The sequence below is a fragment of the Theropithecus gelada genome, chromosome 1 (assembly GCF_003255815.1).
Source record: "Theropithecus gelada isolate Dixy chromosome 1, Tgel_1.0, whole genome shotgun sequence".
In the NCBI taxonomy this organism is placed as follows: Eukaryota; Metazoa; Chordata; class Mammalia; order Primates; family Cercopithecidae; genus Theropithecus; species Theropithecus gelada.
The window spans coordinates 199,602,189-199,663,136 of NC_037668.1; the positions used below are offsets into that span (position 1 = coordinate 199,602,189).

General features: G+C 40.1%; 1 protein-coding gene across 3 annotated transcripts; it reads left to right on the top strand.

Annotated features, from left to right (window-relative positions):
• The first annotated feature begins 2,085 nt into the window (after positions 1-2,085).
• Positions 2,086-43,979, top strand: TMCO1 (transmembrane and coiled-coil domains 1). Of its 3 annotated transcripts, none has more exons than XM_025381395.1 (7): positions 2,086-2,320; positions 2,735-2,812; positions 11,474-11,533; positions 16,688-16,734; positions 18,443-18,510; positions 29,039-29,183; positions 42,653-43,978. In XM_025381395.1, exons 1-7 carry the CDS (start codon positions 2,098-2,100, stop codon positions 42,749-42,751), a joined length of 720 nt encoding a protein of 239 aa, XP_025237180.1. In that variant the 5' UTR covers positions 2,086-2,097; the 3' UTR covers positions 42,752-43,978. The 3 variants fall into 3 exon arrangements, with proteins under 3 accessions (XP_025237180.1, XP_025237183.1, XP_025237179.1); XM_025381398.1 differs by having other exon boundaries at positions 2,086-2,243; positions 2,760-2,812; XM_025381394.1 differs by having other exon boundaries at positions 2,093-2,320; positions 29,039-29,187; positions 42,653-43,979.
• Positions 43,980-60,948: the final 16,969 nt, after the last annotated feature.

A 60,948-nucleotide genomic window follows, 5' to 3' on the forward strand; every position in this document is an offset into this window, starting at 1 on the left:
AAAGTCTATCCTTGTCTTAACTGCTCAAATCAACGTCTAGCTCAAATATGATCTTTTTGAAACCTTTCCAAATTCCCAGGAAGAACACATCTTGTTCTCCTCAACATTATAAGAATCTCTATAATACCTATAATCTTATTATATTGTATAATCTCCCTGGGCCCTTGGAAGTCAGGAATATTCTCTTAACCATCCTTTTGACCCTACAGTGCCTACCACGGTTCTTGACATACAATAGAAGCTCAATAATATTTCTTAAAAAGAAGATAGGGTCTCTGCTGCTAAGCCTAGGAGACAAGAAATGCACATAAAGCTAAAAAAAGGTCAAAAGTAGTGTTTAGGAGAATTATATAGTTAAGTGCAGTAGGGTTTAAAAGAACCAATGAGGGCTGGGCACGGTGGCTCACGTCTGTATTCCCAGCACTTTGGGAGGCCGAGGTGGGTGGATCTGAGGTCAGGAGTTCAAGACCAACTGGGCCAACATGGCGAAACCCCCTCTCTACTGAAAATACAAAAATTAGCGGAGTGTGGAGGTGGGTGCCTGTAGTGCCAGCTACTCGGGAGGCTGAGGCAGGAGAATCGCTTGAACCTGGAGGCAGAGGTTGCAGTGAGCCGAGACTGTGCTACTGCACTCCAGCCTGGGCAACAATAGTGAAACTCCATCTCAAAAAAACAAAAAACACAAAACAAAACCCACCAATGATAGGAAGTACAAGAGGATACAGCTCAGCCAGCTTCCAGGTTTTTTTTTGTTTTTTTTTTTTGAGACGGAGTCTCGAACTGTCGCTCAGGCTGGAGTGCAGTGGTGCCATTTCAACTCACTGCAAGCTCCGCCTCTGGGTTCACGCCACTCTACTGCCTCAGCCTCCCGAGTAGCTGGGACTACAGGTGCCCGCCACCACGCCCATCTAATCCGTCTAATTTTTTGTATTTTTAGTAGAGACGAGGTTTCACCGTGTTAGCCAGGATGGTCTCGATCTCCTGACCTTGTGATCCGCCCGCCTCGGCCTCCCAAAGTGCTGGGATTACAGGCGTAAGCCACCGCGCCCGGCGCCAGCTTCCAGGTTTTCTCACTCACTCTCTCTCTCTCTCACACACACACCCCAGTCTGAAAAAGCTGAAACCGTCTACAATGGCTGAAACCACGCTACTGAGGCATTTTAAAAATTTAATTAGTTACCAGCATGTATAAATTGAAGTTTCACATAAAACCCAGGATTTCTGGATTTTCCTGAGAAACGAAGTCATCTCAGAAACTGGGTGCTCATTCTCCTAGAGAAATGCGTTGGATTTGGGTATCAAATTCTCCTTTCAGATGAACTTAATGCTCCTTTATCCATCATAGTACCTTCCACCATTTTTTTAGGCTCAGCTTGCATAACGTAATTTATATTCTCTCGCTAATCTAGGCATCTGGATTTATGACCCCTTCTCTAGACACATTACTTACTCACTGCACTATCACACTATGAATTTTCAGGCATCCGTGCTTTGACTTCCACTTTGCCTAGAAAGTCCTTTGCTTTCTCCAAAAGCACTCCTACTCCCCTAAGGCACTGCTTCAATTCTTTTCGTTAGTTTCTTCTGACCACCCTCTCAACCGTGTCACGTAGCACTGTGGTAATACCTCTATTAAAACCCTTATCAAAGCGTATGCACAAGCTGCTTCTCCTCGCGCTGACATTCGCTCCTTGAGGCCAGCGGCCCACAACTAACTCATTTCGCGGCCCCAGCTGCACGTCCTTGCCCTGGCACCTACACCCAGGCGTTCAGTACGTTTGCGCAAGTCAGACTTCTTACTTCACGGCAAACCCAAGCTAAACTAATATTACGATTACAGATGTGTGGCTGAGGTGGAAGCCAAGATTATCCCAATTGCTGGATTCTGGCCGAGAAAAAGGCGCGCGCCAGCACCCCAATCAGTAAAAACTACCGGGCAAAGTTCGCCGCCGCCGCTATCCTGCTCTAGGTCTGAAATAGTTCTAATTCTCGCGAGATTCGGCCTGAGTACCAGCCTTCAGCTCCAGTGACTTGCGGGTTCGTTTCCTCTAGATTCTCGTGGCCACACAGTTCTCAGACACGAACCTTTCCGGTGCTATGCCCCGGAAGCGGAAGTGCGATCTTCGGGCTGTCAGAGTTGGTCTGTTACTCGGTGGTGGTGGACTCTACGGAAGCCGTTTTCGCTTCACTTTTACTGGCTCTAGAGCGCTTTCCCCCTGGCGGGTGGGAGTGCAGGGACGAAGGTGCGAGATGAGCACTATGTTCGCAGACACTCTCCTCATCGTTTTTATCTCTGTGTGCACGGCTTTGCTCGCAGAAGGTGAGAGCGGCTATTTCTCAGACGTTTGATCAGTCCCCGGGAGGAAGGGCCCTGGGGTCCCTTGTGCCTCCAGGGGAAAGATCGCGAGCCTTACTTGCTAGAGAGGCTCATCTACTTTACTCCAGGGGATCTCTGGGCAACTCGTGAACAGGAGCGGGAGGGGAGTGTGGAGTCGATTGCCGAGTTTTCTTTGGTCTCAGGTAGATTTCACTTGTGTAATTGTGTAGACACCTTCACATCATGTTACTGTTGTTTTGGCTGAAGAGCCAGTTGTATTAGCCTTTGAAAAAAGTTAACTATGGGTAAATACAAAGCAAAAAGTTGGAATCCCTCCTTCTCCAACAGTAACCTCTAATAGTTTGTTGTGATCGTTCCAGTCATTTCTCTATTAACATGTTGCTTTTAATGTTTTAGGCATAACCTGGGTCCTGGTTTACAGGACAGACAAGTACAAGAGACTGAAGGCAGAAGTGGAAAAACAGAGTAAAAAATGTGAGTATGACAACACATTAGAAATAATTTCAACACGTCAAGCTCATTAAGTCCATGTTCACGGTAAATATTTTAAGAGCACCAGCTGGTACAAAGATGAACGTGACTTGAAGCCTATTTAGAAATAGAAGACTTTTATGCAAAATGTGTAATACCAACTAGAGAGAAGTGGGGGACGTGGCAGATACATGTTTTGTGCTGTGGTGGTTCTAAAAAGAGGTTCAGCCTGGCGCAGTGGCTTACTCCTGTTAATCCCAGCACTTTGGAAGGCTGAGGCAGGACTGAACCTAGGGGTTTGAGAACAGCCAGGGTAACATAGGGAGACTTCATCTCTACAAAAAAAATTAGCTGGGTATGGTGGTACACGCCTATAGTCCCAGCTATTTGGGAGACTGAAGCATGAAGATCCCTTGAGCCCAGGAGGATGAGGCCACAGTGGGCCACGATGGTGTCACTACACTGCCTCCTGGGCAATAGAGTGAGACTTGTCTTTAGAAAAAAGAGGTTTCATTCAGTTGTGCGGAACCATGGTAGCCTTCATAATGCTGATGGCCTTGCAGTTCCTTGTGGATAGTTAGAATTTGGATAGACAATGAAATGGGGAAAGGAAATTCCAGGTAAAGGAAATAACATATGAGCAAAAATACGGAAATCTTAACATTTAAGGCATGTTTGGAGGATAATAGGTCGTTATGACTGGTGTCAAGGTAAGTGGTGTCTTCAGAGATAAGCCAGGTTTCAGTTGGGTTAGGAAGTTGAAGAGGTGTTTGAGGAAAAGATTAAAAACAAGAAGGGTTTGTTACCTTTGAAATAAAGCAGGAATTCCACAGGACTCAGCTAAAGGTACAAGGTGAATGGTTCCTTATAGGCCTGATTTAGTTTTCTCTGTTCTTTTCTCCCTTATAAGGATTAAATGTACCTTTGTTTCTTAGAATTCCTACAACTTTCTGTATTCTGTGACTTTTTCTTATATCTTCATAGGGATTTGAAGTTTTTTTCTTAAATTACCACATTTGATCCACACAGCAACCATTTGTGGTCACTCGTATAAATATTACTTCCATGTCATAGGAAAGAAAACTGAGCCTCAGGATGATAATGACGACTTACGTCACAGAGCAAACAAAGAATAGAGACCAGACTCAGGCTTTTAAAATTACAGCTTACTGTTCCTTCATTTACTCAATGTTGATTATGTACCTCAGCATATCTGAGCCAAACTCCTTATCTTTACCTTCACAAACAAGATACTCTTCCAGGATTTCCCTATTTTGGTGATGGGTACCTCCATGCTTCCAGTAGTGTAAGCCAGAAACCTTGATATGCTTTATTAATTTGGCTTCCAGGATACCATACTCTCGGTTTTGCTGCTCTCCATCTTACTGGTCATCCTTTTTTTATTTTTTACTTTTTAATTTAATTTTTTTTTTTTTTTTTTTTTTGGAGACAGGGTCTCACTCTGTCACCCCCAACAGCTCATTGCACCCTGGACCTCCCAGGCTTAAGCGATCCTCCTGCCTCAGACTCCTGAGTAGCTGGGACTACAGATGCACGCCACCATGACTGGCTAATATTTTGGAGAGATGAGGTCTTGCTCTGTTGTCAGGGCTGATCTCAAACTCCTGGGCTCAAGCGATCCTCCTGGTTAGGCCTCCCAAAGTGCTGGGATTTACAGGCATGAACCACAGTGCCCAGCCCTTACTGATCATTCTTCTGCAGTTTACTTGTTGGTTTCATTTCTTGACCTCCTGTTGTTAGGGGTTACACGAAATTTAGGTTTTTTCTCTACATTCACTTCCTTGGTGAACTTATCTTTCAGCTGTATTGGCCAGTGACTCCACTCCCAAATTTATGTAACCCTCTCTCCTTAATGCAAGATTCACATATCCATGCATCAATTTGTTATCTCAGCTAGAATGTTTGGTGGACATCTCAGTCCCAACACGTCCCAAATTGAATACTTGTTCCTCATGTCTAAGCCTGTGTCATTTGTAGCCTTCTTTATATTGGTCTATGGCATTTCTGTCCTTCCACTTGCTCAGGCCATAATTCTTGTGCAGTTATCTTTTACTCTTCTTTTTTTTTTTTTTTTTTTTTTTTTTGAGACGGAGTCTCACTCTGCCGCCCAGGCTGGAGTGCAATGGCCGGATCTCAGCTCACTGCAAGCTCCGCCTCCTGGGTTCACGCCGTTCTCCTGCCTCAGCCTCCCGAGTAGTTGGGACTACAGGCGCCCACCACCGCGCCGGCTAGTTTTTTGTATTATTTAGTAGAGACGGGGTTTCACCATGTTCGCCAGGATGGTCTCGATCTCCTGACCTCGTGATCCGCCCGTCTCGGCCTCCCAAAGTGCTGGGATTACAGGCTTGAGCCACCGCGCCCAGCTTCTTTTACTCTTCTTAAAACCCACATCTAGTTTGTCTGCAGATACTGTGGGGTCTCCTTTTTGGGGAAATACCCCAAACCAGTAAAGGTTCAGAGAGCTTCCGATATCCAGAATTTGACCATTTTTCATTAGCTCCAGTGTTAACCACTGTGGTCTAAGTACTGTGATCTTTTGCATGGATTATTGCAACAGTCTCCAATAAGCGTTCCTGTCTTCCTGAAGTCTGTTCTCAAGATGACAGCCAGAATAATCTTTTTAAAAGCCTATTAGGTCATGTCCCTTTCACTCAGCAGAAAAGCTAGCATCCTTATAATGGCCTACAGAGCTTCCTTTTTACCACTCTGATATTCTTTCTTCTCACTTACCCTACTTTACCCACACTGTCCAACTTGCTGTTCTTTACACATACTGGCCATACTCTGTGCTGAGACCTTTCTAGTGGTTGTTCCTTCTGCCTAGAAATGTTCTTCCCTACAGTATGTGCTGGGCTAATCCTATTACCTTATTCAAATCTTTGTTCCAACATCACCCCTGACACTTAAGTTGACCACTCTATTTGAAACTGCAGGCCGGGCGCGGTGGCTCATGCCTGTAATCCCAGCACTTTGGGAGGCCGAGGCGGGCAGATCACAAGGTCAGGAGATCGAGACCACGGTGAAACCCTGTCTCTACTAAAAATACAAAAAATGAGCCGGGCGCGGTGGCGGACGCCTGTAGTCCCAGCTACTCAGGAGGCTGAGGCGGGAGAATGGCATGATCCTGGGAGGCAAAGCTTGCAGTGAGCCGAGATCATGCCACTGCACTCCAGCTTGGGGGACAAAGCAAGACTCCGTCTCAAAAAAAAAACAAAAAAAACCAAAAAAACTGCAACCTGCCAATCTCTCCTACTCCTAATATTCCTTACCCTGTTCTATTTTTTTCTGTTGCTTTTATTACTTTCTAATATACTGTATGATTTACTTATTTATCATGTTATTGTTTAGTGTGTATTTCTACCTGCTAGAATGAAAACTCCACTAGGGCATGGTTCTTTGTTGTTGTTTACCTATGTATCCTGTTTACCTAGAACACTGACTGGCACATAGTAAATGTTTAATAAACATTTATTGATTTGAATGCTTTCTTCTTTTGCCCCATATATGCAGTCCGTTACCAAGCCCTATTGCTGTTTTCCTGATTAGTTTTCAGATCATTTCACATCTCTCCATTTCTCCTACCACCACCTAGTCTAAACTTCTATTATATTTCATTTAATCTGCTGCAGTAACCTCCTCTCTGGTCCACCTGCACCCACTCAAATTTGTCCCCTATAATGCATCTAGGGTAATGTTTTAAAACACAAATCTGATTATGTTACTTGTCCTTCTTAAAACCTTTCAATTTCTTCACAATTGCTTTAGGATAAACATGTGGCCTGTAAGGTCCAGCACGGTACAACACCACCCTTCCTTCTCCTGGCTACGTCTTGTATCATGTTCTCTCTTGCTCCCTATTCTCTATTCATTCATGCCTTTTTTCTGTCCTCTGGGCTAGTCTTATGGTTTCCTACTACAGGCACTTTGTATCTGTTGTTCCTCCTATCTGGAATAATTTTCCCTTCTCATTTTGTTTAGTAAAATCCTACACATTCTTCAGATCTTATCCAGTCTCCCAGACGGGGCCAAATCTTCCTATCATAGTTTATGATTTATCCACATACCTCTCCTTAGAGTGTTTGTAACAATTGCAGTTTTACCTGTATATGATTATGGTCATCAGGGTAATGTGTCTCTCCTCAACAAAACTGTAATTTCTATGAGGACAAAGGCCATTGTATCCACAGTACCTAATGCAGTGCCTGGCACATATTAGATACTTGATAAATGTATATTGAATAAATTATCTGTATAGCATAACATCACATGTATTCTTTGTGAAAAATTGTTGTGCTATGATCCTGTGCTAGTTGGCAGCACGCAGTGGCATCCCTGTATACAGTTCTTCATGTCATTTATATCATTGAGTAGTTTTATGAAATACAAAACAAATTTAGCTTCAAATTTGTTTGAATATACTCATACCTTAAATATTTATATAATATGGATTTGCCCTATAGATTTTGAGCTTCACTGGTATCTACAATATTGCCTTGTCTTTAATTATTTACATTATAGAAATAAATGAAGTCTCCTTCACTGTACACTGCAAAAGTAATACCGTTGAGGCCAGGCGCAGTGGCTTACACCTGTAATCCCAACACTTTGGGAGGCTGAGGCAGGTAGATTGCTTGAGCTCAGGAGTTCAAGACCAGCCTGGGCAACATGGCAAAACCCCATCTCTACAAAACATACAAAAAATTAGCCTGACACAGTGGCGTGTGTCTGTGGTCCCAACTACTTGGGAGGCTGAGGTGGGAGGATTGCTTGAGCTCAGGAGGTGGAGTTTGCAGTGAGCAGAGATGGGAAATTGGGCTACTGCATTCCAGCCTAGGTGACAGAGTGAGATCCAATATTGAACAAAAACAAAACAAAGTAATACATTTGCCAGTTTACACGTCTATAGTTGCAATTTTACTATAATTTCTTCATATACTTCCTTTGAAGGTAAGTATGAGGTAGGTTGATGATTGGAATGACTCATGGCATTTCTTGTGGTCTTAGGTCCTCTACTCCGGATAATCTACCAAAACTCAGTAAGCATGTATTATTTTTTTTTTATATGATCAATTGAAATATTTGATTGCTTGCTATGTGTTGAGTTTACCATAGCAAGTACAATATAAAATGAGTGGCCACAAATTCTGTCTCTGGAATGTATAATCAAATGCACAGCTATTATATTTAGCATGAGGAATATTAAAAGGGAAAAACATACGGTAAATTTCCTCTTTGAACAAATGTCTTAATTGCAAATACAGAATTCCTTCTGATACTTAGTATGAATTTAAGCAAGGGAAGTTTATAGGGTTTTTGAAGAACATCAAAAAATATAAAGAGGTTTGAATCAGAATTTGATATAGGTTACTTTGCTTGTGCTGATCTGGTCCTTGGCATTTTTAAAAGAATACTGATACCCAAAAAGCAGTCCTACTGAGCTGCCTTTAGCAAAAGAAAATGCTTTCTTAAAGGTAGTGAGTTGGTTGACTCAGATGGTCACTGGGCTTATAGATGTACTCTGAATATCAGTGGGTCTCCTTTTATTGTGTTACTATTATAATATATACTAATGAAAGGATACTTCAATAAATGAGAAAGATTACAGTACAGTATATATAACTTGATTCTTGTAACACATTTGTTTATTTGAGAGCATTTACTAAGTATAAATTGCTGTGAAGTATGAGTTATGTTGTTTACGGTAAAATAGGATAAATCTTTTAGAACAATCTATAAACTGTTTGGCAGAACTCTGGAATTCAGAATGCAGGAATACCAGGTCATGGACAGAAATGCGTTTCATAGTAGACATCTTTTATTTTTGTCAACTCTGACATTTCTACTTCTTGTTGTCAGGTAAGATTCTGATGAATAAATATCAACACACCAAGGTTTCATCACAACCTCATGAAGTTTGAAAAATATTAGATTAATATATCCCTAAAAACAGTTTATCTAGTCTCAATCTGGTCTGCTAGAAGACCAGACTAATGTTTATGAAATTGTCTTATGTTTCCATTCTCTAGCTTTCTGTCTTTTTATTGCCCTGTTTTCTATGCAGTCACGATTGAATGCCAAGTAGTTGTGTTACAGTCCTTCTAGGGTGGGAAAGAAATATTTTTGTTTCTTTGTTTAATAATAATGATAAAGAATAAAACATTAAGTGTTTTCTAAATCCATTTTGTCTTTTGAAATGTTATCCTTATAACATTTTAATAAAAATGTTTATTTTTTATTTATTTATTTTTTTGAGACAGGGTTTCACTGTGTCACCCAGGTTGGAGTACAGTGGCCCAATCATGGCTCACTGCAGTGTCGACTTCCTGGGCTCCTGTGATCCTCTCATCTCAGCCTCCTGAGCAGCTGGCACCACAGGAGTGCACCACCATGGCTGGCTGATTTTGTAGTTTTGGTAGAGACGAGGTTTCGCCATGTTGCCCATGCTGATCTCGAACTCCTGAACTGAAACAATCCTCCCATCTTGGCCTCTCAAAGTGCTGGGCTTACAGACCTGAGCCACTGCACCCAACATAAAATGTTGTTTTTATAACATCTTAAAATGTGAAATTTGACATTTTTCTTTTATGATCTCTCACTAGTATGTTCATTCAAAATCTTTCTCTCTCTCTTTCCGTATACATGATGTTGTGTTTTATTTTATTTTATTTTGGCAACAGGATTTCTCTCTCTCATAGGCTGGAGTGCAGTGGAGCGAACACAGCTCACTGCAGCCTCAAGCTCCTAGGCTCAAGAGCTCCTCCTGCCTCAGCCTTCTGAGTAGCTGGGACTATAGGCATGTGCCACCACACTCAGCTAATTTTTAAATTTTTTATAGAGACAGAGTCTTGCCATGTTGCCCAGGCTGATCCCAAACTCCTGGGCTCAAGCAGTCTTCCTGTTTCACCCTCCCAAAGTGCTGGGATTACAGGTGTAAGCCACCATGCCTCGCCTATATCTTATCTTTCTCTTTACCTAGAACAGTATCTGTTACTCAGTCTCCCAGAACATACATAAACTATACACACATACACACACACACACACACAAATCACATAAATCACATATTTTGGCCAACCCTTTAAATTTCATTTGCAATATTGGAGTCAAATTGAATTTTACAATTCTTAGATAAAGCAGTGATACTAATTTTGCTTTTAGAATTCAGGGACAGACTTCTTCTACTAAGGGAAAGAGTTCTACCTGCTAATTCTCTTTAATGTAGGTTTTAGAAATGATACTTATACCGTACTGTTTGCTATTAGCATACTAAAATAATATGGGTAACAGGTAATATAAATAAACTAAGTAAAGGCAATTTTTGACATATCCCTAGTCCATTTACAGGAGATTAAAGATAGAAAATATAATATAAATACGTTATACTATTTCTTTTTCTTTTTCTTTTCTTTTCTTTTTTTTTTTTTTTTTTGAGATGGGGTCTCGCTCTGTCGCCAGACTGGAGTGCAGTGGTGAGATCTCGGCTCACTGCAACTTCTGCCTCCCGGGTTCAAGCAATTCTCTTGCCTCTGCCTCCCAAGTAGCTGGGACTACAGGCATGTGCCACCACGCGCAGCTAATTTTTGTATTTTTAGTAGAGATGGGTTTTCACCATGTTGGCCAGGATGGTCTGGATCTCTTGACCTCGTGATCCACCCGCCTTGGCCTTCCAAAGCGCTGGGATTACAGGTGTGAACGACCGCGCCTGGTCCACTATTTCTTTTTCAAAAGCTTATTGTTATGTAATCTTGATAGTAATTGAAATGCATCAGAAAAATTGGTCTTTTTTTTTTTTTTTTTGAGAGACAGAGTCTCGCTCTGTTGCCCAGACTGGAGTGGAATGGTGCGATCTTGACTCACTGCAACCTCCACCTTCTGGGTTCAAGTGATTCTCCTGCCTCAGCTTCCCACACAGCTGGAATTACAGGCATATGCCACTACGCCCAGCTCAGTTTTGTATGTTTTTTAGTAGAGATGGGGTTTCACTATATGTTGGCGAGGCTGGTCTCAAACTCCTGACCTCAGGTGATTCGCCCGCCTAGGCCTCCCAAAGTGCTGGGGTTACAGGTGTGAGTCACTGCGTCTGGCTGGTCTTAGCTTTTCTGGCTCTCCTGATTTTCCTGCAGTGTGCATATATCTATCTTGTCACATTACTGTAATTGTCATTTGATTATCTCCCCTGACTAAAGTATTCTTTAGAAGGTAGGGAGCATATTTTTTTCATCTGCTTAGAGTTATTTAGGCAGCGAATAACTGAGTGAATAAATTTCTACCGTTTGTCATAAGATAATGGAATTACAATTAACCTAGTTATCTGAGAGAGCAGAATTTGAAAATTGTGCTTTGACGCTAGCTAAGGTAATCATCCTCAGCTGATGGTCTGTTTTCATTATGATCGTATCAATATAATTCTTTATGGGTATTTGATTAATGATGCTTAGAATTGTTGTTTCATTCTTAGAATGTTGCATCTACCTTTTACCATCAGTAGCTGTGAGAGTGGACCAGTTAACTTAATCATGACCATAATCAGTCACTGTGTAACTTTCTTGCAAGCTTTTTTCATTGGTTCAGCTGTAATAAAGCATCCTTTGTTTCTTTGGTATAGTCCAGTTAATTTTTACTATGTTACTATGTTGTTTACAGTGGAAAAGAAGAAGGAAACAATAACAGAGTCAGCTGGTCGACAACAGAAAAAGAAAATAGGTAAGATGAGATATTAGTCAAAATGAAATTTGGTTTTTCTTGGAAAAAAATTAATTCTTAGATAATGAAACTATAATAAAATTATTAATAGTGATAACTCACATTTCTATGATTTTATGGTTTATAAAGCACGTGCATTCTTTATCTCACTTGATTCTTACCCATTTCATGAGGTATACAGGACAAATTTAAGCAGTTCCTCTATTTTTGCTCTTAGCTTTGGAATTTGAGTTTTGTAAAATGACAGTTGTGGCTTTTGAACTTGGCTGAGGGTTTTTGGCATAGTTTGTAAAAGCATATTTTTTTTATATCTGGGATGATTATTTCCACTTAAGTCTTACTTGTATTCGTTGTTTCCATGGCTTCCTTACTGAGTATTGACTAGTGATGGAAATCCACCAAGGGGTAGGAAATTTTCTGAGTAATTTTGATATAATTGGAGAAATAATGAACATATCATATGTTTTTAGTTTTTTAGTATAATTTAGAATTTAAGTAATTCTGTTTCCAAAAGGCAATTCATAAGGATTGTATATGATTTGTTTTTATACATTATGATGTTTCTTGATTCTGAAATTAGGAAAAAGATTATTATGAGATTGTGTATTTGTTTCAGAAACTGTGTCTGTATACCTAGGTCACTGCTGTTACAGCCCAGGGGAGAATTCCGTGCAATTAGATTATGTCAATTCCTGTTCTGATTAAAGTTTTCCAGTTAGTATAGTGATCCTGGATGTTTTTTAAGTGGTCTGTTTACTTAATTCTATGGGAAAATGCTATTGAACATTTACTGTATGTGTCAGTTATCCCTAACGGCATTGGAGAAACAGAGTAGAAAAAGATTCTATTTTTATGAACTGTGTTTAGAGAGGGAAAATAGACCAGAAAATAAATGATTACTATGCAGGATGATAAGTACTTTTTTGTTTGTTTGCTTGTTTTGTTTTTGTTTTTTTGAGACGGAATGTCACTCGTTTCCCAGGCTGTAGTGCAGTGGTGTGATCTCGGCTCACGGCGACCTCGGCCTCCCGGATTCAAGCGATTTTCCTTCCTCAGCCTCACGAGTAGCTGGGACTATGGGCATGTACCACCACACCTGGCTAATTTTTGTATTTTTAGTAGAGACAGGATTTCCCCAAGTTAGCCAGGCTGGTTTCAAACTTCTGACCTCAGGTGATCCGCCTGCCTCAACCTCTCCAAGTGCTGGGCTTATGGGCGGGAGCCACCGTGCCGGCCGAGAGTCTTGAGGAACAGAAATTTAAGGAACAACAGAGGAAGTAAAGTTCTGAAAAAGTATTGTCAGATAAGTTGAAAGTAGTAGTGTCACAGAAGTTGAGAGGAGAGTTTCAGGGAGGAGGAAGGACCTGATGATGATGGTAAATGTCTAAGAAATGGAGGTTATTAGTGCTTTTAGCAAAAATGGTTTCAGTGGCATGATGGGGGACAGAAGCCAGATCATATAAATGAAGGAGAGAATGCAGACATTGAGAATGCAGACAGTGAGAAAATGAAGACATTGAACATGGACAACTCTTTCAAGTACCTTTGCTATAAAGAATAGGAAGGATATAAGAATGGAAGGCAGATTATCCTCTGTCCTTAAATTGGCAACACAGAGTATCTGAATTCAAATGATCTTAACATGGAGTGCAACCCTGAATTGTTTGCTCACCCAAAAAAAAAATCTCATCAGAAGTTATAAGAAATAGTATTTATGGCTGGGCCTGGTGGCTCACACCTGTAATCCCAGCACTTTGGGAGACCAAGACGGGTGGCTCACCTGAGGTCAGGAGTTCAATACCAGCCTGACCAACATGACGAAACCCTGTCTCTACTAAAAATACAAAAATTAACCAGGCATAGTGGCGCATGCCTGTAATCCCAGCTACTTGGGAGGCTGAGGCAAGAGAATCACTTGAATCCGGCAGGTGGGAGGTGAAGGTTGCAGTGAGCTGAGATTGTGCCATTGCACTCCAGACTGGACAACAAGAGCAAAACTTTGTTGCAAAAAAAAAAAGTAGTAGTATTTATGAAGAGTTGCTTATCAAAATCTTACTAGAAATTATGAGATGTAATATTTATGAGGAATTGCTTGAAAGATGATCTATCCATTCTCTAGATTTGTACATTTTAATCTTAGAGTAAGCCAGACTATCAGAAATCTGTAAACCTAAACTGGATTATTTTGGACTTCATAAAATGCTTTTACTGTATTTCGCCTTGGCATTTGCATTGTTAGGCTTATGAAAAATTCAGTCAGGTATCATACACTTTGTTATAGTATTACTATGGAATATATTAAAAAACATCCACAATATTACACAATTGTCTTTCGATAAGAAATTGTGGAAACTGTTTCTATTAGTTTTCAGTGTCAGGAAAAGTAGCAGTTCTCATAAGTAATTGATTTATTTTATCTTACTGACACTGTGTTCAAACTGATTTTTGTTTTCCTTTGAATTGGCTGCTGTTAAGCCTAGAATGAGATTTGCTGTTCATCTCCAGCAAGTTTATAGGACCAATTAAATGTATTTTTATGTACGGATCCTCTATGGTTTTGTTATTATCTAACCCTTACTTTTTCTTAGCCCAGATTCCTCACTTGAACTTATTTACAAATATATATATAGTATCTGGGGAAAAAGGGGGCATAAAGAGTAAAGCCACTGCACTGAAAGAAGGGAGTTTTCAGTAAGAGGGAAGCAGCCAGCAATATTCAGTGTTCCAGAGAAGCAAAATGTCATTGATTTCACTAGGTGAAGCTCTTTGATAACAGTCCTTGAAAGAACCATTAATCTGCAGTGGAAGTGTCTTTTGCTTTTTAACTGAAGATTTGATGTTCCCAGTTCTTAATTTCAGAAGCAAATGTTTTGGCTATTTTGCATTTCCCTCTTATAGAAGAAAAATGAATTTACTTTTGGCATATGAATTGTATATAGTTTGTTTTGTTGCATTCCAAATAAAGAAGTCATAAGGGGTTTATTTGAAGGATATACGTGATGAGAAACTCAGGCAAAGCTGAACTAAGTGGTTACAGTAAGGCAGGAACCGTGGTAAAGCAAGTCCTGCAAGCAGAGCAAGTCTTGAGAAAAAGTCAGACAGGGATCTTCACTGTAAGATTTCACTAATTTTTTTGGCATTCAGCTTTTGCCTTCACCTAACCTTCCCTGTGTCCTTCCCCGCCACCAACCCCTTAGGAATATCCGCTCCAGATGCTTGTGTCCTGGGGTTCTATCTCAGTATTTTCATAGTGTGAGCTATAGACTACCTACATCAGTATTGCTTGAGATACTTACGAAAAATGAAGGGTTCCAAGTATTACTCCCAGACTTTACTGAATCAGGATCTCTGGATGTGGGACCCAGGAGTCTACTTTTTTCTTTTTCTTTTTTTAAACAAGCTGTTCATATAATTCTTAGGCAAATTAAGTTTTGGAGCCAGTACTATATTATAACTTTTCTATTTCTGTTCCCCTAGTTAATTGATTTATTTTACCAAAATTTTCTAGCATAAATTCCTGAGAGGGGAATCTAATTGGTCCAGCCGATCTTTTTATGCCATAGGCCTATGGTTTGACTGCCTCTTGGGTCAGCAGTAGTAGGACAGAGGATGTTATAAATCTTCATGAGGCTAACCCTTCAACTAGGTATGATGCCAGGCAGATATCCCCAGAAGGTGGGTGGGAAAGGGCGGGCAGACATTCTGAAGCTTGTCTGAGTGGGATAAATATCTCTTTTCTTCTCTTTTTTAGTTTTGTTTTGTTTTGTGTTTGTTTTTGAGGCAGGGTTACTCTCTGTCAGCCCAGGCTGAAGTATAGTGCCATGTTCATGGCTCACTGCAACCCTTGACTCCTCTTGCCTCAGCTTCCTTGAATAACTCAGACTATAGGCATATACCACCATGCCTGGCTAATTTTTAAGTTTTTTTTGTAGAGATGGGGTTTCTCTGTGTTGCCCTTGAACTCCTGGGCTCAAGCAATCCTCCTAATTCAGCCTCCCAAAGAGCTGGGATTACAGATGTGGGCTACCACACCTGGCCTTTTTTCTGGCCTTTTTTCTTCATGACCTGGATTTAAATATGAGAGGAAATTTTTGAAATTTAATATATTTGGGGCCCTGAATTTATACATTCATTCTAGGCCGTTTTCTGTGTTATTTGGATTGGCTGAAGGTCTACTGACTCTGTGGTCAGATGGATGTCATCATTGCTGCTAGTTTATTCCAACAGCCACAAGAAATGTAGCTCCATTTTTGGAGTATTCCTTTTCTGACTTTTAATTTTCCCTTTTGCTAGTCACCTTGGAAAATAAATCATTCTAAATATAAATGTATCTTCTGCATATTTCCAGATTATTCTTTCCATGAACTTTTCTCAAATTTCATAGATGTTGTATTCTAAAAGTTCACTACTTAGAGAATGCATAGTTTTTTGTTTTTTTTATTTTAAGACAGAGTCTTACCCTGTCGCCCAGGCTGGAGCACAGTGATGCGTTCATGGCCCAGTGCAGCCTCAAACTCCTGGGCTCAAGTAATCCTCCCACTGTAGCCTCCCAGTAGCTGGGACTACAGGGGCATACCATCATGGTTGGCTAATTTGTAAATTTTTTGTAGAGACAGGGTCTTGCTATGTTACCCAGGATGGTCTTGAACTCCTGGCCTCAAGTGGTGTTCACCTCAGCCTCCCAAAGTGCTGGCATTGCCCAGCTAGAACCTGAATTTTAAGTTCATCCTATCAACTGGCTTATAATTTTAGACTATATGCCATTTTAGAGAAATTGAAAAAAGGGAGAAAATTTAAGAGAAGGATAACTAATTTGAGACATCTAAGTACAATCATTATATTTACAAATTAACTAGCAATTCCCATTGGTGTAACATAAGCATATATATTAATGTACAGAGTTAAGACATTTAATGCCAGAGGTAATTTCAAAAAAACTCTAAAGATTGTATTTATTTAAATTGAAATATTTTGGTGCTCTGCTGAATTTGAATCTTCTGAGTACAAAATGTATACTATCCCCGGTGTTTTCATCATCTTATTAAATGATATTGAGATAGAATACTTTTGTAATCACCAACCAGTGACAGTTTATTTAACAGCTGCTTTGTGCTCAGCATTGTATGTATTAACCATCTCATTAATTCATTGCAGAGAGACAAGAAGAGAAACTGAAGAATAACAACAGAGATCTATCAATGGTAAGAGACCTAAATATAACTTCATGGTTAACCACATAATGTTTTTAGCAAAAGACTGATTTACATCAAGTGCGTTGCACTCACCTTTTCAGAAATTTATCACTTGTGAAGGCTATAAATAATATCATGGGTGTTCCTGGACCAAATGGAAGTGAAAATATGCTCCTGCTCTTAAACTTCATTTTAATATTATAAATAGCTTTTTTAGACTGTCTCAGAGGTCATAATTTGTCCTCTTCACACAGTTCTTAGTTCCCTCTTGTGTTTTCAAATGAAGTAGTTTATTTTCTTTTTCTTGCTTATGTTAATGCTGAATCTTTGGTTTTATGGTGATATGTGTAATCCCAATATAGGAGTTGGAACATTATAAATGGCTTTTATTATTGTCTTGTGTTGTTGTTTCTTTTTTAGAGACAGGGTCTTGCTTTGTCACCCAGGCTGGAATGTAGTAGCACCATCAGAGCTCACTGCCACTGTGAATTCTTGGGCCCTAGGGATCCTCCTGTCTCAGCCTCCCAAGTGGCTGGGACTACAGGAGTACACCATGCCTGGCTAATTTTTAATGTTTTTTTTGTAGAGATGAGGTCTTGCCATCTTGCCCATACTGATCTTGAATTCCTGGGCTCAAGTGATGGATCCTCCTGCCCCAGCCACCCAGAGTATTGGGATTATAGGCGTGAGCCACTGCACCCTGCCCAGTCTTTTTTTTTTTTTCTTTTTTTGAGGCAGAGTCTTGCTCTATTACCAAGGTTGGAGTACAGTGGCTCTATCTCGACTGACTGCAACCTCTGCCACCTGGGCTTTCATGCTCCTCCTACCTCAGCCTCCCAAGTAGCTTGGATTACAGGCGTGTGCCACCATGCCTGGTTTATTTTTGTATTTTTTTGTAGAGATGGGGTCTTGCTCTGTTGCCCAGGCTGGTCTTGAACTCCTGAGCTCAAGCCATCCACCTGCCTTGGCCTCCCAAAGTGCTGGGATTACAGGTGTGAGCTACTGTGCCTGGCTTTTCTGTTCTTTAAAGAGACCTTTTGTTCTCACTATCTGGCATACCATGAAGTATAAGGAAGAGTGATTTCATTACCAATTTCCTCATTATTTATTAAGAGTAGGCTTTATTTGAGCATGTCTTCCTAAAGCATAGATAGGCTAATTATATAGCTTAATTTTTCACTTCTATATATTTAACACAGGACACCTGAACTGTGCAATAGTTCTCTTTTACTTACTGAGAGGCCTTTTGTCAGTACTTATTAACTCATTGGCCAGAATTGGGCCACAAAGTCACCCCAATATTCTTCCTCACTGGGTGGCAAGAAGAGGAATTGGAGGTGAAGAGTGGGTTAGCCAACATAAAACTATAGCTTTTTGCTAAGGAGTACTTTTTTTTTTTTTTGAGGCAGAGTCTTACTCTGTATCCCGGGGCAGGAGTGCAGTGGCACAATCTCGGCTCACTGCAACCTCCGCCTCCCGGGTTCAAGAGATTCTCCTGCCTCAGCCTCCCAAGTAGCTGGGATTACAGGCACCTGCCACTACGCCTGGCTAATTTTTTGTATTTTTAGTAGAGATGGGGTTTCACTATGTTGGCCAGGTTGGTCTTGAACTGCTAAGGAGTACTTTTTAAAAAAATGACATGAAACCAAAACTTTTGAGATATGCTTTAGATGTGGTTTTTTTGGTATACAATGACAATTTGTTTGTCTCATTACAGGTTCGAATGAAATCCATGTTTGCGATTGGCTTTTGTTTTACTGCCCTAATGGGAATGTTCAATTCTATGTGAGTGTCCTTTTATATGCTTTTGACTAATAACTATTACTCTATATTTGTAAATAGGTTAGCATGAACTTTTTGGGTAATATTTTATTTCGACGTAATTTCAAACTTAAAGAAAAGTTGCAAGGATAGTATATCCACTACCTACATTTACAATTGTTAATGTTTTGCTTCACTTTTTTTTTTCTTTTTCTCCCTTTTCTTTCTCTATTATATGTGTGTTCATCCATACATTATTTATGTATTTTTCTTTTTTTTTTTTTTTTTGAGACGGAGTCTCGCTCTGTCGCCCGGGCTGGAGTGCAATGGCCGGATCTCAGCTCACTGCAAGCTCCGCCTCCCGGGTTCACGCCATTCTCCTGCCTCAGCCTCCCGAGTAGCTGGGACTACAGGCGCCCGCCACCTCGCCCGGCTAGTTTTTGTATTTTTTAGTAGAGATGGGGTTTCACTGTGTTAGCCAGGATGGTCTCGATCTCTTGACCTCGTGATCCGGCCGTCTCAGCCTCCCAAAGTGCTGGGATTACAGGCTTGAGCCACCACGCCCGGCCTTGTATTTTTCTTAATCATTTGAGAGTATGTTGTAGACTGTATGCCCTGTTTCCCATAACTACTTCTCTACATATTTCCTAAGGACATTTTCTTATATAACTTCAAAAGAATTATCAAAATCAAGGGAATTTTTTTTTTTTTTTTTTGTGAGACGGAGTCTTGCTTTGTCACCCAGGCTGGAGTGCAGTGGCACAATCTTGGCTCACTGCAACCTCTGTCTCCTGCATTCAAGCGATTCTCCTATCTCAGTCTCCCAAGTAGCTGTTACTACAGGCATGCGCCACCATGCCTGGATAATTTTTGTATTTTTAGTAGAGACGTTAGTAGAGACGGGGTTTTGCCATGTTGGTCAGGCTGGTCTCAAACGCCTAACCTCAGGTGATTCACCTGCCTCGGTCTCCCAAAGTGCTGGGATTACAGGCATGAGCGACCACGCCAGCCAGAATTTAATTTTTATAAAATATAATTACACAATAACTTTTTTACCCTCTTAATATTGAGGGTATTTTATGTATAAGACATAAGGCTTAGGCATTATGGGTTCTCTGTAGAGAATGTAATATGTTCCCTCTTTTTTTCAGTTGCTAACTAACATGCTGCTTCAAAATGAAGGTAGTCATATAAAGATCTTTTGCCTCTTAAAATAGAGTCTTAATAACTATAATCTTGTTTAATGATAAGGTAAATTACTGTTGTCTAAACCAGCATATAGCAGACCAGAGTAATTGTGGAACTGCGTTTGACAGAAAATACCCAAAGATGATAGTAATTTATTACCTTTTTGTTGTTGTTGTTCAGGACAGAGTCTCGCTCTGTCGCCCAGGCTAGAGTGCAGTGGCACGACCTCAGCTCACTGCAACCTCTGCCTCCTGGGTTCAAGCGATTCTCCTGCCTCAGCCTCCCGAGTAGCTGGGACTACAGGTGGCCGCCACCATGCCTGCCTACTTTTTGTATTTTTAGTAGAGACGGGGTTTCACCATGTTGGCCAGGCTGGTCTCAAATTCCTGACCTCAAGTGATCCTCCCACCCAGGCCTCCCAAAGTGCTGGGATTACAGGCGTTGAGCCTGGCCTGGTCCATTTATTACCTTTCTAAAGCTCATCTGAACTATACTGCAGGTGTTAGAACTTTCCTCACTCCCCCTTTCCTTCCCTTCCTCTTACTCTTTTTCTCCAGCTTCCTTTCTGTCTGACTCTCCCTCTCCCTGCATCTCCTCCCCAAGCCTGTCTTTTCCTCCCAACCTGTTAAGTGTATACTTTGTGCCAGGCACTGTGCTAGGTATTAGAATATAATGGCTGGGCGCGGTGGCTCACACCTGTAATCCCAGTACTTTGGGAGGCCAAGGCAGGTAGATCACCTGAGGTCAGGAGTTTGAGACCAGCCTGACCAATATGGTGAAACCCCATTTCTACTAAAAAAAAAAAAACAAAAAATAGCTGGGTATGTTGGTGTGAACCTGTAGTCTCAGCTACTCGGGAGGCTGAGGCAGGAGAATTGCTTGAACCCGGGGGGCGGAGGTTGCAATGAGTTGAGATCAGACCACTGCACTCCAGCCTGGGTGACAGAACAAGACTCCATCTCCAAAAAAAAAAAAAAAAAAGGAATATGTGATCCCTGCCCTTAGTAGAATCAAAAATTTATAAGAAGAAAAGACAGGTAAACAAATGAGTACATTGATGGGTATTACAATAGAAATAAGTGTGCGGTACAGTAAGGGAGAAAGAAGGGAATGGTCATTTTTATCTAGATGAGGGATTAGAAGAGTTGTCCAAAGTGTTTTTAATATAAAATTTACACTTAACTAACCAGTATTGATATCACAGACCTTCAGAGCTGGAAGGTACCTTTGGAAGAATAAATACCTTGTCTAAGATATCTGGACATCTCATGATTTTTATCTTATAATTCTAAACCCAGTACTCTTGCACTCTGTCATACTTTCTCTCATTTCTCAGATACATATCACCATGAATTACCAGGCAAACCAAATGCTGCAATGTTTTATAGTCAACTGTAAGCTTCATTGGTAGAATTCCAACTATTCAAATACTCTTCTTATATTTGTTACATTCTGGACACTAAAGATCTGGCTCAGTACTCATCTATCCTCCTTCTTTTTTTTTTCGAGATGGAGTTTCGCTCTTGTTGCCCAGGCTGGAGTGCAATGGTGTGATCTCTGCTCACTGCAGCCTCTGCCTCCTGGGTTCAAGTGATTCTCCTGCCTCAGCCTCCCAGGTAGCTGGGATTACAGGCTCCCACCACCATGCCTGATTAATTTTTGTATTTTTAGTAGAGACAGGTTTTCGCCATGTTGGCCAGGTCTCAAACTCCTGCCCTCAGGTGATCTACCTGCCTCACCCTCCCAAAGTGCTGGGATTACAGGCGTGAGCCACCACACCTAGTCCAGGCTAATTTTTAAAATTTTTTTTGTAGAGACGAGGTCTCACTATGTTGCCCAGGCTGGATATAAACTTTAATACCCAAGAATGGTTTTTGTAACCTACTATAATTTTTGTCCACACAAAAATCTGTGGGCAATTTTTAAAACATGGTATGTATATTAATTTCTATAACATATTCTTTTTTGAAATGTCTTTATAATGTTCATTGAATGGATGTACTTTTTTTTTTTGAGACAGAGTTTTGCTGTTTTTGCCCAGCCTGGAGTGCAATGGCCCAGTCTCAGCTCACTGCAACCTCTGCCTCCCGGGTTGAAGCCATTCTCCTGCCTTAGCCTCCTGAGTAGCTGGGATTACAGGTGTGCACCACCACGCCCGGCTAATTTTTTTTATTTTTAATAGAGACGGCGTTTCACCATGTTGACCAGGCTGGTCTTAAACTCACGACCTTAGGTGATCCGCCCGCCTTGGCCTCACAAAGTGCTGGGATTACAGGTGTGAGCTACTGCGCCTGACCAGGATGTACTCTGTTTAACTAATTTTTTGTTAATCATCATATAGAATTTTTCAGATAATATGTATACCAGTGTATACTTATTATTCCTTTAGGGTATATCCTAGTATTTCTTGAGTTAAACTTTGCTATATATTGTTCCTTAGAAAGATTTTATTAATTTATATCTTTAGATTATTGCCATCAGTACTTGTGAGTGGATCTTTCTCCTTATCATCACTGGGAATTATGATATAACTGCTTAATATTTGCCAATTGAATAGTTGAAAAATATTTCTTTCAAATTTTTTCATTTTTTGATAACTTGTGTAAGATTTAACATCTTTTCATATACTTACTATGTTTCTCCAATTTTAAGTTCCTAATTCATTCCTTCCACTTGTTCCCTGCCTTCTTTTTTTTTTGCCGTTTATTTTTTATGTTTTTCTTTACAAGAGTTTTTTACATATAGAGGCTATTAAACTCTTTTTTTGGTAAATATTTTTTGTTGTTGAAAATGTTACTCTTTTCCATTATGTAAGTAATGCATTCCTCATATCAGATTATAGAAAAAAATTTTTTCCTGTTTTATTTATTTATTTGTTTATTTAGAGACAGGTTTTCACTCCATTACCCAGGCCGGAGTGCAGTGGTGCAGTCATTGCCCACTGCAGCCTGGAACTCCTGGGCCCCAGTGATCCCCACCTCTGTCCTCCCAGAGTGTTGGGGTTATAGGCATGAGCCACTGCACCTAGCCTACTTGTTATATTTAAATACTTGTTTCATCTATAATTTATTTTGGTATTTGGTTTCCAACTTTACTAAGTTTTTAACCATTGTCAATATCACATAGTTGAATAAATCATCTTTTCCCTGATGATTTGAAATGACTTGTTTATTATGTATCAGTACTTTCCCAAAACTTAGGCAGTGGACCTTAACCAGGAGTGTGCGTCAGAATCATATATGGGGGAAAAATCATATATGGAGTTTTACAAAATGATTTTCTTATATGAGTAATATATAAAAACTTACTTCTAAAAAATTTAAACACTTATGTAGAATAAAAAGTGAAAGTGAACCCAAATAAACTGAAAACTTAGATCCACACAAAAACCTGTACACAGATGTTTATTTATTCATAATTGCCAGAAGTTGGAAGGAATCAAGATGTCTTTCGGTAGGTGAAAGGATAAACAAACTGTGGTACAACTAAACAATGAAATATTATTCAGTGCTAAAAAGAAATGAGCTAGTAAGCCATGAAAAGACATGGAGAAACCTTAAATGCGTATTTTTAAGTGAATAAGCTCTTCTGAAAAGGCTATACACTGTATGATTCCTGCTGTATGAAAAAGGCAAAACTATGGAGAGAGTAAAAAGATCAGTGGTTGCCAGGAGTTAGGAAGAAGGGAAGGATGACTAGGCAGAGCACAGAGGATTCTTTAGGGCAATGAGATTATTCTTTATGATACTATAATGGTGGATAACATGTTATTATATATTTGTCCAAACCCATAGAATATACAACACCAAGAATGAACCCTAATGTCAACTATGGGCTTTGAAACTTACTTGGAACCAATCATATTCTCTGTGAAAGCAGCTCTCTCATCCATATGTCTTAGTGGTACTCAATTCTAATCACCGGGAATTCAAACTTTTTTTGTTTCCCTTCCTCTCCCTCTTATTTTCACTAGACATTACTCCGTATCTGTCCTGTCCCAAATTGAATGATATGTACTGGATTAAATCTGACCCTTTCAACCTTCTCTTTCTCTCAGTTAACAGTCCCTTTTTTCTGTGTAGTCATGCATTCATCCCTTTCTCCTTTCTTCTCATTCATCCTAGCACCAGCTCCCATCCTACTTTCAATGATCATTTCCTTTTTTCTCCTCTGCTATTACTTTTTGCTTGGTATCACAATAGCCTGCTTGCACTCCCTCAGGTGTGTCCTCTCTATCCAACATTGTTAGGTTAACCATCCTCAGAAGCCTGTTACTCATTGCCTCGTAACATTATCTGCTACTAATTAAATAGTAACCTATGTTGGGGACTGTACTAAACTCTTTATATGTATTACCCTTTTACTTTTTTTTTTTTTTTAATGGAGTCTCCTTGCATCACCCTGGCTGAAATGCAGTGGCGTGATCTCGGCTCACTGTAACCTCCACCTCCCGGGTTCAAGCGATTCTCCTGCCTCAGCCTCCTGAGTAGCTGAGATTACAGGGCCCTGCCCCCACACCCTGCTAATTTTTGTATTTTTAGTAGAGATGGGGTTTCACCATGGTGGCAAGGCTGGTCTTGAATTCCTGACCTCAGGTGATCCGCCTGCCTCCGCCTCCCAAAGTGCTGGGATTACAGGTGTGAGCTACCGCACCCTGCCTTCCCTTTTACTTTTAACAGTCTTCTAAGATAAGAATTCTAATCTTTATTTTACAGATGAGGACATGAGACTCTTAAGTTACTTAACTTGCTCAAGGTCTCCAAGCTAGTAAATGTTGAGCTGTGGTTTAACCCTGTCTCTTAGACTTTAAAGTCCACACTTATCACCATGCAACTCTGATTACTGATTTTAGTGAGACTCCTTACCCTGGCTGTCATGACATTCCATGCTTTGGCCCCAGCCTGTTTTTCAAACTATTTTCTTATCATTGCCTACTACCTACTCTCTTTTAACTGTGTTGTTCACTGTTCCTGGCGCACTTACTCTTTCAAATGAATTTTAGAATCAATCAAGTGTCAGCTTCTTCTAAAATAATCCCTTCTGAGTTTTGACTGAAATTTTATTAAATTTATACATTAATTTTGAGATATTAAATAACCTTTATAATTTTTAGTATTCCCATCCAGAAAGATGGTATTTCTGCCAAGTCTATTTTATATATTTTCTGTAGTTTCTTTCCAAATAAGTATAAGTAATATTTTATATTTTCTAGTTTGCTACTACTGTATGTAAGTAGGTTACCTTTTTTTTTTTTTTTTTTTTTGAGACAGAGTCTCACTCTGTTCTCTGTTGACCAGACTAGGGTGCAGTGGCACGATCTTGGCTTATTGCAGCCTCTACCTCCCAGGTTCAAGTGATTCTCCGCCTCATCCTCCTGAATAGCTGGGATTATAGGCATGCGTCACTACGCCTGGCTTATTTTCGTATTTTTAGTAGAGATGGGGTTTCACCATGTTGGCCAGGGTGGTCTTGAGCTCCTGACCTCAAGTGATCCACCCGCCTCAGCCTCCCAAAGTGCTGGGATTACAGGCGTGAGCCACCATGCCCAGCAGGTTATCAATTTTTGTGATTTTATTTTCTAACTGGACATCTTCCTGAACTCTCATAGCTTTTAATTTGATTCTCTAGTTTTCTAGGTAGATAATCATATGATCAGACAAATAATATTGTCATCTTTCCCAAATTCTCTTCCCTCCCTCCATTCCTTTCTCTCTATCACTGTTCTCTAGTTCTAATGTGCAATGAATTAGAATAACCAGAAGAGGGTTAAATACTTGAAGGTAAAATACCAAAGATACTGCAGTAAAGATGGGAACAAGATAAAGAGAATGCCTATATCACTGCTATGATATTTATGAAATTTTTAGAGAATGGAGGTTTTCAAAGCTATATGCAAGCATATGTGATACGTTATCCTTAATAGAGTTAATAATATAATAAGCACTTATCAAATATTTGGTGATTAAGTTATTAGACCTTGGACCAGTATTGAAATGCCAGATTATTTTTGCAGTTCATCAATATAAGATAAAATACTAGATGCTGTGTGTGTGTGTGTGTGTGAGATATAGGTCTTCCAAGCTATATAAGTCAAAGAAGTCAAGTAGAGTATCTTCAAGGAGGAAAATTATATGAAAGTTTCATTATAATCAGGTTTCTTATAAAAGGATATGTTGGCAGGAAAGAAGGCTATTTTTTTTTTCTGTTTTTTTTTTTTTTGAGATGGAGTCTCGCTCTGTCGCCCAGGCTGGAGTGCTGTGGGCGGATCTCAGCTCACTGCAAGCTCCGCCTCCCGGGTTCCCGCCATTCTCCTGCCTCAGCCTCCCCAGTAGCCGGGACTACAGGCGCCCGCCACCTCGCCCGGCTAGTTTTTATATTTTTAGTACAGAGGGGGTTCCACCATATTGGCCAGGCTGGTCTCGAATTCCTGACCTCATGATCCACCTGCCTCAGCCTCCAAAAGTGCTGGGATTACAGGCATGAGCCACTGCTCCCAGCCTTATTTTTTCGTTTTTATGTATATTATTTTCATCAACGTTCTTATTCAGAACGCTGGCAAACAATAGCTTTTTATTTGCTTGTTTTGTTTTCCCAAACTAGTGGAGGTTCACGTAATATATTTTACCAATATTAGTGCTGTATTCATGTTTTTGTTCTGGTCTTTGTACCCTGTACATTTTATAAAAATATTGTGTCTTAGATTGTCAGCATCTAGAAGTTAAAGGCTGTATATCTATTTTTATAAACTGGCATATGAAATTAAAAGTCTAATACGTGTTTTGATTATATTGAACAAAAGTTATTCAGTCTTTAACATAATTTCTCCAAGTTTAACTTTGATCATCTCTTTTTGAGACCAGATCTTGCTCTGTCATCCAGGCTGGAGTGCAGTGGTGTGATCACTATTCACTGCAGCCTCAACCTGCTGGGCTCAAGTGATCCCCACCTCAGCCTCCTGAGTATCTGGGACTACAGACATGCACCACGACATCTGGCTAATTTTTTTTTTGGTAGAGATAGGGTTTCACCATGTTGCCCAGACTGGTCTCGAACTCATGGCTTTAAGTGATCCTCCCGCCTCGACCTCTCAAAGTGCTGGGTTTATGAAACATGAGCCACCACGCCTGGCGAAGACTATAAGGGATACTAAAAGAGTGTGTAAGCCAGGAGTGGTGGCTCATTCCTATAATCCCGGCAATTTGGGAGGCTGAGGCAGGAAGATCACTTGAAGCCAGGAGTTTGAGACCAGCCCGGGCAACATAGGAAGACCACGGCTCTACAAAAAAAAAAAAAAAAAGTAGCTGGGCATGGTGATATGCCCCTGTAATCTCACCCTCTTGGGAGGCTGAGGCAGGAGAATTCTTTGAGCCTAGGAGGTCAAGGCTGCAGTAAGCCATGATTGCACCACTGCTTTCCAGCTTCAAACAGAGCGAGACCCTGTTTGAAACAAACAAAAATAACCTTACACTCTTAAAATTTGTTAACAGCTGGCAGATGCTTTAAGGAAAAAAAATCTAAGGTTAGATTAAGAAGGGAAGGACTTGAACTCCCAGATTGCCAGAAAAAGGACTAGATATAGCTACTTATTTCTCATTGTTCTTTCTGGCATCTCTTCCTGAATCATTTACATAAAGTTGAAATAACAGGATTTTAGAATTGAAAGAGTTTTGTGTTTTTTTTTTTTTGAGACAGAGTTGGGCTCTTGTTGCCCAGCCTGGAGGGCAATGGCGCTATCTCGGCTCACCACAACCTCCGCCTCCCAGGTTCAAGTGATTCTCCTGCTTCAGCCTCCCGAGTAGCTGGGATTACAGGCATGCACCACCATGCCTGGTTAATTTTGTATTTTTGGTAGAGACAGGGTTTCTCCATGTTGGTCAGCTGGTCTCGAACTTCTGACTTTAGGTGAGTCAGCAGTTTAGGAGATCCGCCTGCCTCAGCCTCCCAAAGTGCTGGTATGAGCCACCACGCCCGGCCTGGAAGACATCTTAAAAGTCGTTTAACACATAACTTCTCTCCCAATACAGAAAGCTCATCAGTAATGTCTCTAGCAGATAATTTGTCATCCTTTATTTCCAACAATGAGGAGCTTAGTGGTTTCTGAGATAACTAGTACTTTTATTGAGTAGTTTTTAGAGTTTGAAAATAATTCCTTTTATTGGGCCAAAATATGCCTCCCTGTATCTGTACTCGTGAGCAGTGGTCCTACCCTCTGGAGTCACAGAGTAAGTGCACTTAAAGACATAATCCACCTACTGTGAATCATCTCTGTCTTTGCACCTTCCTTTTTCTCTTCCCAATTTTTTTCTTTATTATCCTAGACACCAATTTCTGTTCCTTATAACAAGCTTCTATTCCTGTAGCACTTTGGGAGGCTGAGGCGGGCAGATCACGAGGTCAAGAGATCAAGACCATCAAGGCCAACATTGTGAAACCCCGTCTCTACTAAAAATACAAAAATTAGCTGGGTGTGCTGGTGCACGCCTGTAATCCCAGCTACTCAGGAGGCTGAGGCAGCAGAATCGCTTGAACCAGGAGGCGGAGGTTGCAGTGAGCTGAGATGGTGCCACTGCACTCCGGCCTGGGTGACAGAGCGAGACTCCATCTCAAAAAAAAAAAAAGAACTATCAGAAGTTTTCTCAGATTTGCTGCTGGTTTAAGGTCTCATGCATGTTCAACTTCATATAATTAAATGACTTACAAGATATAAAAGATTTTCTGGCCGGAGGCGGTAGCTCACGCCTGTAATCCCAGCACTTTGGGAGGCCAAGGCAGGCAGATCGCCTAAGGTCACGAGTTGGAGACCAGCCTGGCCAAAATGATGAATCCCCGTCTCAACTAAAAATACAAAAATTAGCCAGGCATGGTGGCACACACCTGTAATCCCAACTACTTGGGAGGCTGAGGCAGGAGAATCACTTGAACCCGGGAGGCGAAGGTTCCAGTGAGCCAAGATTGTGCCACTGCACTCCAGTCTGGGCGACACAGCAAGACTCTGTCTCAAAAAATGTAAATAAATATTAAACATTTCTCATTTTTAATTTCTAATACAGTAAATATTAACAACTATAAGCTACATAAACGCGAAGTTTTTAGGGTCCTAAATAATTTGTCAATATATAAAGGGGTCTTGATACCAAAAGAATTGAGAACCACTAATTTAAGAAAAGATTTATGAGAATAATCTAGGCTCTTCCTTACATCGTGGCACATCAGGTTCATGTGTATTTTTATCATGTCACCCTCTCTTTGTTTTTCAGAGATCAGAGACTTAAAGCTCTATTTCTGTCCCAGATTCTTCTTTAGAAGTAAGAAACTTGTCAGTCTTCCAAAAATAACAATTCTTTGGTTTTTTTTTTTCTTTTAGATTTGATGGTAGAGTGGTGGCAAAGCTTCCTTTTACCCCTCTTTCTTACATCCAAGGACTGTCTCATCGAAATCTGCTGGGAGATGATACCACAGACTGTTCCTTCATTTTCCTGTATATTCTCTGTACTATGTCAATTCGACAGGTGAGTGATCACATCTACCATTTAATATGTATATTTTTCCTTGCTGTCATACCAATTAGCTTTTACTTTTAAAATACTAGAAATGTTTACTCATTGTTACTGAGTTCTTTCAGTTGCTCATTCTAGAATTTCAGTGTATCTTCCAAAAGTCATTTTAAGTGGCTGTAGGTCTAGATGACTGATCCTTAGGGATGAGAAGCAGTGATAAAACCAAACATGGATTCCACATCCCATTCTTAGAGCTCTCAGGCTCCTTCTTTATTACAACTGCCTAAAGCTACAAAAGTAGAGAGTGCGTTTGGTCTTCCCAGTATCATTTCTTCATTATATACCAGCACTGTTTAGCAGCTCAGGAGCACAAGTAAGTTTAACAATGTGGTAATTTTAGGTTATTCGCAGTAGAGACAAAGTTTAGGTTATAGAATTTACATTTGGCCAACTTGGTAATTTGACATTCATAGTGAAAAAGTGAGAACTAAGGAAGTTAAAGGGTTATGAAGGCCCATAAGAGAGCTATAACATTCGATTAGTGGGGAAGGGTTCAGGCAGAAAGGTTTAGAGAATGAAGTGGCTTTTGAGATGGAACTATGAAAGTGAAAGGGTGGCGGGGTGCTGTGGCTCTTGCCTGTAATTCCAGCACGTTGGTAGGCTGAGGCGTGAGGATCACTTGAGCTCAGGAATTTGAGACCAGCCTAGGCAACATTGTGAGACTCCATCTCTACAAAAAATTTAACAATTAGCTGGGTATGGTGGCATGTGCCTGTAGTCCCAGCTACCCAAGGTGGGAAGGTCACAAAAGCCTGGGAATTTGAGTTTGCAGTGAGACTTGATTACATCACTGGACTTTAGCCTGGGCAGCAGAGTGAGACCCTGTCTCAAAAAAGAAAAAAAAAAAAAAAGATAATTAAGGTCTCTGAATAATTCTTTATTTTAAGGCATTATTCAGTTTCTGAACATACTGCCATTTGGCAGGCTTTGTAGTGGAAAGATTTGCACATGCAGTAAATAGGAACATAACATTTTCAGTATTTGTTACACAAGTGATTCTCTTTTTCTCCCCTCCTTCTGAATACTGTCTGTGGCAGAAGAGTTTTTGTTGCCCTGTGTATTAGTTTGTTCTTGCATAGCTATGAAGAAATACCTGAGACTGGGTAATTTATAAAGACAAGAGGTTTAATTGGCTTATGGCTCTGCAGGCTGGTACAGGAAGCATGATGCTAGCATCTGCTCAACTTCTGGGGAGGTCTCAGGAAACTTAGAATCGTGGCAGAATGCAGAAGGGGAGCAGGCATGTCACATGGCCAGAGTAGGAATAAGAGAGAGAGGAGGGAGATACTACACACTTTTTTTTTTTTTTTTTTTTTTGAGAGGGAGTCTGGCTCTGTCGCCCGGGCTGGAGTGCAGTGGCCGGATCTCAGCTCACTGCAAGCTCCGCCTCCCGGGTTTACGCCATTCTCCTGCCTCAGCCTCCCGAGTAGCTGGGACCACAGGCGCCCGCCACTTCGCCCGGCTAGTTTTTTGTGTTTTTTAGTAGAGACGGGGTTTCACCGTGTTAGCCAGGATGGTCTTGATCTCCTGACCTCGTGATCCGCCCGTCTCGGCCTCCCAAAGTGCTGGGATTACAGGCTTGAGCCACCGCGCCCGGCCCTGATACTACACACTTTTAAACAACCAGATCTCGTGAGAACTCACTCACTATCACAAGAACAGTACCAAGGGGGATGGTGCTAAACCACACAATTTGACATGAGATTTGGGTGGGGACACAGATTCAAACCATTATCACCCTGGCATGTGAGAATCAATGGGAAATTGAATTATAGTTCATGGCTCACCAAGATCTTTGTCATTGTGTTGCTTAATATTTTTCTCAATTCATATCCCATCATATCCCCACAAATACAGCACTTTGCCCATTCTGGCTTGCTTAATAGTTTTCATGTTACACTCACTCAGATGTACTTTTTGCTTCTGTTTTTCCTTATTTCTGAATGCCTCCCTCTTCTTCCTTTTAAACACAATCAAGTTTCAAGGCTTCCTTTTCTGGCACATATTTTCTGGCACTTACTGCATTGTGAAGGTTAGCTATAAGAGGAGCATGACTAAAATACAGAAATACCAAGGACTATTATAATAGTCTAGCAAAAAATCATTATGTTATAAACTATAACAGTGAAGAAAGGGATGAAAAGGATGGGACAAGATTGAGAAATAAATAGAAGGGGAAACCAGCTGAACTTATTGATTTAATGTGAAGGAGAAAGGAAGAACTAAGATGACTTTCAGGTTTCTGATTTTGGTGACCAAATGGGGACTAGTTGCACTAAGAGGTTGGGAATAGAAGAAAGAAGAGTATGTTGGTTAGAAAGACACGCTGAGTTTGAAGTGTTTGTTGAATAGCTAAATGATTATGTCCACCAATAAGTTGTACTCTTGCTTAGCTGAGGTATATACTTAAATTTTTGAAATGGTCTCTGTAATAGAGCTGCCTTAGCTCATTTTCTATTGCTGTAACAGTATACCACAGCCTGGCTAATTTATAAAGACAATTTAGCTCACAGTTCTGCAGGAAGTCCAAGAGCATGGTGCTGGCATCTGCTGAGGGCCTTCCTGCTGCATCATAACGTGGTAGAGGACATCACATGGTGAGAGGGCAAGAGCGAGAACCAGAGAGAGCTTACTTTTATAGCAAAGCCACTCGTGATAAGGAACCCACTCCCGTGATAATGACATGAATCTATTCATGAGGGCAGAGGGATTAAACTTCCAGCACATAAACTTTTCGGGGACACATTCAAACCATAGCAGGAGTTTATCCTAGTGAAAGCTAAGGTAATGACAATACAGATCTCTCTTGGTTTAGCACAGATCCTTTGATCTCTGTGGAATATTGCTCTTTAATTTGTTAAGTCTCAGATTTTAAAATTGTGGCTTGGGTTGATATCTTAATAAAACACGATGTAACGCGCCAGGTGCGGTGGCTCACACCTGTAATCCCAGCACTTTGGGGGGCCGAGGTGGGTGGATCATGAGGTCAGGAGATTGAGACCATCCTGGCTAACACTGTGAAACCCTGTCTCTACTAAAAAAATACAAAAAAAAATTAGCCGGGCGTAGTGGCGGGCGCCTGTAGTCCCAGGTACTTGGGAGACTGAGGCAGGAGAATGGTGTGAACCTGGAGGCAGAACTTGCAGGGAGCCAAGATCGTGCCACTGCACTCCAGCCTGGGCGACAGAGCGAGACTCTGTCTCAAAATAAATAAATAAAATAAATAAATAAATAAATAAATAAATAAAATAAACCACAATGTATATATTTCACTTTAAGCAACAAAGAGCAATTCTGAGTTTATTTTTGTTGTTGTTGTGAGACAGAATGTCGCTCTGTCACCCAGGCTGGAGTGCAATGGCTCGATCTCGGCTCATTGAAACCTCTGCCTCCCAGGTTCAAGTGATTCTCCTGCCTCAGCCTCCTGAGTAGCTGAGATTACAGGCTCCCACCATCACACCTGGCTAATTTTTGCATTTTTAATAGAGACAGGGTTTTGCCATGTTGTCCAGGCTGATCTGAACTCCTGACCTCAGGTGATCCACCCACCTGGGCCTCCCAAAGTGCTAAACGCCTGGCAGCTTTCCATTCTTAAGTGTTCTTGGCATAGGAAACATGGAGGCATGAACGTTTGTAATGGATCTAGGGACTACTGAATCTAGAGCTGTTGGTGAGATGTAACAGGAAGTGAAGCTTGTCACTGAGAAGGATTGCCCGAATCTTTACCTCATGGTATATAGCATGAAGCAATTTCATTTTTCTTTCTTGTGCTTCTAATAGTACAAGTCTGCTGGTGACAAATTCTCTTACTCTTCATTTATCTGAAAATATCTTTATTTTATCTTCATTCTTGAAGGATATTTTCACTGGACATAGAATTCTGGGTTGGCTTTTTTGTTTGTTTTAACCTTTAAGCATTTTATTTTATTTTTTTTTTTTTTGAGACGGAGTCTCGCTCTGTCCCCCGGGCTGGAGTGCAGTGGCCGGACCTCAGCTCACTGCAAGCTCCGCCTCCCGGGTTCACGCCATTCTCCTGCCTCAGCCTCCCGAGTAGCTGGGACTACAGGCGCCCACCTCTGCGCCCGGCTAATTTTTTGTATTTTTTAGTAGAGACGGGGTTTCACCGTGTTAGCCAGGATGGTCTCGATCTCCTGACCTCGTGATCCACCCGTCTCGGCCTCCCAAAGTGCTGGGATTACAGGCTTGAGCCACCGCGCCCGGCCCCTTTAAGCATTTTAAATGCCTTTCTCCTATTTTCTGGCCTCCATTGTTTCTGAAAAGTTCTTCATATCTTTGTGTCCTTGTAAGTAATGTCACTTTTCTCTAGCTACTTTCAGATTTTCTCTTTGAGATTGGTTCTCAGAAATTTGACTATGATGTGCCTAGGGTATTTTTTAAAAGTTTTTCCTGCTAAGACTTACGGTTTTCATTAAATGTAGGGAAATTTCAATCATTATTTCTTTAACTATTTTCTGCCTCGTTCTCTCTCTCTTCTTCTTCTGGAACACCAGTTGCTTATATATTAGTCTTTTTTGGTATTGTCCAACAGAACACTGAAGCTACATTGAATTTTTTTTACTCTTGTTTTTTTTCTGTTCTTCAGATGGGATAATTTCTGTTGATCTGTCTTCAAGTTCATAGACTCCTCTAATCTGTGTTAACCCTAAGCCCACCCAACGATTTTTGAATTTTAGGTATTTTTCAGTTTCAGAATTTTTGCTTCATTTGGCATTCTTCCTGAGATTTCTTGTTTGTTAATATATTATGAGCCATATTTTATGTCCATAATTATTTAGCTGCTTTAAAAACCTTGTCTGCTATGCTGGGTGTGGTGGCTCATGCCTGTTCAGCATTTAGGAAGCTGAGGCAGGAGGCTCACTTGAGCCCAAGTGATAACAGGGCAAAATCTCGTCTCTACAAAAAATACAAAAATTAGCCGGGCACAGTGACATGTACCTGTAGTCCCAGCTGCTGGGCTCTGGAGGCTTAAGTGGAAGGATTGCTTGAGCCCTGGAAGTCAGGTTTGAGGTAAGCTGTGATCATGCCTTTGCATTCATGTCTGGGCAGCAGAACGAGACCCTGTCTGAAAAACAAAACAAAAAAACCTTCTGTGCTAATTCCAGCATTTGGAATTTGGACTCCATTGCCTGTTCTCTTTTTTTTTTTTTTTTTTTGAGATGGAGTCTTGCTCTTGTCTCCCAGGCTGGAGTGCAGTGGCGCGATCTCAGCTCACTGCAACCTAGACCTCCCAGTTCAAGTGATTCTCCTGTCTCAGCCTCCTGAGTAGCTGAGATTGCAGGTGCCCGCCACCATGCCAGGCTAATTTTGTAATTTTAATGGAGACTGGGTTTTACCATGTTGGTCAGGCTGGCTGATCTCAAATACCTGACCTCAGGTGATCCACCTGCCTCGGCCTCCCAAAGTGTTGGGATTACAGGTGTGAGCCCCTGCACCCGGCCTGTTCTCTTAAGTAACAGTATATTTTCCAGTTTCTTGATATATTTAGTAATTTTGGATCATATCCTGGATAATGTAAATGATAGGTTGAAGAGATTCTGGATTCTTTTATTCTTTGGAAGAAGTGTTGATATTTTTGTTTAGGCAGGCAGTTAACCTGGCATTTGTCTTAGTCCATTAGGGCTACTGTAACAAAATACCACAAACAATAGAAATTTATTTCTTACTCTTCCAGAGGCTGGGAAGTCCAAAATCAAGGCAAATTCAGTGTCTGGTGAGGGCCTGTTTCCTGCCTGCTTCATAGAGAGTGCCTTCTGTCTGCATCCTCACATGGCGGAAGGCACAGGGCAGCTCTCTGGTACCTTTTTTTAAAGAGGACATTAATCCCATTACAGAGGGCAGAACCCTTGTGACCTAATCACCTCCCAAAGGCTCCACCTTCTAACACCTTGGTAGTTTGGATTCAACATATGAATTTGTAAGGGACACGAACATTCAAACCATAGCAGCGCTCAAACTCCAAACTCTCCTTTGTGGTAGATGGCAGCTGAAGTCTCAGGTCAGTTATTTTAGTCTTAACTGGGCTGATTATAGGCTGCCTTGCACGTAGTTTAAAAATTAAGGAGAGCCAGGTGTGGTGGCTCATGCCTGTAATCCCAGCATTTTGGGAGGCCAAGGTGGGTAGATCACTTGAGGTCAGGAGTTCGAGATCAACATTGCCAACATGGTGAAACCCCGTCTCTACCAAAAATACAAAAATTAGCCATGCTTGGTGGTACACGTCTGTAATCCCAGCTACTCAGGAGGCTGAGGCATGAGAATCACTTGAAACTGGGAGGCAGAGGTTGCAGTGAGCTGAGTCTGTGCCACTGCACTCCAGCCTGGGTGACAGCAAGATTCTGTCTCAAAAAAAAAAAAAAAAAAAAATTTAAGCAGAGATTTGGGGGCAGAGTTTATACGCAAAATGTGAGGCTCCTGTTTCATTGTCTCTCTGTTTTCCAGGATTCTTTCTCTATTTTCAGTAGCTGTGGTTTTCCTGAACCTTGCTTTTTGGTTCTTCGAACCAGTAAGACTGTAGTTTATTCTGAGTTTTAGACACTCTTCACAGTGCCGACTGGGGTTATTCCCTCCATTATGAGATTTTCAAAAAATAAAACATTTTGTCTCTGCACTAAACTAAAATTCAGAATATTCTCCTTGATTGATCCTCAAAGAAGGAGCTAAAAGAGATCTAGGGACATTTTCATTGGAAAGATAGGGGAGAAAGAGAAAGAGGAAAGGAAGGAGGAAGTGAGAGGGAAAGAGATTGTCATTTAATCCCCTGACCCCAGCAGAAAAGACCTCTATTACAGAGGGCCTTTGGTCAACCTAAAACAGAAAATATTCATTCATCATTACAAAGGAAGTGTCATTACTCTAGTGCAGATTTGATGTGCTTACCTTTCAGAATGTTTATTTCTACTTTCTAATATATGTGTTAAGAAGGACCCAGAAGGGAGCTTCAGTTTTCTACCTTATTTTATTTGTTTTCTGTATTGGGCTTTTTTACATCACATTTTATTTTTCAAAAAGCTTCTTTTAATCTCTGTGAATTGCGTGCAAAAAAAAAAAAAAAAAAGATGGGCCGAGTGCGGTGGCTCACACCTGTAATCCCAGCACTTTGGGAGGTCGAGGCAGGTGGATCATGAGGTCAGAAGTTCAAGACTAGCCTGGCCAAGATGGTGAAACCCTGTCTCTACTAAAAATACAAAATTAGCCGAGCATGGTGGCAGGCCCTGTAATCCCAGCTACTCGGAAGGCTGAGGAAGAGAATTGCTTGAACTCGGGAGGTGGAGGTTGCGGTGAGCCGAGATCGCACCACTGCACTCCAGCCTGGACGACAGAGTGAGACTTCGTCTCAAAAAAAAAAAAAAGAATAGAAATTTATTTTAAAAGTTAAAAAATAAAAGAGTTGTTAAAGGCTTTAAGGGTCTGAAAATGATTGATCTAATCAACCCTCTTTTTTTAACAGTAAGGAAATTGAGACTTGGTAAAATGAAAAGATCATTCCTGTTGTTTTATTGTATAGTTTGTCGGCACTATAACCCATGTTTTCTGATTGCTAACCCAATAATATTTCAGTGATATCAAGCTTGTACCGTCGGGGTTTTTTTTAGTAAATATTTAATCTCTACATTATTTTTCCGAAATAGTCTAGTTAGATATAATGTGAGAGCCCTGGTGATATTGAAAAGGGTCATTTTGAGGTGATTAGATTTTATACAGAGCTTTGTTGATACAGTAAAGATTGTATTACGGGAATTAATGAGATATTGTGATTAACTGGAAGTGAAGACTGGTTGCCAGATGTCAGAGAAACTAACAGAGTGAACTGAAGATTGCCATAGGTGTGTTATTTTAGCTAAATGACTAAGGAATAACATTTCACAGAATGTGTTTATCGCCATTGACCTGAGTCGTCCCAAAATATCCAGTTAACAACCAACAACTTCCTCTTCTTGATCACTGGTTCTTAATCTTTGTAAAGAGGAAAGAACACAAATCCTGTGGTGGTATTTTTCTGGTTTTCCTGCCAATAGAAGACACAATTACAGGAAGATGGTTTTCCTTTGTTTTTCTCTTCTGGGTATACACTCTTCATTTGTTACCCTGTTACACAGGACTGGACAGGAATTCAAAATAATTGTTTTACATTTTTCCAAAACTTGATTGCATCTTACTATATTTTGCATTTGTATTTTCTTTCATAGCATCTTTATTATATATTAAAACTCCTAACTTTTAGCTAAATGCATATTTGGGTTTTTTTTGTTTGTTTGTTTTGAGATGGAGTCTTGCTCTGTCACCCAGGTTGGAGTGCAGCAGCACGATCTCCTACAACCTCTGCCTCCTAGGTTTCAAATGAGTCCCCTGCGTCAGCCTCCCAAGTAGCTAGGATTACAGGCGCATGTAGAGATAGGTTTCACCATGCTGGCCAGGCTGGTCTCGAACTCCAGACCTCAGATGATCCACCTGCCTTGACATCCCAAAGTGCTGGGATTACAGGCGTGAGCTACCAGTCCTGGCCTAAATGCATATTTCTAAACTAAATCTTGCTAATTAACAAGGCCTGAAAACTTGACCTCAAGAAAGAAAGAAAAATTGAGAGATTATAGGAAAGCAGTCAGGTTAAGTTTAATGGATGAGATTGTTGAAAGATGTAATGAGATAATATTTACAAAAGTGCCTGTTGTACAGTGTGATAGTCAGTGAATTTATTGAATTACAGCCTGACAGTTGGTATCTTATTTTTCTTATCTGCATGCAAGGATAATAATGTCCACTTCATTAAGTTGTGAGGATTTAAATGAGAACATACACATAAAGTGCTTAGAACAATGCCTTGCAGAGTGTAAGTACTCAGTAACTGTTAACCATTATTATTGTTGTTATTCTTTTTTTTCGCTTCATACTATGACCTTCACTTTAAAATAGCACCCACAAGAATATTTTTCTTTATTTTAAAAGTATTCCACTTAGCAGTATTTCAGAAAGTTGGGGAAGGCAAGGTATGAGAAAAAGTGTACAACTATTATTAATACAACTATTATCTTACTATATATTCTTAAATACTTTATATTCCTTTTTATATAGAGACCTTATTTTTTAGAACAGTTTTAGGTTCACAGCAAAATTGAGTGGAAGGTACAGCGATTTCATATATATGCCTTGCCCCCACATATGCATAGCACACCCCTCTATCAACTTTCTCCACCAGAGTGGTACGTTTGTTATTATTGATTAATCTACGCTGACATATCATTATTACCCCCAAATCCATAGTTTATATTAGGGTCCATTCTTTGCATTGTACATTCCACGGGTTTTTTGCATAGCAACTATATTTTATATGTGCATGGGTATATATATATATGTGTGTGTGTGTGTATGCGTGTGTGTATATATATGTGTGTGTGTGTATATATATATAGAGAGAGAGAGAGAAAGCATTTGCTCATTTAACAACGTAATTGTGATTTTTAAAAAATAGGCCTGTTATACGATATTTTATTCTTTTTTTTTTTTTTTTTTACTTCTTTATGTGACTTTCTTATTCCTAAGGTAACAGTCTGTTACAGAGAGGTGGCTTAATAAAGGAAAACTGCACTTTGAGTTGTATCAGTTCACTTTCTGACTTGTAACCTCTCCCTGCATCAACTTTCTCATCTCAACAGCAGGGATAACTAAGGACTACTATCTAGTCCTTAGAACTGTTTGCAAACTTTAAAGTGTGTAGAAATGTAGGATGTTACTACTACAGAGATGTTAGTGACCTCTGGTCCTTTTACCTGTGGCTCTTGCATCTTGAGACCATCACTTAGTTCCTACAAAGATTTTACTGATGGGAAAGCAGGGGAAGTCTATCTGAGAAAAATAGAAGACCTAGGTTTCACCTGTGAGACTACAGGAATTTAAACAGATTAGTTTAGAATTTCACTAAAGGATAAAATTGCATGCAGTAAATGCAGAGCGTTTGTGTTAAAATACAAATACTTGCGTAATGTAACACCGATACATTTAATTTAGTGTTCCCAAAATGGGTCTGTGGCAAGAGCCACATGGAAAGGATAGAGTTGCCTGAATTTCCATGTACTTTGTGGCTACTGAAGTGTCTCATTTTTAACACTTTTTTGTTGCTGCTATTGCTATTTGAGATATTCCCATCTAGAGCAGTGGCTTACCCTCAGTAGTCATTTAAATATTTTGAGTTAGTAAATGAAATTCAACAGACTACCAGTTCAGTTTCTCATTTCTTCAAAATATTATTTATTTTTTATTTTTTCAATCATCTTCTTTAAATCACAGTAAACCTATAAAGGGCATCCAACATTTTTACATTGGTTTTTAATCTCTAAAGTTTTAAGGACTCATCTATTTGACCCTTCAGAATAACTGAGCAAGAATCTCTTGTGTATTTTTTCTAGGCTATATTACTGTATTTGTTAACTAGACAAGTATGTTTATCAGCAGCTAATTCTGTATGTCTTACTATTTCAAATTTTATCTTTAAAGCAATTTCCCTTAATGCCTAGTTTAGTGCTAAATACATTGTAGGTGCTCAGGAAATACTTATTAATTAACTAAAGAAATTGCAAATTAGTGACATCATTTGGTCTTTTTACTGCTTTGTGTAATGGGTTTTTTGGAGGTGAGCTTTAAGGAGCTATTTTTATTATAAAAGTAATGTAGGCTGGGTATGGTGGCTGACACCTGTAATCCCAGCACTTTGGGAGGCCGAGACGGGTGGATCACGAAGTCAAGAGATCGAGACTATCCTGGCGAACATAGTGAAACCCTGTCTGTACTAAAAACACAAAAAATTAGCTGGGCATGGTGGTGCGCGCCTGTAGTCCCTGCTACTTGGGAGGCTGAGGCAGGAGGATCGCTTGAACCCGGGAGGCGGAGGTTGCAGTGAGCCAAGATCGCACCACTGCACTCCAGCCTGGCAACAGAGTGAGACTTTGCCTCAAAAAAAAAAAAAAAAAAGATAATGCAAAGTAGACCAGGCATGGTGGCCCACCCTGATAATCCCAGCACTTTGGGAGGCTGAGGTGAGCGGATCACTGGAGCCCAAGAGTTTGAGACCAGCGTGGCCAACATGGCAAAACCCCGACTCTACTAAAAATACAAAAATTAACTGGGTATGGTGGCATGCCTGTAGTCCCAGCTCCTCGGAAGGCTGAGGTGGGAAGAATGCTTGAGCCCGGGAAGTGGAGGTTGCAATGAGCTGTGACCACACCACTGCACTGCAGCCTGGGTGACAGAGCAAGACCGCATCTCAGAAAAAGAAATACAAAGTCACATCATTTTCCATCTTTACTAAGGAGAAGTATCCTAATGTACTAACGGTTGATTTTTTTCTTCACCTGTTTCAGATGTCTTTTTAAAGCATGAGCTATAGTATTGTGGAATGTATGTATTGAAATATTTTATGGTAAATATAATTTAGATGAGTCCTTAAAGTTATGTCCTCCATATTTAAACATTCTGTTGTATTCTAACAGTGTTACCTCAATATACACTCTTATCCATAATAGTCATCATTCTTCATGATGAAGGATTGAGGGTGTGTATGCTTGCAGAGAAGCCTGGGAATGGATATTCTCATAGTATCCAGTAGGTACTCAGTAACTACTGGATGAATAGTTTAGTGCATGTAAACCTGCCTACCACAGAATGGAGTTTGTTCTGAAGAGCAAAACTTTAACATAGAAACTACTGTGTAAGAGAATCCATTAGATTTAGGGTCAAAACAAAATAGGTTTAAATTCTAACTGTGCTCTTAATTTAGCTTTGTAATTCTGGATAAGCCATCCATCATACCTTTCTGAGTTTTAGTTTCTTCAGATATAAAATGAAGGAATTGGGCAAGAATAATCAGGATCTCTAAGGTTTTTTTCCTCTTATAAAATGCTACATTGGCTGGACGCAGTGGCTCATGCCCATAATCCCAGCACTTTGGGAGGCTGAGGCGGGCGGATCACTTGAGGTCAGGAGTTTGAGACCAGCCTGGCTGATATGGTGAAACCTCGTCTTTACTAAAAATACAAAAATCAGCTGGGCGTGGGTGCATGCCTGTAATCCCAGCTACTTGGGAGGCTGGGGCAGGAGAATTGCTTGAACCCGGGAGGCGGAGGTCGCAGTGAGCTGAGATCATGCCATTGCACCCCAGCCTGGGCGACAAGAACCAGACTCCATCTTAAAAAAAAAAAGCAGGGGGGGCGGGGAGGGGTTTTGGCCAGGCATGGTGGCTCACGCCTGTAATCCCAGCACTTTAGGAGGCTGAGGCAGGCAGATCACTTGAGGTCAAGAGTTCAAGACCAGCCTGGCCAATTGAACTTTAGTAGAGATGAAACCCCATCTCTACTAAAAAAAAATACAAAAATTAGCTGGGCATGGTGGCAGGCGCCTGTAATCCCAGCTACTCAGGAGGCTGAGGCAGGGAGAATCGCTTGACCCAGGAGGCAGAGGTTACTGTGAGCCGAGATCGCGCCACTGCACTCTAGCCTGGATGACAGAGTGAGACTCCGCCTCAAAAAAAAAAAAAAAAAAAAAAAAACCAAAACATTATTATGAGAATGAAATACATTTTTAAAAACTGAATAAAAGTGAGTTTCTTAAAAAATTGCATTAGATGTAGATGAAACAATGGAAAAAGATGGGGGGTGCTGAAAATTTAAGAGAATTCTGAACTCAGAGTGCTTTGCAGGTTTCTAAGTACTTTCAACACTGTAAAGAAACTGAAACTGATTTTTTAGACAGAATCTCACTCTGCTGCCCAGGCTGGAGTACAGTGGTGCAATCTTGGCTCATGCAGCCTCTGCCTCCTGGGTTCAAGGGACTCTCATGCCTCACCCTCCTGAGTAGCTGGGACTACAGGCGTACATCACAACACTCAGCTAATTATTTTGTATTTTTAGTAGAGATGGGGTTTTACCATCCTGTCCAAGCTGGTCTTGAACTCCTGGCCTCAAGTGATCTACCTGCCTTGGCCTCCCAAAGTGCTGGTATTACAGGCGTGAGCCACCACACCTGGCCAAAACTGAAAATTATAGACAGTGCAGTAATGACAAATCCAGCCAGCAGACCCATACTCAAAGAAAATGCCCATAAGAAATAGCTAATGAATATTCTTCATATGCTTCTTGTTAAAAAGATTATCTCCTTTTATCATTGTCTGCTTGAAAAAAATCAACCACTTTCATTAGTAGACCAAGGTCTCATCAGGTAAGGAAGGCTTTTACTGTTCTGTGATTTTCATTACATTGTAGGCCTTTTTAAAATTAACATAGTGATAATCATCCTATTGCAGGTCATAATGATACCTTTAATCTATATGAGTTTCCTTTGCCAGAGAGCTACATAAAATACATCTTCTGTATATTTGATATTAAAACCCTATCCTTACTCTGTTTTCTTCACAGAACATTCAGAAGATTCTCGGCCTTGCCCCTTCACGAGCCGCCACCAAGCAGGCAGGTGGATTTCTTGGCCCACCACCTCCTTCTGGGAAGTTCTCCTGAACTCAAGCAGAACTCTTTATTTTCTACCATTCTTTCTAGACACACGCACATCAGACTGACAAATGTTTTTCAGCAAGAGCCACAGGTAGCCTTACTACTTGGGCCTCTTTCTAGTTTCGAATTATTTCTAGGCCTTTTGGGTATGATTAGAGTGAAAATGGCACCCAGCAAACTTGATAGTGCTTTTGGTCCTAGATGATTTTTATCAAATAAGTGGATTGATTAGTTAAGTTCAGGTGATGTTTATGTAATGAAAAGCAAATAGCATCCTTCTTGTTTCATTTACATGAGTATTTCCTGTGGGACCGACTCTCAAGGCCCTGTGTATGCCCTGCAAGTTGCTCTCTAAGCGCATTTAGAGATTTAGAAGAAAAATTTAGTTTGTATAACCCTTAATTGTAACTGTTTGTTTTGTTGTTGTTTTATTTCAAGCCAAATATATGACATAAGATCAATAAAGAGGCCAAATTTTTAGCTATTTTATGTACAAGGAGAGATCTGTTTCATTTTGTTTTGCCATATTTCTAGATGTAAGTTTTAGCATGGGCCAGGAAGGACTAAAATAAAAGTTTTTAAAGTACTGTAGTTTTTGCCATACTTGACTCATATACTCAAAATACAGACTTGTCCTAGTGTAGGAATTGGAAAGCAAGAGTGGAAAGGAACGTAATAACTCATGGGAGTTTAAAAATGAGGGTCTTGGCAAGTAACACGGATGTCTGAAAAAAAAATTAAATATAAATAAATAAATAAAAATAAGGGTCCTCAGCTGTTCTCTTCATATCCTCTTACAGTCTCTCAGATTCTTGTGGGGACACTCTTAGATCCCCTTGGAGGCAAGGTTATAGTTATATGTTATTAATCTTGCAGAGCTTCCTTTTAGTCACAATAGCCTTCAGTTTCTGCCATGCCCCTTCATAAGGGAGGAGGATGTTTGTACCATGATCCTCCCCTATAATCTATGGAATTAGGAGTCCTGTGTGGAGTCTTATCAATAAATATGCACATTCATCAAATGTCTACTTAAATGTGAGTATTCTACCAGTGAGAAAAAAACACATAATTTTCAAAGTAATCATTGTTAAACCAACAGCAAGCTTCTTTCTTATCAGCACCGTAAAGTCCAGAAGACAGTGGAAAAATATCTTCAAAGTGCTGAGGAAAATAAGTGTCAACTTAGAATTTTATGTACAATATTGGAGGCAAAATAAAGACATGTTTAGACATATAAAACTAAGAGAATTGAATTATTAAAGGTTATATTTCAAGGACAAAAAAGAAGAGTCTGCCCAAGGCAAAGATATGGGATACAAGAAACAGTGGTCAACAGAGAAATAAAATATATGGATGTATATATGGATAAATTTGAGTGTTTTATGGATTATCTAAGTTAAGGATTATCCCAAGACAACTCTACAAGGTAATTACTGTTCTTACTTTCATTTACCAGATGAGGAAACTGGGGCAGGGGAGGTTAGTAACTTGCTCCGCATCACAGAGCTATTGAGTGGCAGTCAGGATTGGAATTCAACCAGTGTAAAGCCGAATAGTCCAGGCTGTCAAGCTCTATATTGCAGCCTCCTCATAGGTATGTGGTGATTCTCTTCTCATCACCTCATCTCCTCAACTAGAGCTCTCTAAAGTTGGACTTTGTCTTTTTTTTTCTCCTTTTTACAAAGTAGTCAACATGGGTGGGAACACAGCAGGAGCTCAAAGCAGATGAAAGGGAACAGAAGTCCCTATTTTGAGACTACTTTTATCAGAATGATGTCTGATAATGGATGGTGATGACTTTTAATGGTCTTTTCTCCATATCATTGACCACTCTAAGCAAAATAATAATTTGAATGATAATGAAGAAAATTATGCTTATAATAACAATGACAAATGTGAAATATCTAAAATAAAACATGAAACCATCCTCAGAATTCTGCCATCACCTTTTTAAAGTGAGAATGTATAGCGCACTCTATCGCTCATACCCTGAGGCTTTGAAGTTGGTGCTTTCTAATCAGATTTCTTATGGACCAGGTTTTCATATACAAATTATGTTTCCATGCTAAAGAATAAATAAGAGGGAGAAGTTAAAAAGGAGAGATTACATCTATTCACCCTATATCATTAAAAAATTCTTTTAAATTTTTTTCTGAACTATTCTGCTTATGAATATTCACTCTATTCTTAAAAGCACAATAACAAAGATATATTACAGAGGAAGTAAACCTGTCACAACAATTAAATTTAAGGAGTTATTAAGGGCTACTGTAGCCTCACAATTAGTTTTTTAAAAATTTCTTGTCCTGAAGAAATTTCAAGACTAGTTATTTGGATGACACTCTAGGTCCACAGCATCACCAGATCACTGGAGATGACATTTCAAGACAGGCCTCTGAACCTCTCTCATAACACATAATTTGGTTATTTTCCCTATGTTGTAAGACATGGACTGTCTCCTGTCTAGGGGGAAAAAAACAGCCGTTACTAATATCTGCATTAGTCTACTCAGGTTGCAATCATAATATGCTGAAGTGGTAAACCTTTAAAAATGATGGTAAAGCTGAGTTTATTAACAGGTTACATTCTAAAAGCTAAGCTAATTTGGAAATTGGAAAACAAATATGTGTAGGTATTCATATGCCCTTGACCAGACTGGACCTCTTTCTTCCCAGGTAAGTCATTCTCTCCAATGGGGCCAGTTACTTAAAATGACATCAGACAATTGATAGAGCATCTAGATCTCGCTTACTTCTTAAACAAAAGCATTTTGCCACAACTAGTATGGAGTAGGTTTTTTTCAGACTATTTATACTTATTTTATGTATTTCAATACTGCCCTTTAAGTAAAAGTACTATATACTTTCTCTTCTTTTGGATTAATTCTGCTTAAGTCATAATCTTTTGTTTTAATTTATTCCAGTTTGAGTTTAAAAAAAATTTTAGAATAAAAAAATCTCAAAAATATACTATTATATATACATATATATATATATAGAGAGAGAGAAAGAGCGAGAGAGGGAGAGAATGAATGAATAAAGAACACCTAGGTAACCCATCCTCCACCTTTGACAATTATTGGCTCCTAGCTAATTTGTGTCATCTGTAACCCCACCTGCTTTTGCCCTTCCTGTATTATTTGGAAGCAAATCTTATCATCTGTAAATATTTTAGGGCTTTAAAAAATATGTATAATCTTAATACCATTTTTACACCTAAGAAAATGGGCAGTTTCTTAATATTATATGTTGTCTATAGATGTAAAAAGTTTTGGCAGTTTTTTGGAATAAGGAACCAAATAAGGTACTGAATATTGCAGCTGGCTGATACACATCCTAAATTTCTTCTATTGTTGTGGTCCTCAAACTGGAGTGTATCAGAATCACTAGAGCCTTGTTCAAACACAAACTGCTGGGCCCCACTCCAGAGTTGGTGATCTGTAAGTCCTGCTATAGAGTCTGGGAATTTGCATCTCTAACAAATTCCCAGGTGATGCTGAAGCTGCAGGTTTGGGTTCACTTACCTGTTGGTTTGTCAGCATCTCTCTGCCCTCTTACAATATATTTGTTGAAGAAGTGTTGTTTACCTTGTAGAGTTTTTCTTAGTTTGGATTTTGGTGATTGCATGCTGGTTTTTTCATACTATTGGTTGTCTCTGTAATGTGAGCAGTTTTTGATCTATTAATTAATGAGGTATTAAAAATGATGGTATTTTAATTCTAGTATTCCTTCATTTATGATCTAAAATGCCTCTAGATAGAAACTTCCCCTCATCTTCTTTTTGGGAGAAAATTAAGAATAAATGCTTAACTCCTTGGTCTTCAAAATAATGAGCTGTTTATTAATATCCTCCAATAGTGAATAATTAATGTGTATGTCATTATCTATTCATGCATTTAAATATATTTGATGTACTTCAGTCCACTGAAGCTATTTCTCTTATGAATGCTCAAATTGGCCCATTTTTGGCCAGTGAAAGCCTCTTTCATTTGGCTCTTGAGTCTATTTGCATGCCCCTCGTTGTCATTGGTAGCATCCTTGCTAAGTGATATAACAAGATTTCTAAGGCTCATCTTGTGTATTTCCTGCATGACTTGAAAACAATTTCTTCAAAGAGGCTTGTTTCCTCTTTACTGGAAAATGGCATTTGGCGATTGCGATCAGAGCACTAGGAATGTTGAGACTGGGTTTTTAGGTTTCTAGGCCTTTCTGTGGACTAACATCGATATTATTTGTTGTTGTTTTAATATAAAATACAGCACGAAGTTATACTGATACTCAGGGCTACAGAATTTTTACTTAATTTATTTGGTCTGTGTCTCCATTATCAAACTATACTGAGAATTCCAATTTGCAGCACCCAGCTGATATAATTAGAATATTACACAATTATTCATTAGTATAAGCTAAGAATATACACTCAGAAGTCTCAGAATATTAACATAAACATTACCAACAATATAGTTAATGAAAATAGGTTAAGTTTTGTTTTTGTGGGGTAGAGGACAGGGAGGATTGTGTAAGGTATATCACACTATGAGTTCACAGTCCAAATACTGAGATTTCAAGTTATCTGGAATGATTTCTTTAAGGTTATTGCCAGCAGAATATACATTTACATTTGTTTTATTTCCAACTTTTAGAGATTTCTCTTTTACTTTATATAGCATTTTGATGGGTTTCTAGGCTTTGCACAAAAAAGCATATTTAAGCTATATGGAGATTTTCTTATGGGTTTAACCCCAGTCATAAGCCCCATAATTTGTGAAAAGATGGGCAGGTAAAATTGTTACCAGAAACAATTTAATTTTTAGCTAATAGTGGAGCTGGCAGGGACATGCTCTGCAGTGACATTGCCCCCTTAACACTTCACACTTGTTGGCTAAAGGGAGGAGACCTACTGGGAAGAGAATACCATGTGGGGATGTCACCAACACTGACTCAGATCCTTATCACTGTCCCCTTAATTTTTCTGCAATAGCCTACCAGGTAGTCTCCTTTATTCTAGTTCTCCTGACTCCAATTCACCCTCCATCTTGCTGTGGGAATGATTTTTTTTTTTTTTTTTGAGACAGAGGCTCACCCTGTCACCCAGGCTGGAGTGCAGTGAGGTGATCTCAGCTCACTGCAACCTCCGCCTCCCGGGTTCAAGTGATTCGCCTGCCTCAGCCTCCCGAGTAGCTGGGACTACAGGCGCCCGCCACCATGCCCAGCTAATTTTTGTATTTCTAGTAGAAACGGGGTTTCACCATGATAGTCAGGATGGTCTCGATCTCCTGACCTCATGATCTGCCCGCCTTCGCCTCCCAAAGTGCTGGGATTACAGGTATAAGCCACCACGCCTGCCTGCCCCACTATATCTTGTCCTCTAGCTAAGCAGATTTCTTAAATTCTGCATTTTTCATGTTCTTTTGATTTTTATTAAAATAGAGATGAGGTCTCACTATGTTGCCCAGGATGGTCTTGAACTCCTGGGCTCAAGTGATCCTCCCACCTCAGCCTCCCAAAGTGCTAGGATTACAGGCATGAGCCACAGTGCTCAGCCTTTCATGTTCTTTTTGGACTTTACTACCTTTGTTTTCTCAGACTGAAATGTACTTTCTCTTATTTGCCTGATTTTCTTCTCCTACTTTTCCTACTTAGCATCACCTTTTACATGGTTGAGTTAGATTTCTCCTCCCTGTATTTCTGTTAGAGCCTTTCATATATGAGTCATTCATTTAAAAATGGACAATTAACTTTCTAAGCTTCAATAGCCTCATCTGGAAAATGTAGTTAATAACTCAGTCAAAGCTCCCTTATCTGATTTCCACTTATCTGAGTCTTCAGATGGATCCTCCCAGTTCCCTGTGAAAAGCTTGATGACCAGCATCCACATCACACTGAACGCTGTCAACCATGCTTGGCCAACACAGTGAGACCAGCCTGGCCAACATAGTGAAACCCCATCTCTACTAAAAATACAAAAAATAAGCTGTCAGTTGTGTAACATAATTTATCCTACTTATCGTAATTAAATACATGGACTAAATATGTTAAGTTATGAAATATGAATACAAAAGGATTACTTCTGTGAAAATTAAGCTGAATGACTTGGAATAACAATAAAAAAAGTTGCTAAAAATAATTGCCATTGGAGAAATACAAAGACTAATAAAAGTAACAAAAAATTTAGAAAGATTCAGCATTATTTCTTAGTGTTTTAATTCATGCTCCACTTTAAAGAAACCAAAACTGGAAATCAGAGGTGATGGGTTTCGTTTTGGTTTATGCAGAGAAAAAAACAGTATTTCAATCAGTAGACTCATACTCAAGGAAAAGGCCTTGGCCCTACATCAACAGTGAACAAGTATATATTTGTATGTTTTAAGTTAAAATAAACATGTCTAAAGTATGTGTATATGTATTTTTTCATAACTGTAATTAACTTTTTAGATTAACCTACAAATTACTGGTTCTAATCATGTCAGATAAATAGGTTTTTACCTCATAGTGTTCTTGATGGATTCTGTAAAGCAATTGATACTATGCCTGGCATGTTGAAGGCATTTGCTCTTCAAACACAGGAATCCTATGAGGGAGATAGGATATCTTTTTATTATTTCCACTTTATGGTGACAAATCATGATTTATCCAAGATCATACACCAGTAAGTAACAGAACCAGGAAGAACCCAGATCCTTAGTTTTCAGGGTCCACACTCTTTCTACTGCAGCACCCAGTAGGGCTGTCTCCATTGGGGCTACAATGTAAAACTGCTTAACTTGAATCCTATCTGGACCTGTTACCCTACATGCAAAAGATCTTCAAAATGTCTTTACATAAGACGAGTTGGGGTCTTCAGAGTATCATTTAGATGATTATCACTGTCTCTATTCCATTTTTTGACAAAGCTTTCCTACATTACTCTCATTGTCTAAATAGTATATTTTAACAAGACTTTTGGAATCTTAGAAGAAATTTAAAAATTATTCCACCGTAACCAGATGAATCGGGAAGAGGATAAACTTCTTAAGTAAGTCTACTTAAGCCTACTAAGAGATGATATTTCAAGTTTCAAATGGCCTTCTGCAGATGGAGGCTAAGCACATTTTAAAACCCAGAAACTTACATTTGGCTCCAAAATTCATCTGGCTTCTCAGGAATCCTTAAATATAATGTTTTTTAAAATACAAAAGTGATTTTTGGGTTTATAGCTATTTCAGCCATTTGCTGAACGGTCAATTGGATCTTAAAACAGGTCATACATATCAAGAAAGTAGAAAAAGTCTGAAAGCTTGATCTGGTGACAAATTGTTCCATTCTAGAGAAAATTTTACATTTTTAAGCAAAATGGGGCAATACTTTAGTGCAGTGGTCTTCAAACTTTTTTGACCACAACCCCACAGTAAGAAATACATTTTTATTATTGCATTCCAGATATAGAAGTCCCATGAAACAATACTTACCTCTTATATGCACTTTGATATTTTATTTCATTCTTCAAAAAATTTGGTCATAATCCACTAATTTTACCACTCACTAATGGGTTGCAGCAGGCAGCAACCCATTGGAAAAAAATAAAATAAAAGTTCTCTTTGGAACTTGAAGAATAAGGAAATTTGGGTGAAGTCAAGTTTGAAGCACCAAAGACCACTTTAAATTAGATGTGGTGTACTTATCTAAGATTTTGACTATATTGTAGTAATGAATAACTTGGTGAAAATAATCAAGAACAACCAATGTTCCAGAAAGGCATTAGCAAAGAGTGTGACTTCTTTTCTCAAATATACTTTCTGGAAGACCAGAAAGTACAAGAACCTGACATTTGTATCATGATATAATTGCATACATTCGTTCACCCATTCACCAAGCACATTTAAAGCATGACCTCTGTGCAAGACCCTGTGCTACGGGCGTTGTGGACACAAAGGTGAGTTGAGTAGAAATCTGCTCAGAAATCTTACAACTGGTAGCTACTGTGAGCGTCGGTTTCCACAAAAGAGAACAATAATTCCTGCAATGGCCTGCATACTCATAAAACTGTTACAAAAATGAAATGAGAATAATATATGTAAAGATCCTTTGTAAATTATAAGGAAACGTTACTAAAAACAGTTGATTAGTGAAGTGTTCAAAAAATTTAGATTCATATCCTTTCTATATACACTAAGAAACCATTTGACAATTTGTTTTTCTCTTTTCCCCTGTAATCATTAATTTATAATGACTCTAGATTGGAGTTAGATGATTTTGCTTAAGATTATTTTCATTTGTCTGAAAGCTTTATCAAGTAAAATCTTGCTGATAAAGCACTAGACTTGTGGATGAACACATTTCATTTTCTTCTAGTCTTGGTTGTGCTTCATGTTCACTGGATAATTTAAGGTATACCATTTAATTTTAAACCTCCTCCTCCAATAAAAAATAAATAAAACCCATTTCCTGCTTATCTCACTAGATAGGATTTATTAATGCACAATAAAAATTAAAACATTCAGAAGACTTCAAATAACACAAAGTACTCATGTCTACTAAAAAATGACAGGACTACAGGTACAGGGATCATAATCTCTATAACTGATATGCCACAATCCTTAAACACCCTATCGATGTGAATATCACCTCCCCATTGTGATTCTTCTCAGCTATGTCAGAGCAACTCAACAGGACCAGGGTAGGTGAAGGGATTAATAATAACACATAGTCTGTATCCTCTAGGAGGAAGGGAAATAAACATTAATGATTATGATGAGGTAGGTACACAGAAGGAAACCATTGATTATATTTGGCGAAGACTTTGGGTACTGTGTCAGCAAAAGTTTGCAATATAAAACCCTTGCTTTCAAGCATCTTAGAGTATAGATAGGATGGCTTTTGAATGAACCAACAAAGTATGGTAAGTAGAGATGAACAGTGTGTTATAGGAGCATAGAAGAGGATATCTAACTCAGGTCCAGGAAGGGTTTCTGAAAGAGGTGACAAAAACCAAGTTCTGAAGGCTTTATTGAAGTTGGGTGGAAAAAAAAAAAAAAAAGGCTGAAGGAAAAGCATTTGAGACAGAACGAATAATGTACACAAAAGTAAAGAGGCAGGAAACAGTAATTTAGGATGGGTGGAGCATGGGGGACACATGGGGAGGTGGCAAGTAGTGAGGCCAATTCAGGATAAGTAAAAGGGTTTAGTTTGAAATCTCTGAGAAGCCATTGACTACAAGCAGGAAGTGGTATAACTAGATTCACCTTTTAGGATCACTGTGGTGGCAGGATCAACATAGATTAGAAAAAGGCAAGCCTTTGCAAAGGCTAGGAGGCTTTTGGTCAATGTTAGGTGCCTACGGTATGCCAGGGGATACTGTGGTCACCAAAAATATTCATAATTACACCTTCATGGAGCTCCAATCTGGTGGGGAGAAATAAATCTCAAACAAATATCTAATTACAAAAAGTAAGTGTTCAAAATAATTACTGTGAGGGAATATGACCTTCGTCCAGTCATGATTTACTCTAGACGTGGGATAAACACTGGGACAAATCAGGGGCTGTACAAACCTGGGAAAAGGGAAAAATGGGTGAGGCGCAGTGGCTCATGCCTGTAATCCCAGCAGTTTGGGAGGCCGAGGTGGACGGGTTATGTGAGGTCAGGAGTTTGAGACCAGCCTGGCTAACATGGTGAAACCCCGTCAATACTAAAAATACAAAAATTAGCCGGGTGTGGCTGCGCGCACCTACAATCCCAGCTACCTGAGAGGCTGAGGCAGTAGAATCGCTTGAACCCGGGAGGTAGAGGTTGCAGTGAGCCGGGATCACCTCACTGCACTCCAGCCTGGGCGACAGAGAAAACTCTGTCTCAAAAAGAAAAAAAACTGGGGGGAATGACTTTTGGATAATATAAAAATACTGAAGAATATGCACAATGATTTAGAGAGGCCATTCAAGATAGAAGTGGGCTGCCCAAAAGGGTGATTAAGCCCTTAGTTCCTTTGTCTTGTTGGCTTCTCTTAGTCCATATTTTGCTTTTTGCTGCCACCTGGTTCAGGGATAATTCTATCACTACCAAGTACCCAGCCTGAAGTTGTAGGGCACCAAAAAAAGCAAGTTGGTGATAAAGATTGCAAAAAAGCAATTTAAATATGTTTACCTCATTCTTGAAGTTCCTTCTTTGTTGTTGAATGGGTTTGCTTTTTCTAGTTTTCCTTCATCTTTTCTGCAACTCAGCTCACTGCTTATATGCACATGCCACCTAGTGACGAAAATTGGCCCTGCCTGCTTTTTAGGGAAATGAAGTGTTTTGTATCCACTGTTCAGGGGAAGGGAGACAGGTAGAGTAGATCACACACTGAGGAAACTTCAGAATGGGTCCCCTGGGCTGAGTGCGGTAGCTCACACCTGTAATCCTAGAACTTTGGGAGACCGAGGTGGGCAGACGGCTTGAGCCCAGGAGTTTGAGACCAGCCTGGGCAATATGGTGAAACCTCGTCTCTACAAAAAATACAAAAATTAGCCAGATATGGTGGTAGGTGCCTATAGTTCCACCTACTCAGAAGGCTGAGGTGGGAGGATCATCTGAGCCCAGGGAGGTTGAGGCTGCAGTGAGCTGAGACCGTGCCACTGCACTCCAGCCTGGGAGATAATGAGAACCTGTCTCAAAAATAAATAAATGAGTGCCCTAATGGGGCCAAAAGGAGGCTACCTGTGGTTGAGCATGACGACACAGACCTGGTAAATGCACAGCAAGCATTATTACATCTTTTTATTCCTAGACTCTCCTTCTGCCACTCCTCAAGCCTCTCAATATACTTCCATGTAAAAACAAAACAACAAAAAACAATAAAAGGCTTTGTTTCCCCCTCAACAAGGTGAGAAATCTTAAAAATAGTAGAGAAAGAGAGCAGGTACATCTGGGAGGGTCTCTCAGGCATACCTTTTGACCCCCTTGTCCCTCTTCTCCTGGGACCATTGTCTTTCTTATCGCATGTCTCCAGTCAGCTGAAGCCTTCCTCCTTCCTGGCTCACCTTTGCTCTGTGTTTAATTTTCAATGTGTTCTCTGCAGTCCCTGTTCTTTGCTGAGACTTGCTAGATTTTCCATTTTATCATAGAATACTCCCACCACTTGAACTAAAAACCTAAATTTATTATGAGGGAAATGTCAATGTAATTACACAAATATATCTGATAATCCATGATAATTCACAGCCCTGTTGAGCAGACGCTGCTGTTTCTCTGCTCCTCCGTCTGAGGACCAAGAGGCAGGGTCAATGTGCTCCTAGCTACCCATTGCTTCATCCTCTTTTTCAAAAAGCCTTTTTTTGGCCGGGTGTGGTGGCTCATGCCTGTAATCTCAGCACTTTGAGAGGCCAAGGCAGGTGGATCACCTGAGGTCAGGAGTTCAAGACTAGTCTGGCCAACATGGCGAAACCCTATCTCTACTAAAAATATAAAAATTAGATGGGTGTGGTGGCGTGTGCCTGTAATCCCAGCTACTTGGGAGGCTGAGACAGGACAACTGCTTGAACCCAGGAGGCAGAGGTTGCAGTGAGCCGAGATTGCACCACTGCACACTACCCTGAGCAAGACAGTGAGACTCTGTCTCCAAAAAAAAAAAAAGGCCTTTTTTCTTTTCAGTCTCACATGTTCAATCCACAAAATTCTGTCTTTCTTATTAAAAATAACAATTTTAAAAGGGAAAGCAATATACACATTTGGTACAAATACAAATATCTGTGAAGGTATAAAATGAAAGGAAAAATCTGTGCCTCTCTTCCCTATGCTGTCCTCAAGCACCTTCCCTTACTTTGGATTCTAAAAGTTAACCATTGTCAATATTTGGTTATCTGTGATGGTCACATGATTGTCAACTTTGTGTCAACTTAGCTAGGCTATGGGACCCAGTTATTTGGTCAAACACCAGCCCAGATGGTGCTGTGCTGTTATTTTTTAGATTTGATAAACATTTACAATCAGTAGACTTTGAGTAACGCATATTGTCCGGAGCTGCGCGCCCCGGCCATGGCAAGTAGTAGTTGACGATTGGAGACGCCTGAGCTTTATTCATTTCCACCTTACACCTCCTCCCTATCTTTGCCTTTTCCCCTGTATTAATACCTCATAAAAGATGGCGCTCTTCCTGCTTCTTCTTCACCTATTTTTCCCGCGCCCGTGAAAATTGCTACCTGACAGCGCAGGCGCCACATGACGTTCGATCAGAGAAACCAATACCTACTTGGTCACGCCCTCCGCGATGAGATCATTTTCGCCTTGGCCCATCCCCTTCCCCTCCAAGTGTATATAAGGCACTGCATTACCGCCATTAAAAGAGACTTGATCAGAGCACTGTCTTGTCTCCATTTCTCGTATCTCTTGTTCCCCAAATTCCCACCCCCTCTTCCAGGGCCTGCAGTGACGATCCCGCGGGCCGGGATACGTGGCGCCCGAACAGGGACCTGGAAACGAGGGACTCCGTGAGGAAGAGGACGCCAAAGAAGGGTCGACCGTTAACAAAGACAAAAGAAAGTAAATTATCGAAGGTAAGTGGCACGTCCGAAATGGGACAAGAATTAAGTCAGCATCAGATTTATGTAGGACAATTAAAAGAGGCTTTAAAGATACGAGGAGTAAAGGTTAAAGGTAATGATTTGTTTAAATTTTTTGATTTTGTAAAAGATACTTGCCCTTGGTTCCCACAGGAAGGAACTATTGATATCAAAATATGGCGTAGAGTAGGGGATTGTCTTCAGGACTATTATAATACTTTTGGGCCAGAAAAAATTCCTGTGACCGCTTTCTCTTATTGGAACCTCATTAGAGATTTAATAGATAAGAAGGAGGCCGATCCGCAAGTCATGGCTGCGGTCGCTCAGACAGAGCATATTTTAAAGGTTAGCTCCCGCTCTAACCTCACAAAGCCTCCGCAAGATACGGAGGAGGATCTCATTTCCCTCGAAAGTGATCATGAGGAAATTAAGTCTCCTTCTGTAACAGACAAAGAAATGCCACACGAAAACAAACAAAAAAAATACCCAATTTTACAGATGCTTCAAAAAGAGGAGGAAATTAATAAGCCTAATCAATCAGAGATAAATTGGGATGATTTAGAGGAAGAGGCAGCTAAATATCACAACCCTGATTTGCCTCCCTTTACTTCATACCCGCCTCCATATAATAAGACACATAATGAGGCTTCTGCGCCCATTGTTATGGCAGCAATAGATCCCAAAGAAGAATTAAAACAAAAAATTGCTCAACTAGAGGAACAAATTAAACTTGAAGAGTTACATCAATCATTGATAATTAGGCTCCAAAAGCTAAAAACAGGAAGTGAGAAAATACCCAACTCAGACGCTATGGAGGGTTCCTTGCGCCCACCTCAGCGGCCTGGACAACATGTTCCAAGAGGGGGGTTAGTTGCTAGTCGACATAGAGAAGACTCCTCCCCCAAAGACGTTTTTCCGGTCACTGAAACCATAGATGAACAGGGACAGGCTTGGAGGCATCATACTGGGTTTGACTTTACTATTATAAAAGAGTTAAAGACTGCTGTCTCTCAGTATGGGGCTACTGCTCCATATACTCTTGCTATAGTAGAATCTGTGGCTGAGAATTGGCTCACTCCTACAGACTGGAATACCTTAGTTAGGGCAGTCCTTTCTGGGGGAGACCATTTAATTTGGAAGTCAGAGTTCTTTGAAAATTGTAGAGATACAGCTGAAAGAAATCAACAGGCAGGAAACGGTTGGGATTTTGATGTGTTAACTGGTTCAGGTAATTATGCAGACACTCAGGTCCAAATGCAATATGACCCTGGATTGTTCTCACAAATCCAGGCTGCTGCTACAAAAGCCTGGAGAAAACTTCCCGTTAAAGGAGATCCAGGGGCCTCGCTCACAGCGGTTAAACAAGGACCCGATGAGCCATTTTCAGACTTTGTGCATAGACTTATGACCACGGCAGGTAGAATCTTTGGAAATGCAGAAACGGGTGTAGATTATGTTAAACAGTTGGCTTATGAAAACGCTAACCCCGCCTGCCAAGCGGCAATCAGACCTTATCGAAAGAAAACGGATTTAACAGGATACATTCGTCTTTGTTCAGATATTGGGCCCTCATATCAACAAGGCCTAGCAATGGCCGCCGCTTTTAGCGGCCAAACAGTAAGAGACTTCCTCATTAACAAAGGTAAAGATAAAGGGGGATGTTTTAGATGCGGTAAAAGGGGACACTTTGCAAAAGATTGCCATGAAAACCAAAATAAAAATCCAGAATTAAAAATCCCAGGCCTTTGCCCGAGGTGTAAAAGAGGAAGGCACTGGGCAAACGAATGTAAATCTAAAACTGACAGTCAAGGAAATCCTTTATCCCCCAGGCAGGGAAACGGGATGAGGGGCCAGCCCCAGGCCCCGAAACAAGCATATGGGGCAGTCAGCTTTGTTCCAGCCAGCAACAGCAATCCATTTCAAAACTTAGTAGAGCAACCCCAGGAAGTGCAGGACTGGACCTCAGTTCCACCTCCCACACAGTACTAACACCTGAAATGGGACCACAAACCTTAAATACCGGAATATATGGACCTTTACCACCTAACACTTTTGGGCTACTTTTGGGAAGAAGTAGTGTCACCATGAGAGGCTTACAAGTCCTCCCTGGAGTTATCGATAATGATTATGAAGGAGAAATTAAAATTATGGCTAGAGCTATTGATAGTATTATTACTGTCCCTCAGGGAGTTAGAATAGCTCAGTTAATCCTGCTACCTTTGGTTAAAACAGATAATAATATCCAATACTCTAATAGAAATATAAAAGGTTTTGGATCATCAGAGATATATTGGGTGCAACCAATTACAAATCAAAAACCCTCTCTGACCCTACGGTTAGACGGGAAGGCATTTACTGGGTTAATAGACACAGGGGCTGATGTAACTATCATTAAACAGGAAGATTGGCCCTCTCATTGGCCTACCACAGAGACTTTAACTCACCTGAGAGGAATTGGGCAAAGCAGTAATCCTAAACAAAGTTCTAAATACCTAACATGGACAGATAAAGAAAACAATTCAGGCCTTATTAAGCCATTTGTCATCCCTTACCTACCTGTTAACCTTTGGGGGCGAGATCTGCTTTCTCAAATGAAAATTATAATGTGTAGTCCAAATGATATAGTTACTGCACAAATGTTAACTCAAGGATACACCCCTGGTAAAGGTCTTGGAAAAGGAGAAAACGGTATCCCACAGCCTATACTAGTTTCAGGACAATTTGATAAAAAGGGGTTTGGAAATTTTTAGCTCAGGCCACTGACATACCTGCACCCCAAAGGTGCGCTGACCCCATTACTTGGAAGTCAGATGAGCCCGTTTGGGTTGATCAGTGGCCTTTACTCAATGATAAACTAAGTGCTGCCCAACAGTTAGTGCAGGAACAACTAGTAGCAGGACATATTGTAGAAAGTAATTCTCCTTGGAACACACCTATTTTTGTTATTAAAAAGAAGTCTGGTAAATGGAGACTCTTACAAGATTTAAGAGCAGTAAATATCACTATGATCCTTATGGGTGCCTTACAACCAGGATTGCCTTCACCGGTTGCGATTCCTCAAAAATATTTTAAAATCATTATTGACCTTAAAGACTGCTTTTTTACAATTCCCCTTCACCCTGCTGACCAAAAAAGATTTGCCTTTAGTCTTCCATCTACAAATTTTAGACAACCAATGAAGCGCTATCAATGGAAAGTCTTACCTCAGGGTATGGCCAATAGTCCTACCTTGTGTCAAAAATATGTAGCTGCTGCTATAGAGCCAGTCAGAAAAACATGGACACAAATGTATATTATACATTATATGGATGATATTTTAATAGCAGGAGAAATTGGCGAACAAGTCTTACAGTGCTTTGCACAACTCAAGCAGGAGTTAACAGCAGCTGGACTACAAATAGCCCCAGAAAAGGTACAATTACAAGATCCATACACCTATCTTGGTTTCCAAATTAATGGACCCAAAATCATTAATCAAAAGGCCGTTATACGTCGTGATCATTTAAAAACTTTAAATGATTTCCAAAAATTACTGGGAGACATAAATTGGCTTCGGCCATACTTAAAACTCACTACAGGAGAGTTAAAACCTCTTTTCGATGTATTGAAAGGAGATTCTAATCCAAAATCTCCCAGGTCCATTACTAAAGAAGCATTAATAGCACTCCAAAAGGTAGAATATGCCATTGCAACACAATTTGTTACCAGTATTGATTATTCTCAGCCATTAATATTCATTATTTTTAACACAACAATGACCCCTACTGGCTTATTCTGGCAGAACAATCCCATTATGTGGGTACACTTGCCCTCCTCCCCTAAAAAGGTTTTGTTGCCTTATTATGATGCCATAGCTGATCTAATTATCTTGGGAAGAGAAAACAGTAGAAAGTACTTTGGAATAGAACCCTCTACCATTATACAGCCCTACACTCAATCACACATCCATTGGCTGTTACAAAATATGGAAGCCTGGCCAATTGCTTGCGCTTCTTACACTGGCATAATTGACAACCATTACCCACCTAACAAACTCATTCAATTTTGCAAACTTCATGCGTTTGTGTTTCCCCATATCACCAGTAAAGAACCCCTCAATGACGCATTACTAATTTTCACTGATGGATCTTCCACAGGACTTGCCGCTTACACTTACAATAATGTAGTCGTTAAATTCCAGACCACTTATACATCAGCTCAGCTGGTCGAGTTGCAAGCTATAATCGCAGCATTATCAGCTTTTCCTTGTCAGCCACTTAACATTTACACAGACAGCGCCTACCTGGCTCATTCAATACCCCTCTTAGAGACCGTGCCTCAAATTAAACATATTTCAGACACAGCTAACCTATTTTTACAATGTCAACAACTTATTCAGAAAAGGACTACTCCCTTTTTTCTTGGGTATATCAGAGCACATTCAGGATTACCGGGACCTTTAACACAAGGTAACGCAACAGCCGACGTGGCAACAAAAACTATAGCCACAGTTACTACAGACAATTTGCAACAAGCACAAAAAGCACATGCCTTACATCATTTAAACGCCCAAACCTTAAGGCTTATGTTTAAACTTACCAGAGAACAAGCTCGACAAATAGTTAAACAATGCGCCAATTGCATAATGTATTTACCTGTTCCCCATCTAGGAGTCAACCCCCGAGGACTCATCCCCAACGAAATTTGGCAAATGGATGTTACTCACCACTTAGAATTCGGTCAACTAAAATATATCCATGTATGCATAGACACGTATAGTGGATTCATTATTGCAACTCTCCAAACAGGAGAGGCCACCAAACATGTCATAGCTCATTTATTACACTGCTTTTCTATTTTAGGAATACCCAAACAAATCAAAACAGATAATGGCCCTGGTTATATAGCCAAAACCTTTTTACAATTCTGCAATACCCTACAAATTAAACATACCACAAGCATTCCCTACAATCCCCAAGGACAAGGTATAGTAGAAAGAGCTCATCTGTCATTAAAAACTGTTATCACAAAATTAAAAGGGGGGAGCTGGTACCCCGTGAAGGGTACCCCTAGAAACATACTCAATCATGCCCTGTTTATCCTTAATTTTTTAAATTTGGATAGTCATGGAAAATCGGCTGCCGATCGTTTCTGCCATCCTGAATCTCAAAAACAGTTTGCAATGGTAAAATGGAAAGACCCACTTGATAATTCATGGCATGGCCCCGATCCAGTTTTAATTTGGGGAAGAGGCTCAGTATGCATCTTCTCACAAAAAAATGATGCAGCCAGATGGCTGCCTGAAAGATTGGTAAGACAAATAAATCATAACCATTGTCAGTCCAGGGAAGATAAATCTCCCTGAGAAGTTTCTTCCTTTTTGTTTTTCAGAAAATGAAGCCTAACATGAGATTCCTTTGGAAAGTAATCGCTTTATATAGCATAGTGACAGTCTATGCAGGTTTTGGTGACCCTCGTAAAGCAAGAGAATTAATACGAAAACGATACGGCCAGCCTTGTGACTGCAGAGGGAGACAAATATCTGAACCTCCGTCAGACAGAATTACCCAGGTGACTTGCTCGGGCAAGACAGCTTACCTAATGCTAGACCAGTCATGGAAATGAAAAGTGCTGTTTTTACGCCAACAAATCCGGAATCGTCAGAGATAAGATCAAGACTTTACAAGAAGAACTAGAAAAGCGCAGAAAAGGT

Coding starts and splice junctions, on each gene's coding strand:
- TMCO1 (XM_025381394.1), top strand. CDS start 2,098: ATGCCCCGGAAGCGGAAGTGCGATCTTCGGGCTGTCAGAGTTGGTCTG. Junction 11,534..16,687: donor ACAACAGAAAAAGAAAATAG/GTAAGATGAGAT, acceptor AATTCATTGCAG/AGAGACAAGAAGAGAAACTG. Junction 18,511..29,038: donor ATGGGAATGTTCAATTCTAT/GTGAGTGTCCTT, acceptor TTTTTCTTTTAG/ATTTGATGGTAGAGTGGTGG.